We start from the raw sequence: 72,089 nt of genomic DNA on the forward strand, positions 1-72,089 counted from the left end.
AGCCTCTCCACCCCTGGGAACCACAAATCTACTCTTCACCTCTATAATTTTTTCATGTCAAGAATGTTATATAGGGCTTCCCTGGTGGCATAGTGGTAAAGAATCTGCCTGCCAATGCAGGGGACACAGGTTCGATCCCTGACCCAGCAAGATCCCATGTGCCACAGGGGAACTAAGCCCATGCACCACAAGTACTAAGCCAGTGCTTTATAGCCTGGGAGCCACAACTATTAAAGCCTGCAAGCTCTAGAGCCCGTGATCCACAGCAAGAGAAGCCACTGCAGTGAGAGCCTGTAAACTACAACTAAAGAGTAGCCTCTGCTCTCTGCAGCTAGAGAAAAGCCCAAGCAGCAGCGAAGACCCAGCACAGCCAAAAATAAATAAATAAAACTTAAAAAAGAAGAATATTATATAATTGGTATTACACAGTATGCAATCTTTGGAGATTGAATTTTTCCCCTTCAGCGTAATTCTCTAAAATATATGTGGAGCATTGCATGTATCCATATTTTCCTCCTTTTTATTGCTGTGTAGTCTGTCTTGGTACAAATGTACCTTCTTTTATTTAACACTTCACCTATTGAAGGACATCTGGGTTGGTTTCAGGTTGTTGTAAATAAAACTGCCATAGATATTTGTGCACAGATTTTTGTGAGAGCATGTCTTCATTCCTCTGAGATAGATGTACAGGAATACTATTTCTGAGTCACATGACAATAGCATATTCAGCTTTCAGAGAAACTGCTTTTCTTTTCCAGAGTGACTGTAGCTTATTATCTTTGCACCAGAAATCTAAAAGTGACTCAGGTTCTCTATCTTTGTCATTATTGGTATCATCACTATTTCACATTATGGTTTTAATTTGCATTTCTCTAATGACTACTGATTTCCCTAATCCCTAATTGATTTCCATGTGCTTATTTGTAATCTATATATCTTCTTCTGTCTTCTATGAAATGTCTCTTCATGCCCATTCTTAATGGGATTGCTTGTTTTTTCACTGTTGAGAGTTGAGAATGTTTACATGTTCTATATTACTAGTCCTCTTTGGGCAAGTGGCTTGCAAGTATTTTCTCCAGGTTATAGTTACTTGTATCACCCTCTTAAAGGAAACTTTCACACAATTTTGAATTCTGGCAAAGTTCTATTTATAAATTTTTTCTTTTATGGATCATGCTTTTGATGTCAAGCCTAAGAAGTCATTGCCTCATGCTAATTCCCTAAGATTTTATCTTATGTTTTCTTCTAAAAGTTTTATGTTTTACATATACATTTAAGCCCATAATCCATTTTGAGTTAATTTTTCTCTAAGGTTTGAGACTCAGGTCAAGGTTCATATGTTGCCTATGGATGTTCAGTTACTTTAGTACCATTTGTTGAAATGGTTCTCTTTCCTCTATCGGATGACTTTGCAGCTCTGTCCAAACTCTTTGGGGCATATTTCTGTGGGTTTATGTCACATTCTTTTTTCTGTTCTATTGATCTTTGTATCTATCCCTCTGTTAATTCCTCAGTGTCTGGATTATTATAGCTACAAGTAAGTCTTAACATATGATAAACTGATGTCTCTGTCCTTCTTTTTCAAAGTCATTTAAACCATTTCAATTGACTTGCCTTTTCATATACATTTTAAAATAATCTTGCTTATAGATATAAAAATCCCTACTGAAATTTTGGTAGGAATTTCATTAAACCGCTAAGTGAATTTGGGGAGAATTAATATCTTCACCATTTTTGGTCTTCCAATTCATGAACACAGTATGTATTCTCCATTTATTTAAATCTTATTGGCTTTTTAAATCAGTATTATGCAGTTGCCAGCACAGGAGTCCTGTATATATTTTGTTAGATTTATGTCTAAGAATTTCTCCATTTTTGGATAATTATGAGTGGTATTATATTTTAATTTTGGTATTCAGATGTTCATTGCTATTATATAGAAATACAATTAATTTTTGTGCATTTATCTTCATCCTGCAACTTGCTGAATTGACTTGTAAGTTCTAGGAGAATTTCTGTAAATTCCTTGGGATTTTCTATGTACCAATAGATAAATCATGTTGTCTGCAAATAGAGACAGTTCTATTTCTTCCTTTCTGATCCATATGCCTTTTGTTTACTTTTCTTGACTTACTGCACATGCTAGAAGTTTCAGCACTACGTTGAATAAGAGCAGTTAAAGTGAGCATTCTTATCTTATTCTCAATCTTAGGGGAAAGTTTTCTGTTTTAATATTAAGTATAATGATTGGTATAGATTTCTGTAAATGGTCTTTATCAAATGGAAAACATGTTATCTATGCCTATTTTTCTGTGAGTTTTTATATGAGTGAGTACTGAATTTTGTTAAGAACATTTTCTGTGTATGATCATGTGCTTTTTCTTCAGTGACCTGCCATTGTGGTAAATTACATTGATTTTCAAACCTTGAACCAGCCTTGCATTTCTAGAATAAATCCCATTTGGTTATGGTGTACAATTCTTTTTGTGTTTCACTATATTCTATTTGCTAACATTTCGTTCAGAATTTTTGGTCTATATTCATTAAGGATACTGGCTTGTAGTTTTCTTTCTGAAATGTATTTGTCTGGTTTTGGTATCATAAAATGAATAAGGGAATATGTTTCTTCTCTTCTGTTTTTCAGATGAGATTAAGTAGAATTGGTATTAATTTTTCTTTATATATTTGGTAGCATTCTCCAGTGAAACTATCTTGGACTGGAGATTTTTTTGAATGGGAGAGTTATTAAATTACAAATTCAATTTCCTTCATAGTTATAGGGCTTTTCAAAATATTTTACATTGAACGAATTGTGGTAGTTTGTGTTTTTCAAGAAATTTGTTCTTTTTGTTTAATCTGTCAAATTCATGGTTGTTTTTAGCATTTCCTTATTATTCTTCTGTTGCCTGCATGATCTATAGTGATATTGCCTGTTTCATTCCTGATATTAGTGATTTATGTTCTCTTTTTCTTTTATCAGTATTGCTAGAATTTATCAGTTTTATTAATCTTTTCAAAGAACACACTTTTTTTCATTGGTTTTCTCTATTTTCTACTTTCAGTTTCATTGATTTATCTTCATTATGTCTTTCTTTTGTTTGCATTGAATTTATTTTCTCTTCTTTCTCTAAGTCCTTGAGGTAAAAACTTGTTTTATTGATTTGAGACTAATTCTTTTCTAATGTGCACACTTAGTGCTATAAATTTCCCTCGCAGAACTGCATTAACTGTGTACCACGCATATTGATATGTCATATTTCCTTTTTTATTCAATTCACTCTTTATGACTTGAGAATTCTTCTTTCAATAAATTTCTGTTTGTATGAAAGTGAAAGTGGAGTTGCTCAGTTGTGTCTGACTCTTTAGTGACCCCATGGACTGTAGCCTGCCAGGCTCCTCTGGCCATGGGACTATCCAGGCAAGAACACTGGAGTGGGTTGCCATTTCCTTCTCCATGGGACCTTCCCAACCCAAGGGTTGAATCTATGTCTCTTGCATTGCAGGCAGACTATTTACCATCTGAACTACGAGGAAATCCCTCTGTTTTTATAAGATATCAATTTTTATACAATTTTTGAGATTTGTTCCGTGGCACAGATATTGTTAAAATTAGCATATGTCTCATGAGCAGTTGAAAATAAGGTGTATCCTGCTGTTACTTGGTAGAGGGTTCTATAAATGTAGAAGATGTCCTATGGATTGATAGTGCTGTTCAGTCTCTCTTTTTTTCTCAATTAGTCTAGCTGAAGGTTTGTTGATCATTACATAGCACCAACTTTGGATTTTGTTTCTTTCCTCTACTGTTTCTCTATTTCATTTATCTTCACTGTAACAATAATTGCTGTCTTCTTTCTGATTGCTTTTGACCTAGTTTGCTATCCTATAAGTTATTGATTTAAGATCTTTCTCCTTTTATAATATAGAAAAACACTGACAATTTTCAATTTTTGCAAATATTTTAAGTAGAAAAAAAGGATTATATACAGATAGATTTCAGCCTTTGACCAGAAATTTCATATTTCCCTTATAGCCTGGTTTCTCTAAAAATGCTGGTCAAGAGTCCATTTTAACTGCTGAAGTAAGAAATAAATTATGTCCCTGCTTTTTAAAATGAATTATAAGTTTGAATAAGATTAGAGCAGTGAGAAGGAGAAGTTCCATTTCTGTTGAACACTCCTGAACTTTGCCCTCTGAATGTGGCCTCCCTCAAGGAGGAAAATTTCCTGAATGTAGGTGCCATCCCACCCAGTCTAGGATTTCTGTTCTGTTCATGTTTCTCTTGTCCTTTTCTTCCCTTACTGGTCCTCCATTGTTTACTTATTCACAGGAACATTCATTCATTCCTAAGTTCACTCACTTATTCACTGAACCAAACTTACAAAGTGCCTCTGCAAGCAGGTCCTGGGGATTGAGGACACATGAAACAACCTGAATCTTGACCTTGAGAAGCTCCATGAGAGTCCCACATGCTCCCTCGTCAGGAACCATCCCAGGAGCAGAAACATCCCGCCCTTGACAGTCTACTTATTCCTCAGCCACAAGTTCACATGCTTAAGGTTGCTGGACCACAGAACTTAACAATAAGGATCTTTTATTATATATATAATTTATTTTTTTTTTTTTTGCCACACCATGCAGCAAGGGGAACTTCTGCATCCAGGGGTTGAACACTCACCCTCCGCAGTGGAAGCATGGAATCTTAGTCACTGGACCATAAGGGAAGTCCTAAGAGTCGTTTATTTAAAAAAAAAAAAGAAAGAACCAAAGGACGTCTATTGAAGTGAGTATAGAATTCTTCAGAACAGTCACTTGGAAAGGCTAAACTCTGTCGATGTTTACAATGGTTTAGGAATTTGCAGCACACCCATCAGTACCTTGGCTCTCTCCCAGGGGTCACCTGCCAAACGATCTAGCATTCAGGAGGCTTCACCCTCCCTCTACCTGAAGGAATTCTCTGGTGCACTTGGGGCAGGCGGGACACGTGGAGGTGCCAACACTGTAGAAGCTGCCGCTAGTTGAACAGAGCAGGGCAGGGTGGGTCTACACCCAGCTTCTCCCCCTTGGAAGGAGAATGGGGAGGCATGTTCTACACAATCTCAGGAACTCCCCAGTTGATCTGAACTCTAAATTTGCAAATATCTGAAAACACAACTGCTTTGTATTTTAGAATATTTACATACTTATACATGCCTATATTATGAGCTAGAAGGATATCCTGGTGAGCCCTCAGGGACTGGGTCACTGAGGTGGCAGGAAGAATAACTTTATCTTTTGGGGGCAACTTGATTGTTTGGATTTCAGTCTCAGTTCTGCAACTAGCTGTGTGATCTTGGACAAATTATTTAGTCTCTCCGTAAAGTGGGGATAATGACAGAACATACTGTAGGGTTTACTGGGAGCAAACACATGACAAGTGCTTAAAATAGTATTTGGGGCATGATCGCACATTCTAGAGGTGTTATCATTATTATTGTTGTTCCTATGTCTTTTTTTTTTTTTGTCATTTTGAAATTTGTCCCATATTTACATATGAAATTATTCAAAAAAATATGTAACTTGAAAACTTCCATAGACATCAGACAGAGTAGTTTTCTGACAAAAAACAATTAGATTTTATTTGCATTTGATCTGTGCATGCTAGAGGATACCTTATCTGTACCTTTAACTTTGTAAAGAATTTAAAAATGCAATGATCATTAAATAACATAAAGAGAGGAAAAGCCTTTGGGAATAGGCCAATAGCTGGTTTTTCCATTCGGCTCCCATAAGAATCTGCCTCTGTGCCAGTTTTACAAAGTGCTCTTTATAGTCATTTCTTTCTGGTTTGGCAACTGGAGGGTTTTTGTTTGACTATGATTCCTGAGTCCTGAGTAATTCAGGCAATGGTGATATCAACTGCGTGCAAGCCTTTGCGAGGGAAAACCAATTATTTATCAGCTGAAAAAAAGGTGAATCATTTCCTAAAATTGTTTGCTGACTTTGAAACCCACGCTGGGTGCTTGCACCGAGTGGGGACCTGCAACCCTATCGTTCTCTGAAAAAAAAAAAATCAAGTTTAGGAACAATAGGGAAGTATACAGAATAAACACCTCCCTGCCTCCCAACAAACACCACCAACAAATGGCAGTAGTCTGGTGGGGCCATACGGGGGCTACAGGCTGTTCCCATCCATTCTGTGGAAAGTAGCACCCTACACCGCACCCACCCCACCCCACACCCCAGCACAGCAGCTGTGTTTGAGCTGGCATTCACCAACTCTGAACAGCATTCAAGTAGAAAAACCCCACATGGCTTTTTTTTTTTTTCCCTCCCCTTAACTGGGAATCCGGCAGAGCGCTATATTGAAATATCAAACACTGGTAATCATTTTAGCGGTACTGTTAGTTTGGATAAAATGTCTTTCCTATGGTAGCTAATTGCTTAAATATCTGCAAACTGATATCCTCTTTGTAGACATTTATGCTGTTCTCTTTTTATAACTTTATTTCATTTTCTGTTCATTTCTGATGTTGACTCAAAGGGCCTTTATCACCTCGCGCTGATAATCTGTGCTTTATGGCTGCTAGTGTGATTGCGAGCAGTTGAAGCCGCGTGCAAAAATACACACATATAAATATTTGAACAGGAAAAAGAAAGTCTGATGTAGGCCAAGGAAGAAATGCATGCATTTCAACAAATAATGCCACTAGAGGGAACTTGACTCTAAACCAGGACCAAGCAAGGTCACCCTGTCCTTGTACCACCTGTCCAGTGGTTGCAAGTGCCAGGATCGATTCCAAAGAGCCGGGTCACTCCAGGTCCCGCGACCCAGGGTGCCCAGCCAGGGGCCACACTGGCTGCCCTAGGACATCACTGTGGTGCCCTCTCTTGGGTCAGGATCACTCACGTCATTCCCTCTGCGCAGAGCAAGTTCGCTCTTACAGGGAGCTAAAGACTGGGAGGTTGGAACGAGTTTTTCGGGCCATGCATCTGGGCACCAATTCTTATGGGGGTTCAAAGGACATGTTGCCGTGTGGCTGCCTTGCCCATTTTCGCGAGGGGAACTTCCCTGGTTTTTCATGCTTCTGAGCTGAAAATGAGTGCAAAGTGGCGTTCGACTTAGGGAGGAAGAGCACCCAGGAAGCAAACGTGCAAGCAAACAGAGCAGCTCGTTGGGCAGCATAGCTGCCGCTGGCCGCCGTTGTCCCTGACAGCCGGGCGACACGCCACCACCTGTGTTTGCACACCAGCTTTCCCCGATCTGCGAGAAAATGGCCCGGCCGGTCACATGGCAGCCAGATCGGCCGGCACCATGGGAATACAAAAGCGGAGCTTTTAGCAGAGTTAATCATTAATGCGCCTCTCTTTGTCCAGCCCGGAGTGCTGACAGGGCTTTGATAGCCGTGTTTGCCGTGGGGGGGCTGGGTCGCAGCCAGGTACTAAAGAGCCCAGCTCCCCTTGCCATGCCCGCAGGCTTGAGACCAACCTGCACGCTGCCCTCCACCCCAACCCCCCAGTGCACCCCTTGGGCTGGTTCCTGGACACCCACCACGAGGCCCATGGGAGCCCCAGGGTTGGGAGAGGTGTGATTAGAAAAGACCGTGATCCTCCCCTCCCCACGAGTCATCTCTCCCCCCAACCAGAAAAACACACATGCACAAAACTAAACTGAGGATGTTTTTTGCTTGCTTTAATGTGGGCCAGGGGTGGCCTATTTTGGTTTAACAGCAAGGGGCATGATAATCCCAAAACTTAGCTTATAGACTCACCTGTAAGTATATTCTGGTATTTCCGTCGCAGCAACTAAAATACAAGTGTCCTTGACAACCTTTTTTAAATGGAAAATCTCATCTTAACAACCGTGAAAGTAAGTAGCTGGTATGCCAAAGAACTGGACTGGAGTTAGGGTAAATGCAAACGAGGTTAAGACCCCCTGGCTACCTGTTTTTTTCCGACTCTGTGAAGCTGTCCCTTCCCAGGTATAGAAATATCCAAACCTCCTCAGATTCCTGCTTTTGCCTTCAGCTTGCTGAGAATGTCCTTTGGATTCATGCAGTCAAGTCACTTTGCCAAACCCCTTGAAAACATGATATAAACCATGAATGTCCCATTGTCTTTTAAGAACAATTGAAAACAAGCAAATCAAAAGTCCATCTTTGAAGTCTGGCTTACAAAGGAACAGATTTTTAAGGTTGGGGCCATTGAAAAACAGAACTTTTTTCAAGGAATTTGAGCATATGAAAATCTGCTGATGGCAGTTGATCGCGCCCGAAGACACGGTCAGTAAAGAAATTAACCTCAAAAAGTGGTCCTGCTGTGTGTACCTGTGTCTCCCCTTGGCAGAGTCAAAATACCTTTAAAGATTTTATCCAATTGATCTTTACAACATCTAGGGCATACTGGAGAATGACAAATTTTATTGCCATCTTTTTTTTTTTTCTTTTTAATAGATGAGGAAGTGAAAGTTGACTGGCTTTTGTTTCGTCACCTTGGAACTGTAACTACAGATGAATGATTGGGATGATTCAAATCCCAGAAGGATTAGATTGTGCAACCCATGTCTTAGGACAGACTAAGTGCTTGTTTTTTGTTGTTGTTTATTTGTTTGGTTTTGCTTTTGCACTTTGCACTCTGCATTTTCAGCCTGGCTCTACTCAAGGAAATTGTTTAACCCTGCTCAAGCTTCTTGGTCACCTACTATGTACTACAAAGTTCTTGGCTCTAGAGGGAATACAAGTGGAGACAATGTGGTTCCAGCTGTCAAGAACCAACTCAAGAGGAGAGTCACACAGCACAGATAAATCCAGCACCAGAGAAAAAAGTGGGCAACGCTTAACTGCCACAGGATGAAATGCCCAAGTCCTGACATCTTGGTGGAGTTTTGCCCCAGATCTGAGAACTCTCTACACAGAGGAAAAGCAGGTGATTTCAGAACATGTGGATGTTAGAATGTGGAGCGCATCCAATTCAAATAGTGTTATCAGTTTTAACATAATGAGCAGAGACTGTGGTATTATTTAATCAGCCTTCACTTTTTCAAATGCTCTTTGTCCAGCGAGCTCGACCAAGCTTCACATCCTACCTTGTTCATTTCATCCCAGGCTCATCAGCCACCATCTTGTGGGTAAAGTTAGAGTTGACATTATTATAAAAATCCATCTTTGTTCCTCTACTATATACATGCGTGCATGCTAAGTTGCTTCATTTGTGTCCAACTCTTTGTGACCCCATGGACTGTAACCTGCCAGTCTCCTCTGTCCATTGAATTCTCCAAGAAAAAATACTGGAGTGGGTTTCTGTGCTCTGCTCCAGAGATCTTCCCAACCCAGGGATTGAACCCACGTCTCCTGCATTGTAGGCAGATTCTTTACCGCTGAGGCACAGGAGAAGCCCCTACTATATACAGTTGGTCTAGAATATAATCTTTGGCTTTTCAAGAGGCAAAGCTGTTACCTAGGCATGCATTAATTCAAATATATTTCAATGCATGCAAGGGGCATAAGAGAAAAATATGCTGTTATTTCAGAGCCAAAATTATCTGAATTAAGATGTTATCAGAAATTAAATGGTCATTTGGGGAAGATGGTGGAGGTCAAATGATGCCTTGATGTTGATATATTGATATTAACTGATAGTGACATTTTCCTGTCATTGTTGAAGTGGATTCAATCCAGAGAGAAGGATGGATCTGTAGTGTGTGTTGTCTTGTCTCCTGTGGGGGTGGAGACAGAAATCTTAGTTCACCCTAAATGCAATGTAAGAGTACAGATAGTGTATTTGGAATGTGATTCCAGGAAACAGGGTGAGGAGAAGAGAAGTGAAAGATAAGGGAGCATGTGTCAGTGATCAGGTTACCACCATGAAGCCTGAATCTTAACCCGAGAGGGTACCTGGTTATCTGCCCACCAACTCCTGCCTTTCATTGAATCCTAGGGGTGCAAACAACCTCTGAGAGGCCAAGAGGTGAGAGGCAGGAGTCTACAGCCAGGACAGACTTCACTGAAGCTGAAGTGGAGAGAAGAGAAGCGAGGCTGGCACTTGGAGCTGGCTGAGGTCAACACAGCTTATCAGCAGAGCCCTAGGCATAGACACCATTAAACATGGGGTAGACAGATGCCACTTCTTAGAGCAGCTACAGTTCTCTCTGGTGCCTTCTGTTTGTTATGCAAGCGTACTGAGTAGAGAGAGATAGTCTCCCAAAGACCCAGATGTCCAATCTTATAAGTCTTATAACTGAAAGTCACTTAGTTGTGGCCAAGCTTTTGTGATCCTGTGGACTGTAGCCCACCAGGCTCCTCTGTCCATGGGATTCTCTAGACAAGAATACTGGGGTGGGTAGCCACTCCCTTTTGGGGATCTTCCCAACCCAGGGATCAAACCCATGTCTCCTGTGACTGCTGCATTGCAGGCAGATTCTTTACCACTTGAGCCCCCAGGGAAGCCCAAGAAATTGATTTTAGAGATGCAGGAAAGCCATGGTCAGCTCTGGGAGGGTCCCCTGCCAAGGGTTTGCATGTGTCTATGTGGGTGGTGAGCTTCTCCAGTACAGTGATTTGCCCAGAATTTGGGGAGCTCTCCTGGCTTGGCTGCACTTGTTTTGGAATGAAGATTCAGGAAGTGGAGTAAATGCATTTATTTATGTGTGTTTGTAGCACGTTTAGAGTCCTGATGCTTCTCTTTGCAAGGTTACTTTTCTATGCTCTGCTCAATGAAGCCAAGCCTTTTGCAGCAACTCAAGCCTGCTCCCTGTCCTGCCCGACAAAGTTGGGGGATTTGGGGGGCATCATGGGGAGAAGTTGGTGCAGCCAGGAGGGCTGACTGAGTGTGTGAGGCAGAGAGTCTCAGAGTGTGGTCCCTGCACAGGCAGCAGCTGCAGCATCACCTAAAACTTCTCAGAAATACAGATTCCCAAAGTCCACCCAAGACCTACTCACTCAGAAATCCTTGCAGGAGCCCAGGCATCTGTGTATTAGCCGACCCACCAGGAGACCCTGAGAGTAAGAGAAGAACCATTGGTGGGGCTGCTCTGGGGGTTCCGCTATGATGACTTCTGTTCCTCCTCCCACCCCACTATGCTCAGTTTTATATACTTTCCCCCATATATTCCTCAGTTTTCAGTAATATTCAAAGTTACAATTGTTGTTCAGTCACTCAGTCGTGTCCGACTCTTTACGACCCCCATGGACTGCAGCATGTCAGGTTTCCCCATCCTTCACTATCTCCTGGCGTTTGCTCAAAGTCATGTCCATTGAGTCGGTGATGCCATCCGACCATCTCAACTTCTACTGTCCCCTTTTCCTCCTGCCTTCAATCTGTCCCAGAATCAGAGTCTTTTCCAATAAGTCAGCTTTTCTCATCAGGTGGCCAAAGGATTGGAGCTTCTGCATCAATAACACATTACTAACAGCTTTGCAGAAAGAGAAATTATCCTGGTCCTATACACATCCCCATTAAAAACTGAGTGAATCAAAACGCATGGAAAACACGAAATCATAGGAAACATAAAATCCTAGGAAACACAGGCATTTGGGTTGCCCTGCATCAGACTCTAACAGCCTGAAGGTGTTTGAAAGGCTGGCAGTCTGTTTGTCCCAGGAGAATATTTTCTTCCCTGTGTCCTCTCTGGACCGATCTTGAGCACAAGAAAAGAAGAGTAAAAAAAAAGTCCTTCTCCTCCTGGAGCAGCGTGGAATTAAGCAGATTCAGGTGTGTATTTAGGGCAGTAAGAAGGGAGACAATGTCAAGACTGCAGCACTGTCCCCCCTCCTTCTACCCCCAAGATCGCACTCTCTGCAAGTTGGGGGGGAACCTGCATTTTCCTGCCCCCACTCCCAAGTCTGTGTGCCTCTTGGGATGTACATATCTCACCCTGGGTTTTGGAAAGCCATCCTGAATACACAATGGCCTTGAAAAGCAAACCAATGTATCTCCCTGTGCTCCAGGTCAGCTGAAGACCGCTTATCTATCCCAAAGCCTGGCCCCTTGCAACCACCGAAAGAAACAATGTCAGTCTGCAGGGAGACCTCTTTTGATGGGATTGTCAGGGATAAATTTGGCTACAAAGACATCACAGGTTGGGTTCTCTGGGAAGCAGACAGCGAGCTGGAAACTAGCAGGATGTTCATTAAGCAGCAAGCTCCACACTTGGGCAAAGAGATCACCCCAAAACCTTAGCTGTCCCCACAGGTGGGCCTTCCAGGTAGTTCCTACTGGGTACGAGGAGCGGCCTGCTCCTCCATGCTGAGACGCTGAGTGGGAGATGCTTGGGCAGGGACGCAAGCTGCAGATAAGGTCTGCCCTAGAAGGACCCCCTGTGATGCCTCCCCGGACCTAGTACAGTGGAGTCTGCCTTATCTGTGGACTTAAGGATGGACCCCCACAGTAGAGGGACCTGGCAGCATTCAGATCTCCACTCATGATTTTGGAAAATCATCTGATATTGTATTTTTATTGCAAAAAAAAAAAAAAAAAAAAAAACTGAGCTAGGGCTTCCCTGGTGGCTCAGAATCCTGCCAATGCAGGAGACATGAGTTCAGTCTCTAGTCTAGGAAGATCCCACATGCGGCAGAGCAACCAAGCCAGTGGACTGCAAATATTGAGCCCATGCTCTAGAACCCATGCTCTGTAATAAGAGAAGTCACTGCAATGAGAAGCCCATGCACTGCAACTAGAGTAGCCTCCGCTCTCCCCCACTAGAGAAAAGCCCATGTAGAAATGAAGAATCAGTACAGTGAAAAATAAATTAATAAAATTATTTAAGAAATCAGATAACAAGTAAGACCACATTTTCCCTAGGTTTTTTTTTTAAATAAAAAAAACCCAAGAAAGCATACTTTCGTGCCTTTTTCTGCAGGACTCCTTAGGGGCACTCATTTTCTCCCTCAATAGTCAAGTGGAGGATAATTTCTTATTCCTGATCTCACTTCATCCCCAGAGTAATGTTTCAAACACAAAACATACATTTTGAATCATTTCATGCCACAACAAGATTTGAAAGTTTAACTTGTGGTGGGGTTTGGTGGGTGTTTGTCAACCATTAGGACCTTATGTTGTTGTTCAGTCGCTAAGTCATGTCCAACTGTTTGCAACCCCAAGGACTACAGCATGCCAAGTCCTGTCCCTCACCATCTCCCAGAGTTTGCCCAAGTTCCTGTCCATTGAATCAATGACGCCATCCAACCACCTCATCCTCTGTCATCTCCTTTTCCTCCTGCCTTCAATTTTTCCCATAATCAGGGTCTTTTCCAATGAGCTGGCTCTTCACATCAGGTGGCCAAAATATTGGAACTTCATCTTCAGTATCAGTCCTTCCAATGAATATTCAGTGTTGATTTCCTTTAGGATTGGTTTGATCTCCTTTCTATCCAAAGGACTCTCAAGTCTTCTCCAGAGTCTTCTACTAGGATCCTTAAGATAAACCTAAAACCACTAACTTGTTCATAACAGCAGACTGGGATAGACTATGTTGTCCACCAGCAAATGAAGCAATAAACATGGTAAATCTAAGCCATGGGATACTATACAGCAATGAGAAAGAAGGGACCATTGACACATGTAAGAACATGAATGACCCACAGACATTAAACTGCATGAAAGAAATCTGGCTTGAAAGACTACATATTGTGTGATTCCAACTACATAAAGTTCTAAAGCAGAAAAAACTAAGCTCTGGTCAAAACTTAATAGTGGTAGCCTTGGGGAATGAGGCACAACAGGATAGACCGGGATGAGGCAGGAAAGAACTCTCTGGGTTGCTAGAACTGTTCCATCTTGTCAGGGACTTGGCTCACACAGATAACTGCATTTATCCAAATTCAGTGTATGGTAAATGCAAGGTTAGTGCCTCCCACCACAGGTTAAATTTTTATCTTAAAAAGCTTCAAACGAATAGTGAACTCTAGTCATACTAAAATGTGTGCTAATGTGTTTAGGGGTGAACTGTATGGATGTGTACAACTTATTTTGAAATGCATCAAGAACAATGTTGGATAGATAGAGGGGATGTGGGAAGAGAAAAGGGAATGTTAGTTGTTGTGGGATCTGGGTGGTGGGCATGTGGGTATTCACAGAAAAGCTTATCCAACTCTTTGCATTTGAATTTTTTTTTTTCTCTTGGCTACAAAGGGTGGCACGTGGGATCTTAGTTCCCTGACCAGGGATCAAACCCATGCTCCCTGCAGTGGAAGCACGGAGCCTTAACCATTGAACTGCCAGGGAAGTCCCTTCTTTGCATTTGAAAATGTTCATTCTATAATCCTGGGGTGGGGGGGAAATCATTAAAAATAAGTTTACCCCTCTGCTATACAGATGGTGATTGCAGCCATGAAATTAAAAGACACTTACTCCTTGGAAGGAAAGTTATGACAAACCTAGACAGCATATTAAAAAGCAGAGACATTACTTTGTCAACAAAGATCTGTCTAGTCAAGGCTATGGTTTTACAAGTGGTCATGTATGGATATGAGAGTTGGACTATAAAGAAAGCTGAGCACCAAAGAATTGATGGTTTTGAACTGTGGTGTTGGAGAAGACTCTTGAGAATCCCTTGGACTGCAAGGAGATCCAACCAGTCCATCCTAAAGGAGATCAGTCCTGGGTGTACATTGGAAGGACTAATGTTGAAGCTGAAACTCCACACTTTGGCCACCTGATGCGAAGAGCTGACTCATTTGAAAAGACCCTGATGCTGGGAAGGTTGAGGGCAGGAGGAGAAGGGGATGACAGAGAATGAGATGGTTGGAATGCATCATCGACTCGATGGACATGGGTTTGGGTGGACTCCGGGAGTTGGTGTTGGACAGGGAGGCATGGCGTGTGGTGGTTTATAGGGTTGCAAAGAGTCGGACACGACTGAGTGACTGAACTGAACTGATTACTGAACCTACCCACCTGCTTGGTCATCACAGTCCCCAAGCCATGATGGAAAAACCCTTTGCTTCTGCATGAGACTCTTGGAGGCTTTTACATGAGTGAGGGGGAGAATGTCATGAACACTTCAGAAGTACATGATTACAGGCACTGCTTGGTGTGGACCAGAACCAAGTGATGCATCTGTTTAGAAGATGTTGGGTCACTCTCTCCAGCTAGGTCATTGAGAACCCAGCATGGACAGGGAGGGTCTTCCGTCATCTCTGCTTTCAGCCAGAGTGTGCATTTCCATCTCCAGTAATGAGAATACCTCATAGAGCAAACCCGTGGGCTATGTTATGTGTCTTAGATGAAGACAATTTTTACTTATGGACTGAGCATTCACGCTCTCCTAAAACTCACCAGTTGGTGACCTAATCCCCAAGATGATGGTATTTAGAGGGAGGGTTTTCCTGGGGGCTCAGATGGTAAAGAATCTGCCTACAATGCGGAAGACCTGGGTTTGATCCCAGGTTGGAAAGATCCTCTGGTGAAGGGAATGGCTACCCACTCCAGTATTCTGGCTTGGATAATTTTATGGAAGGAGAAGCCTGGTGGGCTACAGTCCATGGGGTCACAAGGAGTCAGGCATGACTGAGCGACTTTCACTTGGAGAGATAATTAGGTTTAGATGAGGTCATGAGGATGGGGTCCCCATGATGGGATTAGTGTCCCTGTAAGAAGAGATCAGAGACCTTGCTTTCTCTCTCTCCTTCTCTTTCTGCCTCTCTCCCACATGAGAATACTGAAAGCCAGGAAGATAGCATTCAGACACAGAATCTGCCAACACCTTGATCTTGCACTTCTGAGCCTCCAGAACTGTGAAAAATACCTGTCTGATGTTTGAACTATCAAGTCTCTGGCATTTTGTTATGGCAGCTCAAGCAAAGACATCATCGCTCTGAACCAGTTGTGAGATTCAGGCTCATTCTAAAGACCAGGCTTTAGTAAATGGCCTTAAGATGTCTCATTGTTTTACCCACAAGGTGTTGGTGGGAACACATGTCCCAGAGTGCATTCACTATGGACAAGGGAGGATCCAGGAGAACAGGGATGGGAGGGACAAAGGATCCAGGTCTAGTGTCGTGAAGGAGATGCTGTTGGTTGTGGAAACCTCTAAACACTGCAGCACATGAAGCAGAGCTGCTATTGCCTTAGACACAGGTTTACAGAGGGGAGTAGGGGTGGTGGGCTCACAGTGGAGACCTTTGGAAAGCTTGACAGAGAAGGGCGAAAGAGACATGGACAGTAAAAATTGCTAATATTTACTGGGCTCTTACTGGTGCTAAGAACAACTCTACAAGCTTTACAATTAAGTCTTAGAGCTCACAAAAATCCAAGAAGTAGGTGATTATCACCTCCACCAGACAGCCCAGGAAACGGAGACTCACAGAGCTGAGTAGGATTCATAGTCCCGTAGACAGCACACTGGGGGATGGGAGTCTGCCAGGGGCCAGACCTCCTGGGCCCTCTCATGAGTTCACCTTACAGCTCTGACCCTTGGCTTCTCCCATGGTCAGTGGGGCTCATGACAGCTGCCCAAGAGAGGGGCTGGGGGGCTCCATGGAACGCGGTGAAAGCATGATTATGCTTAGGAAAATGAAAATCTCCCCAAACATCAGAAACTGTGATAGCTGTCCTTCCCATCTCTTCTACAGAAGAGAGGTCCCTCTGATCAGTCGAGGGAGCATCCCAGGCACCGGGTGACAGAAGCTTCTCTAAACTAGAGGGGATGAGCAGCTGCCAGGCACACAAGTGGAGCTGAAGCCTTAGATGCTCACTGGTGTGAGTCATGGTTTTGCAGGCAGGTGGCCTTGGTGGTGAAATGCTGGGAGTTTCTAGAGAACACCTGCCTTCCGGAGAGGCCCCGACCGCTCATCTTCCACAGGGGCCCTCAGCGGCCGGAAGGCCCAGGTGATACTTGACAGCCTCGTTCATCTTCAGCAAGAGGGCCTGGTGCTGCGCTGGCTCATTGACGGGCCCCTTGCCCTCTTGACGGTGGCAGCTGCCTTTCCTATGTGGCCTCTGTCCTCACTTGGAACGTGGGTAGTGAGGAGGGACCCCAAGTTCCCAGGCTGACTGGGGCCACCTGCTCCATCCTTGTTTGCAGACCTACTCAACCCCACCCAGGGGGCCCCCTGAGTGCTCAGCATATGTTTTCCTCATGCTGTTTTCACAGGCAAAGCTTTTTTCTTACCCTTTTTTAGTATCAAGGGCCCCCAAACAGCTGTCCAGTCAACCACATGCTGCTACGGACATGAACTATGAACACCTTTCTTCTGCAAATAACTGCTTCATCTGGAGCTGTCCTTGGACGCCATCATCCCCTCCTGGGTGCCCCATCCCTGGACTCTTCATTTGCCAAAAGTTTCCCCAGGAGGATGACAGAGAAAGTCAAGCTGAAGATGTGTCTTTGGACCAAGTTCTGCAGCCTCCTGCAGCTCAACAGGGACTTGGTGAAGCCCCAGCTCACCCAGCTTGGGGTGGCCTCTGCCTTCCCCACTTCACAGTGGCCCTGGTACCTAAAAGGGTCATTCTTGCCACTGAAGAAACCAGAGGGAAATTTGAGGAAACTTGAATCACCTGAGTGTAACCTCTCTGTCCTATACCTACAGCTGTCTTTTCTACACACCCAAATTCTGCCTGTCTCTAAGACCTTGGTGTGAAAGTGTTTCCTCTGTGATCAGAGACATCAGTAATGCAAGAGGGCCCAGGATACCCAGACAGGGAATATTTCAGGGAGGGAGGAGTGTAAAGAGGCCAGGAAGGTGTGTGGAGATGATGTTGAGAAGCCCAAAGCCACAGTTTTTATGTCAACTTTGAAATGGCCACCATTTTCACCTGCAGTGTGGACAAGCAAGGTACCTTGGGCCTTGACCCTCCCTTCTTAGGGTCAGTCAACCTTGGAGGCTGAGCTATAGGCTTGGACTTGATATCTCATTCAGCCCAAGGAAGCTTTCCTTTTCTCACAGGGATACTGTCATTGGCCTATTTGCAAAGGGCATAAAAATAAAATAATGGATAAAATCAGAATAATCCATTCTCAACACCAGAAAACCAGTTTTAAACCCAGCTGGAAAACTGGAGTGACTCTTCTGTTGCTTAGGGAAGCAGCAGACAGAACATGACAACTTCTGTCACCATTGCACCTGGCGAAATGGACAGAGCCCTGGACTTTGAATAAGGACCTGTGGATTTGAGTTCCAGTTTTGTCAGTGGACAGTGTCTTGGGAAAGTTATGGATCTGTCTCTTTAAGTGCCTCTAAAATAAGAGGTGTAATTATGACAGCCACCACTAACGCTACCTCTGCATCTTGATTAATCTTCCCAAGTTGGGAGGCAGGTGTCTAGGGTTCAGGTGTGAAAACCAAGGGCACAGAGTGGGGCAGGCGGGGATGGGATACTTAGGGGTCTGACATTCCCAGGGGGCTCCTCCTGGAGTCACCCCCCAGGAAAGCATTGATCTGTCTCACAATAGAAACCACTAGTAATCAACACATGACACTTGCCTTCCAGTTGTCAGCCTGAACCGTAGCCCTTCATGAGCTCCACTCACCAAAGGGGGAGACATGTCATGTCAAGACCCATGGTCTTGGCCTTTGCTCCGCTGCCTCAGACCAGCGAACCCCCGTCTCCATACTGACTTGCTGGTGCCCTTCTCCATGCTCTTGTCTTCTCCACTGGCTCCTGTCAGCAAAGGCCCTGTTCTCTGCCTGGGCTCCGCTATTCGGAAGTAAGTGAGCCACCGGGGGGGCTTCCGTGGGAGCTCAGATGGTAACGTAAGTGATCCTTCTGTGTCAACACACCTGTGGTGGATCATGCCGTGTCAGCTCGGTTTACCTGAGAATTATCTCCAGAATGCCCTCCCCTACATTGTTCTGGGTTAAAGTTGGCCAAACGGACATGCGCACAAGGTTAGAGCCGCAGAAGCAAAAGCAATGGCCTTCACCAGGGGGTTGGATAAAACAGGCATGACTACGGACAGAACTGCCTGGTGAGGCTCAGCTTGTCTTGGTTCTGTGCCGTTGTCCAGTTCACCTTCCAGACACTCAGCCCTGCTGACCAAGAACCAGATTGGATGTCCAGAGTGGAGGTGACACAGAGAAACAGCTTCCCCTAGATCTTTTCCAGAACTCCTCCATCACAATCACTCTTCGGTGACAGGTTGTGCTTGTCTTTTCAGATTGACTGGTTAAATCATCTCTGATCATCCAAGCCCCCTTCCAAATCTTCACTCCTCCAGCGGCTCCCAGAAGCACAAAATGTCCAGTCTTCTTTAACATCCACTGTAGCCCTGCTTCCTGTCCACACAACATCCCCAAGGCTTCCCAGGACCACAAGCAGGACGAGTAAAGAACATCGTGAGATACCCTGGGTGAAAAAGAGAATTTATTCCACTCCACCATTTTTATAACAGAAAGCTCTATCATGGGTGATTCATCACTGCTTTTTTCAAAATACAGGAATCCCCTCACAAGACCAGCAGACACATTTTTCAGCGCCTTACTTTCTGAAAACTTTCGGGTGATCCATCAGAACAAAACAGAACCGAGGGCTAAAGCCTAAATCATGAACATTCCCAGAAGAAAGTAATGATTGCTGACACCTGTGGGGCTCCTTAAATGTCCAAAGATGTGGCAAAATTCTAAAATGATAGTTATTACCTAAATTCACTCCTAACATAAAGGCCTGGGAGAAGAGAGGGCCAATGGAAAATGAAGAAGGAGGAATTACAAAATCAAATGAGCCAGAGGACACCTCCCTACAAGACAAGGAGGTGGGTTATGAGAGGAGACAGTGGACCCTCTTGACGTGTTCTAGAAGCAATGCCCATGGTCTGGGTGGCTGGTGCCCAGCCTGTAGTGGCTGTAAAGAGAGTGTGTCAGGTGACAGATGGACTCCCAACACTCCTGGGTGACCTTACCTGGGGTACGGGGTGGGGCCTGAGCTGAGGGGCCTTGAGGAGAAAGATCAGCAAACAGGAAGGAATTAAAATGTCTCCTACCAGCCCTGGAGATAAGCCTTTTATAGGGCAGGCTGAGCAAGATTTTTTTTTTTTAAAGTTTGTCCCAGAAGAACAAAGAAGTCATTCTATTCCTTTGTTACATGGTGGATGGGGGTGGGGCAGAGTGAGGAAATCTACTCAGAGCTTTCAGGAAACTAAGGCAGCCTTTGAAATTTCCATTTTGAATTTAACCATTGACATTTTTATCTGCTAGGTGTGATACAGGGGACACAAAGAAACCCCAAAAGTGGCTGATGTGACCGGGCTGCAAGCCACCCCACATGACATGTGTGAGCAATGCTGAGTGCAGAGGCCAGGCGGGGCTCAAACAGGGCTCTGAACCAGGGGAGGGGGCCCAGCCTGGGGGTGACACCGGTGGAGGCACAGAAGTGAAGAGGGATATTTTGAGGCAACAAGAGTTTGGCTTGCCCAGTGCACTCAGGAGAGTGGAAGGAGATGAGATGGATTTAGAAGACGGGGGTCACTTGGTGACGGGTCCAATGAGGATGGCAGGCTTGTTCCTGGGAACGCGAGGCTCTGGACACCGACCATGAGCATCCTTTATGCGATTTGGCCTGCTTTGGGAGGCCAAATTTGCTCAAACATAATACCACCACTACTTCATCCTTGAGTTTTAAAGCATTAAATTGAGATACCTGAAAAGCATGAGGCTCCAAGCGTCATTCCTCTTTGGAATTAGCTTGTTGATAGAGGTCCAGACCTCACAAATTGATGGAGCTTCTCTCCCTGCGGGGGTCTGGCAGAGCAGAGGGACTGGGTGCCTCAGCTACAGAGAGAGGTTGCAGAGGTGAGGCAACACAGGAACACTGGCCTGAGTCAGAGTCCTCCGAGGGCCAGGGATGGTCCAGAACCCAGCTTGGATGAAGAGGGAGGAAATCTGAGTAATCGACGATATAAAAGCCCACTGCCAGGTCTCCGGAGGTCCAACTCCTTTGGCCGCACAGGACAGATGCAAATCATCTTTGCCAAGACAGGAGGACCTGCAGGACGAAATGGCCCTTTTCACTAACCTCTCACAGCATCACGAACAATAGGAAACATGTTTGATATCACCTCCCCACACCCCACATCGCCTGTTGTTTTTAATCAAGTAGGGAATTCTAGAAACATTCTGGTGCCTGGGGAGCCTTTTCTGATTGGCTGGTCTGATGTCTAGGAGTCCACTGTCCTTTTCTTACCTTGTCCATATAGGTGTGTTCACGGTCTATACATGTCTTCTGCGTGCGTGTCTATATGTGTGTGCTCACCCAGTAAAGCAGGGTTCACTTTCATGCTGCATTCTAGGCAGAACTAAACCACATCCTTTAAACAGGTTGAAAAGTTTCTCATAATTTCCAGTGAGGCAGTTGAACTTGCTCACTGCCTGGGCAACACTTAGCATTGAATACCCTGGCAATTCTTCTGAGGCCACTGCAGACCTTGTCTTGTTTCTGTTCTGAACACAGTAGTGTTGCGACTTGGGAATTCTTAAAGCAGGGGTGCAGGTCGCAGGTAGGGCTCAAAGTAACCCCTGGAAAATCTCTGAAATGACCCCAGAAGATAATGCTACATCGAGTCTGGCTATGTATACCCTTTCCTGTCCCTCCACCAGCACCAGAAAACGGTCAGCTTTTCACACAGCAGCTGGGGAAGGACGGGCTGAAGTCCAGGATCCATTTGTCCAAAGCACAAGAAGTTACTCGACAGTTGGTGAAGCAGCTCCCGCCTGGAGAAACAGGTAGGGGTCAGAACCAAGGGAGCAGTAGGCCTGCAGGCCAGCAGCCAAGGCCAAGTGAGACCTCAGCCTAGAGGAGCTGAACTCAGGGAGGCTGAGGACACACAGGATGGTGCATCACCTGTTGCTGCCCTGCCAGCTGCCCAAGCAGAGCACAGTCACCCCCATGTCACACCCCCCACTTCTCAAAGCCAAACTCCGGCCAGGCCGTTGGGCTAGGTCTCCAGAGTCCGGGTCTCCAGGTGTCCATGTGGGTATCTTTGGCTCCACAGAGGTAATGTGCAAGCTAAGTCACTGCAGTCGTGTCCAACCCTTTGCGACCCTATAGACTGTAGCCCACCAGGTTCCTCTGTCCATGGGGATTCTCCAGGCAAGAATACTGCAGTGGGTTGCCGTCTCCTCCTCCAGGGGATCTTCCCTACTCAGGGATTTAATCTGGGTCTCTTGCATCTCCTGCATTGGCAGGCAGATTCTTTACTACTTGCACCACCTGGGGAACCCAATAAGACTTTTGTTTTAACCAACTGCTTCTCTCCCCTAAGAAGGTCAGAAATGAGCTGGGTTTTCAAATTCGCTTCTGAAATAAAAGTACACAGGGTGCTTTTCTGTAGCAGGCTAACCAAAAATACATAATACCTTAAGACAAAATAAAATAATTTTTTTAAATGGTAAAGGCTAACTGAGATACCAATCTTTCAAATGGCTTGTAGATGAGTGGCCAGGCCTCTACAGTATCCACAAGCTACTGTGGGGACAGGCACCCTGCTGGCTCAGAGCACACAGATCAGGAATCCTGGCCAGCAAGTGGGAGTCAGTGTCCTCACCTGCTCGTCACCTACCGAAGGCCACCCAAACACATTTTGACCTGGACAAAAAAAAATAAAAGGAAAGGAAGAGAAGAAAGGAGGAAGGAAGGAAAGCAGAAGAAAGGGGAAAAAAAAGAAATAAAGGAAGTTTGGAGGGAAGGAGGAAGGAAGAAGAGAGAGTGGGAGGGAGGGAAGGAGGGAAGGAGAACATGAATTTTCTCTATGAACAGGAGGGAAGGTTGCCTGGGACTGACAGAGGGAAATAAGAGGAGGAATTAAAATGGCACAGTGACTAACAAAGCTGCAGGTGTAAATGGCTGTTTGAGATCTTTGTACACGTCTAGTACCTGCAGTTTACTGGCAGCTGCCTGCTTCCCACAGCTTGTGAGAGGTTTGTGACCACAGCCCAGACAAGGTCAGTACACCTGGCCTGTGGGCTGCTCTGTGACTGAGGGTCCTTCAGCCTCCCAGCCCTTTATGTGATGGAAGAGGAAAACACCTAAGGATGAAAAGGTGCCTTTAGGTCAGTAATTCAATGCTCCTGAATTTGTACAACCACCAGGCAAGAGAAGTAGGACAGAAACTGCTGTGTTGCAGGTCAAAGGTATGGAACTTTCCTAAAGTTGCACAGGGTGTTGACAATCAAACAAGACAAACCCCCCAGCTCTCCCCTGTCCTGCTCTCTCCATCACGACGACCAGAAAAAGAAACTCTGAGCGACAAGGAGCTTGTGGCTGATCAACTTAATGTATCTGGAGACCGGAGAGCTTGGGAAACTTATGTCAAACAAGCAAAGACTCAAAGCATCATCAGAATAAATCCACATCTGAGAGGCAGGGTTTTCTCCACTCTCTCTGGCCTTTCTGTGACCACCCAGGTGGGCTCTGGGTATCACTGGCAACCTGCCTCCTCTGTTCTTGCTCTGCTCCTGTTTACCTGTTTTATCAAGAAGGGGGCAGTGTGTCTGTTTGTGCCTTGCCGGGCATTAATAAAGATAAGAGAGGCCGTAGCTACCAAACAGAGTTTTCAAAACCCTCCCTGGTTTCCCTGGCTGCCAGGCTGCGTGCACAGACATACAGAGCCACTGATGCAGGAACTATTATCACCATCCGATTATTGTCATTGTAATGCCTATTCAACGGCCCCTTTGTAAGTTCCTAGAGGGCAGGGACCGTGTCTTGGGCTGCTTTTCATGAATTCATGCCTTCCTGCTCCCATTCACTGATTCTACAAACGTTTATTGAGTGCAGACCTCACCGTGCCTGCCATAGTGTGGGGACACAGAGAATATATCGTATGCTGGGTGTCCTCAGTGGCATAGCCCTGCCCTGGAGGCCAGCCCTCCTTCTGTCCACCCTTCCAGGAAAGAAGCCCCCCATCGGGCACGGGTTGGGCTGTCTACAGCTGCCTTCAGGCCACAAGGCCACAGGCGGCATGTTCCTCTATCGATGTCTTTATTCCATCTGAACTTCTACAGTGTGACCATATTTCTTTTATAAGAAAAACAAAACAAACAAAAAATCGAACAAAGTCTAGTTTTTAAACTTATCATTTTAAAACTAAACTTCTACTTCTCTCATCCTTGGCTGCCCACTTGAATCACCTTGGGGATGTTCAAAGACGGATGCTGGGTCCCGCACACAGCACATGTGATCTCATTGGCCAGGGCACTGGGGATCTTCAGAACTCCTAGATGATTTGAACACGTGGCCAAGTTGAAAAGTACCCATCAAAGAAGGGACAGAGGAAAGAAAGCCTCAGGCTCATGGATGGGGGCTGCTCTCTGTCAGATTTGTTTTTTGTGCCCCTGCCTGTGTATCGAGGCGAGGGGAGGATTCTGACTCTCCCTGTCCTGAGCCACTTGCTCCCCCTACCCGAGATGTCTGTGCCTTCCTAGCTGCCCTTGCCTCAGGGTACCCTCCTCTGCCTGGGACATGCTACTGTCACCTCTGGGCCGGGTAAGGCTCTGGACTCTGGCCCAATAGGAGGTCGTCCATCTCTTTCAATTCTGGCTTCCATACCCTGGACTCCAGGATCTCACCCTCCTGTTTTCTATGCCTCACGCTATCAGATACAAGCTGCTCCCTTTCCTGGTGGCTATGATGTCCTTTAGGAAGGGGTACCTCTTGGAGGCATCAATCCTCACACTGATATGGGGGCTTTAGGAGATGCTAGGAGGGAAGGGCCCCAGAGCCTTCCTGACACATGGTCAGGAAGGAGCATACCCACACCTGTGTCCTTGAAGTTCATCCCCAGGGAAGTGCAGACCAAGAAGACTACTGGAATTGTGAATGGGCAGTCCCACTTCCTGCCCACTCAGAGGGTGAGCTTTGTTTAGAAAAAGGAAACTGAGTTTTGGCAAGGATGTGGAGAAACGGGAACTCTGGTACCTGTGTGGCTGGTGAGAAAGTAAAATTGTGTAGCTTCTGTGGAGATGAGTTCCTCAATTCTCCTGTAGGTCTGAAATTTCACTGCAAGGTGTGTGCCCAAGGAACTGAAAGCAGGGACTCAGACACATGTACACACGTGTCCATAGCAGCATCATTCACCATGAGCAAAAGGTGGGAATAGCCTGGATGTCAGATAAATGGATGCATTTATGAATAAATTATATATATATATACACACATATGTATGTGCATGTATAAATGTTTATCTAATGTGTAAATGTATATTTATTCAATGAAAAATACACATATTAGGAGACAATGTGTTAATACAGCAGGCATTAAATATTAGATGATGTTACAAAACACATAATGTAATAAAAATTGAAACTGAAGGATGAAATTAAGAATGCAAAGAAGAGGACTTCTCTGCACCTGCAATGCAGGAGACCCCAGTTTGATTCCTGGGTCAGGAAGATTCCCTGGAGAAGGGATAGGCTACCCACTCCAATATTCTTGGGCTTCCCTCATGACTAGCTGGTAAAGAATCTGCCTGCAGTGTGGGAGACCTGGGTTCAGTCTCTGGATTGGGAAGATCCCCTGGGGAAGGGAAAGGCTACCTACTCCAGTACTCTGGCCTGGAGAATTCCAGGGACTGTATAGTCCATGGGGTTGCAAAGAGTCGGACACGACTGAGTGAATTTCACTTCACTGGTGGTCCAGTGGTTAAGAACCCACCTTCCAGTGCAAGGGGCATGGGTTTGATCCCTGGTCAGGAAACTAAGATCCTGCATGCCACAAGGCATGGTCTTAAAAAAAAACAAAAAAAAGAAAGAAAGAAAGAAATGAAGGAATTCTTACTCAAGCTCCCAGTGGTGACCACCCATCTCTGAAAATTAGCCTCTATTGTTTCCTTTGCTTTGAAACTCTGAGAGGTGAAGTCTGAAGAGGCTCCTCACCCTCTGTCCTGCTCTTCTTCTTGGCTCCCGTGAAAATTTAGATTTAAGGATAAAGTTCTTTGTGCAACCATTTTTAAAGTGTCTGTTTTGTTTTCTGAATATGCTCTGGAAAGACACTGTGGGTATCTCAGTTCCTTCCCGTGGGTCTGCCTGCCCTGAAGACAGAATTTGTTTGGGGTGAACCCATGAGGATGACATGAGGCTGGACCATCACCCAGAAACTCTGGTGCCCGGGCACCTGTGTGGATGCATATATTTGAGAGTTTCCAAACACAGAGTGTTTTCCACTTTATACTTGATGCTCTTGTGAGCCCTTGCATGCATCTAGCTTGCTGTTTGCCTCTAATCAAATCCAGTCCCTTGGATAGATAAAAGTCTAAGTGAGACCCAAAGATAACACAGCTGGGTGGTGACGGGGTCAAAGCCTCAGGTCTCGGGGCTAGAAGGGTGAGCTTCAAGAGCAGCTTCAAGGGAACTGATTCCTGAGGTTGCCAACATGAAGACATGCCCAAGATAGCCGTCATTCCAGCAACATCATGATGCCTATAAGACAAAGATGAGGACATGTTACTTCTGAGCAAGGAAGGCAGAGCGGGAGAAATCAATGTGAAATTTTGAAATCAGAGAATTTTGATAAAGCACACTATTTTTTTTTTTAACAAAACTAAATCCGTGAATTGATTTCTTTATTGTCTCACATCTCTACTCTAATGTGGGTAGTACAAGGAAATCGAACTATTGAGTCACATGACAATGACGAGATCTGACTGTTACAACCTCAGAAAACAGGAAGCTCAAGTGGTTGAACCAAAGTCTTCAGTAACATAACCTGCAAACTCTTGGAACTGTGATATTTAAGCAGATCTTTTCCAGGGGTATAAAAAAATATATCTGAGGGGAGGAGGCTTCTAATTCCAAGGACAAGAATGAAAAGAAAATCAGCAGTTAGTGACATTGGAGTGAATATTGGAATTCCCCTAAAAGAAGAAAAATTGGGGGAAAAAATCAAATAAATGAGTAAAGTTTTTATACACATGGAGCTATGCAAAATGATCGATGGGCAAATACAAAATCCATATGCCCCTTTCGAAAGTCCTAGGGCTGCAGCCACGACACATCATGGAGCGAGGTGTGAAATTCACGCGAGGCAGGGAAGAGCCGATGGTCCCCAGCCAGTGAGCAGCCAGTGGACGTGCTGCACGGGGCCAGGGTTCCAAAAAGGCTGCTGCTCTGTGGAACAGGTACAAGACAGATGGCTCGTTAAACATTGCCAGCATACTTGAGTGGTGCCATTCCGCGGTCAGAGCCTGGATAATGGTCGCAAGGACATTGTGTAGCAGCGAGTTGGCTAATTTCAACCGGGCTAAAGCTCTTGCTTATCTTTGTTGGTTTTGCAAAGATTAAGTCTCTTTTTCTGCTTTGAATGTACCACAGCTGCCCGGCAAAGCATTCCTGAAGTTTTGTCTGAATTCCCGCTGTTAAGAGGGGGCCCTGCAGAACTTGGCACATGCAAAGACTTGTTTGGTTCATCCTTGGAGTGGCTTCTCCCCAGAAGATCTGGGCCACCCTTTTCTCTGACTTCTGGGCAGAGTGATCTGGAGTCACGAGAGTCTTTGCAGGAAAATCTCCCCCATGGGGCTTCAAAATGCGTCTGCTGTGGATTTTTATTTCAGATTAAGACCGATCCATTCACTACTTTTGTGGAAAAGGGTAAACACTGTCGTAAATTCCATCCGGTAAATCATGGGGAGGTGGTGGTTCAAATTCAATGTGTTTGCTTACGAAAGGGGGCCCTTGGCTTCTTATCTTTATGTACAAAAGAAAATCGGACTCAGCCTGGTCCTGCAGCCAATGGATGCATACCTGGCCCGCTCAGCTGCTGTGGGGCCTCCAACCTGAGGCTCCTCTCCCCTGTTTGCAGACAAAGACAGAGGGCAAGAGGTTGATGCAGAGGGGGCTGGGCCAGGGTCTGTGCCCACAGGCCCAGAGCAGAGCCAGTTGTGGGCATTATCTGGGTATATTATGAAAAGTGATGCCTTGACCAATTAGGTGTTTCTGGCAGCTCAGATGGCATTTTCTCTTATAGGTGGTGTGTGGCTATCCTACCTTGCTAAGTGCCATATTTACCTGAGGCAGCCTCCTCTGCCCAAATTGATCATTTCCAGCTATATACAATTGAGGATTTGTGCCCAGTAGATAAGTTTTAAAATTAATCTTTTTGACTACATCTATAGAAGCAAAGTAGGAACCAAGAAAGTTGATTTTATCCTCCCTCCCTCTCTCTCCCTTTCTCTCTCCACACATGCACAAGCACACGCACATGCATGCACACACACCCTAGATCCCAGGGTCTCTCTGTAGTGTCAGGTGTTGTCAGGGCTCTGTAGTGTCAGGTGTTGTCAGGGTGAGCAGCTAAGTTCTGAGGATGAACTTGAGGAAATGAAAGACATTTCATTCTAAAGAGCTTTCCATTTAGAAAAAAGTGGGGTGTTACATTTTGTGTTACTGTATGTTTGAAATTCAAGAAAAGAGAAATGCTTCAGCTTGGGAGGTCACCCCCAAATTTTTTTATGACATTTAAAAGAACCTTCTATATCTCTTCAGTGCAAAGAATTAGAATTTTCTTGGGCTCAAAAATCACTGCAGATGGTGACTGCAGCCATGAAATTAAAGGACACTTGCTCCTTAGAAGGAAAGCGATGACAAACCTAAACAGTGTATTAAAAAGCAGAGACAACATTTTGCTGACAAAGGTCTGTATAGTCAAAACTATTGTTTTTCCAATAGTCATGTATAGATGTGAGAGTTGGACCATAAAGACGGCTGAGCGCCAAAGAGTTGATGCTTTCCTACTGTGGTGCCAGAGGAGACTCATGAGAGTCCCTTGAACAGAAAGGAGATCAATCCACTCAATCCTAAAAGAAATCAGTCCTGAATATTCATTGGTAGGACTGATGCTGAAGCTGAAGCTCCAATACTTTGGCCACCTGATGTGAAGAGCCAGCCCACTGGAAAAGACCCTGATGCTAGGAAAGATTGAAAGCAGGAAGAGAAAGCTTCGACAGAGGATGAGATGGTTGGATGGCATCATTGACTCAGTGGAGGTGAATCTGAGCAAACTTGGGGAGATGGTGAAAGACAGGGAAGCCTGGAATGCTGCAGTTCATGGGGTCGCAGAGTCGAACACAACTTAGTAACCAAAAAACAACAACATGGCGTGGCATGTCCACCCAGGGCTCTTCTCTTGATTTATTCTATTATTTCCCCACCACCTCCCATCTGTGTTCTAGCTCCACACCACACGCTGGTGTTCCCCCTGCACCGTGGGGGGATGGGCAGGTCCTCCAGATGAGAGGGGCTACCTGTGCTGCAGTTGTCTACTTAGAAAGGGGTCCCTTCTTTGATTCTAGGTCAGCCTTCTTTGATTCCTCTAGTCAAGAATCACTAATTTCCCTTATGACATGGTCCATTTACCCTGGTTCAAGTATGTATTGGTATATAGAATGTCATTCCCACATTTGTTCACTCACTTTTCAATGAATCAGATTGTAGTGGAGATTTGAGCTGTTTCATGGATTTCTCTTCTTATCTTTTTTATATTCTGCTTTCTTACTACTCTGGTTTTATTCTATTCTCTTTTTTCCCCTGGTATGCTTCATTGTGCCTTTAGGTCTTTGGTTTTCAATGTGTCTGGCTTATGATAATATACTCAAAATGACACAAAACATGAAATGCCACTTAGGTATTGGCCACAGAGTTTGACATATGACATTTTCATTCTTGTTCATTTATAAGAATTTTGCAATATCTTTTCATTTTTTTCTTTGAATCCCATTGCCTATGTGTTATATATTATAATTTATGAGCCCATGAGATATTTGATACTTTCTTCTTATTATTTCTTATTTCATTATGATCAGAGAACATAATCTGTGTATACTGATAATTTGGCAATTGTTCTTTTGTTCTGTGAGAACTTAAATGAATGTTCTGTTTGCAGGTGTATGTTTATGTATACCTATTAGATTAGCACTATCTAATAGAAATGATGCAAGTCATATATATATATATGTGTGTGTGTATAATTTTATGTATTTTCTAGCAGCCATAGTAGCAAAGTAAAAATACACCTGAGTGTTAGTGACTCAGTCATGTCCAACTCTTTCTGACCCCATAGACTGTAGTCCGCCAGGCTCCTTGGTCCACAGGGTTTCTCAGACACAGTTCTAAAATGGGATGACATTTCCTTCTCCAGGGAATCTTCCTGACCCAGGGAGCAAACCCATGTCTTGTCTATTGTAGGCAGATTCTTTACTGCTGAGCCACCAGGCAAGCCAGAGAATACAAATACCAAGTTCCAATGAGAAGTCAAACAGAAGACAGTGGTTCGGGGACGCCAACATATTTGGCTAATATTAGCGTAAGACTTTTCGAAGTGGTTTCTTTTCCAGATACCCCATGTCCTGAAGACACCTCCACTTGTAAGTGCTATGGGCATGTGCCCAGCTGGCCTGTTCCCAGCAGCAGTGACCTGGGTGAGGTTGGATTGATCTTGGGCACCAGCTCTCCTTCCTCAATAAAAGTCTATTAGACCAGAAGCCAAGGGATTTTATTCCTACATCCTCTGAGAGGGATGTTTTTCTAGGATTTTGCTTCTTAAAGGCAAGTTCACTTTCTTGGACAAGTGGGTGTCCCAGTGATAGAGCCCAGCTTTCCATGAGTGGACAACAAAGTGCATCCTGGACCTGTGTTACCAGCTTTCCTGAATTTGAGTTGCAATTTTAGTTTTAGAAACAAAGCTACAGAATTGCTTATAGAGAGAAAGAGTAAAGGAACTTGGGAAATTCCCATGACCTTCCTGGTGAGGATCAGCAGGACAGGAGGTTGGGAGGAGGACTGAGGGGAGGTGAACTCTCCTGCAGTGTCTCCATCTGGCCCCACCTGTCAGCTGCTGCCCTGGAACTGGAAGTTTTCAAAGTATCTTAAGCAATCACATTAAATCCCCAGTCTGTCTTCTGTATCCATATGATCCCTTTTGTCTGAGAACTGTCTTCTAAAGATTACGAATAGAGCCTCAGAACTACCTTGGACTCTGGGGTGACTGCAGCCATGAAATTAAAAGATGTTTTCTCCTTGGAAGAAAAGCTATGACAAACCTAGGCAGTGTGTTAAAAAGCAGAGACATCACTTTGCCGACAAAAGTCCATGTAGTCAAAGCTATGGTTTTTCCAGTAGTCATATATGGATGTGAGAGTTGGGCTAGAAAGAAAGCTGAGCGCCAGAGGGTTGATGCTTTTGAACTGTGGTGCTAGAGGAGACTCTTGAGGTCCCCTGGACAGCAAGGAGATACAACCAGTCAATCCTAGAGGAAATCAGTCCTGAATATTCACTGGAAGGACTGGTGCTGAAGCTGAAACTCCAAAACTTTGGCCACTTCATGCAAAGAGCCAACTCACTGGAAAAGATCCTGATGCTGAGAAAGATTGAAGGCGGGAGGAGAAGGGGACGACAGATGGTTGGATGGCATCACTGACTCAGTGGACGTGAGTTTGAGCAAACTCCAAGAGACAGTGGAGGACAGGGAAGCCTGGCATGGTGCAGTCCATGGGGGTCACAAAGAATCAGATAAGACTTAGCAACTGAGCAAGAACAACAACAATGTTCAAACTCCGTCCTTGTCCAGTTAACAATGGGCTTTTGGATGGTTCATTTGGCCTTTCAACGTCTCAGCTTATTCCTCTGCGTAGCAGTGATAGGACCCACCTCACAAATTTTTCAGTATTGGAAGATATAGGGACTGAAAACCTGCCATGGACAGCTCTTGATAGTATTAAAGATTTGCTCTAGAATGGCTGTCACCATTATTGCTGCTCTGGATCATTCTTAACCTTCCTGTGAGTCCAGTTGCTAAGGAAAAACTATGGCCCAAAGGCCTGCAGTGTGAAAGGCAGGCATCGACTGCTGGGGTCCCAGGGCAGGGGCTCAAAGTAACTCAAATGCCAGAGGCTCCACTGGGTTCTTTCAAGAAAAGCTCTGGACCAGTGAGAGACTTCTAGATTCATGTAGCCCTCTCCCAACTCTGTGACCCTAGATGGGTGTACAGGAGAAAAATGAATTAGACAGGTCCATCCAGCCCCTCCAGCTCAGTACTCTTGTGGTCTTAAACCCAAGACTCTGGCCTTGATTGACTAATTCTCCCAGTTTTTGGTTGACTAAAAGAGTGATGGAAGGTTCATGCACCATTATCTTCCTAAAGAATGCAAAGCATACTACCCCGGAAGAAATCTAGTTTTCTCAAACCCTGTGTAGCCCACTCTAAGACTTCCACCTCCAACATTGCCCTTTCGGCTCGCCTGCTTAGGAGGCTCTGAAGAGATCAGAGGAAACAGGATGCCGCCTCCGCATCTCAAGAGAACATTTTTTGGGGAATTTCCCTGGTGGTCCAGTGGTTAGCAATCTGCCTAGCAATGCAGGGGATGCAGGTTCAATCCCTGGTCAGGGAAACAAAGAATCCCTCATGCTGGGGAGCAGCTAACTCCAAGAGCTACAACTACTGAAGCCGGGACACTCTAGAGCCCATGAGCCACAAAGAAGAAGTCACATGATGTAACGAAGATCCTGCATGCCACACCTAAGACCCAACACAGCCAAATAAATAAATATTTTTTTAAAAAAGAGAGGACATATTTCAACTGAACTAGGGTCAGCTTCATTTTCATCTTGGGGTAACATTCCAGACTGATATAAAGAAAATGGATTAGGCTGGCGATTCCTTGATTCCATTCACAGCCCCTGAGAGCCTGTGGCGGTGAGTGCTGTGCTGGCCCCTGGCTGAAGCTGAACGCCGTCTAGAAAAACAAAGCAGGTTTTAAAAAATAATAAACGTCACTTAGGATGTGACTAACCGATGCCCACTCCCTATGTGTGTCTTTATGTCTATAATCTTTCTGCCTGTAACTTTCATGCAGCTTTCCTCTGACCCACCTTACACTGGGCCCAAGAAGGCATATGCCGGGAGAACGACAGTGATTCCGGCCAACACGGTGAGTCAGGGACATATGGTGTCCCGAGTTTTCTGTTTACTCTTGTACCCGGGAGATTAGTCAGCCAGAGGCGCAGAATCAGCCTGAATGCCATCTGCTGTTCTTCAGTGCAGGCTGAAGGGGACAGGTCAGCCCTACATACCTTGATAGCTAGGGGAGGGCCTGGACCATCCAGAATGCAAAAGCTGCAGCCTGATGAAGGCAAGCCTTCTGTTCTTCCTACTGCCAGGCCACCCTTTCTCACCAAACAAGGGAAGAGCTGCTTCTGGGGAAGGAAGATGGACTTTGAGCTACTGTGGTTCTGGTTTGTCCCAGACTCCTTGGTGGACTCTTCACAGCCCCAAAACACCAGGCAGCTGCCCTCACTCCAGTCTGGCTGGTCTGCAGCCTTGGGAGTTGGTCTAAGAACTCAAGGTATTCTGCCCAGAAAGCTGCTGACTTGTCAGTGGAAAGATTCTAGTCTTTGGCCCCTGCTTCCGCCTGCTTTTAAGGTCAGGTCTTGAGGTCTTGGGTAACTTTTTCAACCTCCCTAAGTCTCCCTTTCTTTGTCTGTTGAATGGCAATCTTCACAAGGCTGTTGCCTAGGATGAACTGATCTGAGATAATCTATGTAAAGCACCTGGATTTAGGAGGAGTGCAATAAAAGTGAGTGCCCTTCCCCCTCCCCTGGATTATGTGCCTTTTACCCCTGCTTCATGGAGATTCCTTGGTGAACAGAAAGCTGTTACATCATTTGCTTGTAATCCTCATGATAAAATAAAACTCCCATCAAAATAATGTTAACGGCCCATTGGCATGTCTGGGTCACAGAAATAATGATGTGGTGAAAATAAAATTAAGGCTATTGGCTCAAGGAAAGAGGTGAGCAAGTCCCAGTGTGCAGAGAAAGAGAGAAAGAAAGAGAAACTTGCCCTGGGGGAGCCTGAAACATTCTCCATCAAGAGCAAAATTGCACATATAGCGCAGGACTACTATGAGCTCTCAAGGCACATGCTTTGGACAAAATGCTCCAACATTTTGTCTCCAGCATTCTAAGTTCACTTCTTGGGGGTCTTCTATTCCATCAACACTGACTCCAGTTCCCAGCCCACCAGCTCCAGGAGGAGGCTGATGTGACTGTGGGTTTCATAAACTCCTTATGGGAGTTTTTCTATCATTCGACTGACAACAAGGTATGAAGTTGCAAGTCACAAAGTTCTAAATTATGAAGGCATCTCCACCAGATTTCTGGGCTTCCCAGGTGGCTCAGTGGTAAAAAATTTGCCTGCAGTGCAAGAGGCAGGAGACGAAATTTGAGTCCCTTTGTCAAGAAGATCCCCTCTAGGAGGAAATGACAACCCACCCCAGTATTCTTGCCTGGAGAATCTCATGGACAGAGGAGTCTGGAGGGCTACAGGGTTGCAAAGAGTCGGATAGGACTGAGTACACATCACCAGATTTCTACTAGTGCTGTGGGTTTTGTTATAAGAATTGTCCCATTTGCAGCCACCAGCTCCCAGGTGCTATTTTCAGCACAGAAATTTCCTGGGGCCAGTTATAGGGCTGTGACAACATCTGGCCAACTTCAGAGAAATTGATTTGGGCTGGGAGGGTGGACTTTGTTCACCCACAGTGTTCCAATGAATATTTTCAGGCTTAAGGAACAGGCCATCCAAAAATCAAATTCATTGATTTTTCCAAAGGGCAAGGACAAGCAGATGGCCTTAGTAAGGAGGTCTCTGCCATGGCTTTCCTGTACTCGCGCTGTATTCTTCATGTTGAACAGATGCTCTTCTGGAGGATGAAGAGAAATCAAGACAATCAAATGAGACAAAATTATGGTTGGCTACCATGGAATACACAGTGGGCATTTTTCTGTAGAAAAACTGAAGAATCCCCACACCCCTGAGCACATTCATTTCCAGCTCCAAGGACTGTTGGACCTCCAGTTCTAACTTCCAGTCTCCACACCAGCAAAAGATGGCTGGTACCGGGACAGCTTTGTTCATGCAAAATAAGACGGCCAGCAGAGTCCAGACAGCACAGGCAGGAAGGGAGCCCAACTGCACATGCTTCTCCTTGTTGATGCAAAATGGTCCCCATGGCCCGGGTGAAAAATAACAGCCTTCGGGGTTCATGGGAATGGGCTCCGGCACCAACGAGGTCACTTCTGAGATGAACTGGTCTCTTCCAAGATGGTCATGCTCTCGATTCTTCTAGGGTTCTGTTGCTTCATCCATAAATGGAATAACAACGCCTGTGTTGAAATGGGCTCTCAGTGCACATTAAATATGTTTTTAGAGCAAATGTGGAGACAGTTGACTTGCTCTGATGGAGGAATTTTAAAAAAGAGGCCGGAGAAGGGTAGGCTGGAGAGCCAGTGAGGATCCCTCCTGCCCCAGATCCCATGGGGACTTTGGCTAGTGTTAAGGCCCCAGGTCCCACCTCGGTGTCATCTTTGAGCATTGAAGGCTATTTTCCAGGTGGGACGTGGATACCAGAGTATGGGCCACTCTGGAGAAGCCACTGTTTCTGGTGATAATTCACATTTGAGCTATGGACAGGGCCTGCCTTTGCTGGTGTCAGACAGGAGATGTGGAGAGGGTGACATTAGTGGTTACTTTTCAAAATCATCCAGAATCTTTCTGAATTCTTCTCCAACAGAGACAACCTAGCTCATGTACACAATTGCTTTTGGGGTCTAATTGTTGTCTAAATTAGCCTTGCTTCCACAGACAAAGATAAATGGTATCTTGAGAAAAGCGTAGGGATTCAATGGAGTTTTTGAAATCACTTACAGCTGGTCTTTAATCCTCATGTTGACATTTATGGTGGCTGGACTCCAGTGACACATGCTCCTGCCTTCGATTCCTGAAAAGATCCAAAGTCACAGACAAGCAGAATCAGGGAACTGAAAACATTATAGAAAACCTGTCATTAATTAATACGTTGATAAATTAAGGGGAGACATTTCCATAGGAGCATGGCTCAGCTGAGAGCTCAGCACTGATATTGCAATGGTACCTGTCTTGCTCTGTGGCCCTGGGCAGTCTCCTTACCTCTCTGACCATGCATTTCTTCATCTGTAAATGGACAGAGGACACCTGATAATACCTACCTCAACTACACCTTATGGATGTCCAGGGTCCAGTAAGAAAATAGGCCTGAAGGCCTTTTGAAAAATCAGAAAGGCTATAAAATCTTATAACAGTACACTATCATGGTTATTATGTCCAAGGAACACCAGCTGGAAGACGACAGATCGTCCTCTATCTACTGGTTATTGCTGCTCAGGATCTTCAAAGATGTATGTTTGTGCTCAAAGGTCACCCTGACTCAGTCTGTGGGTGTCAACTACAAAATTCTTCCAACTTTTCTGTACATTTGAAAATTGTTCTAATAAAATGTTGGGATATGAAAAGGATCACCTTACTTGAACACGGTAGTCTTGCACAGGTCTAGAGGCAATGATTTTATAGTCTCCATTTTGAACAAAAAGAGAAAAAAGATGGCAGCATTATCAAAATGGGAAATAAAACAAGTCATAAATTCTGGCACAATGAAATGTGTCACAGTCTATGATATTCACCAGTCTTATGTATAGTAGCACATTATTCTCTGAAAAAGAAAAATGCTGAGTTGGTCATGGCACATGACTTTGAGCAAATGCCTTTTACCTGTTAAAACAATATGTAAAAAGATGGTACAGCAACTCTGTACCTGTAATGATGTTCAGTAAAACAAGCAACAGAGAGGCAGATTTTTATATAGTTATGGCAATTGTGTTCAATAAAAAAGAAAACAGACTGACTAAAGGTAGAGGTACCCAAAAGATTACAGTGGTTTAGAATGAGAGGGTTAGGATCACAGGAGGACTTCTTCTTTTGTGTAAAATTTTCCTTTGATGTAGTTAGACTCCATTTATTATAGAAAAGAAGAAATATGATTTTCATTTAGTGTAATTCTTTGATACTGAAAAAATAAGTAAATGGCAATTTGTGTACACAGGTCCTCTGCCTGGCATGGCTGGCAAGAGCAACTTTGCTTTGAAAGAGGACCTCATGGGCTGCCAGGAGCATTGTTCATCTGTGGCCACCCCGTGACTTTGGCCACAATAGTTGCCAGGTTAAGGAGCGCCCGCTGGAAGCCCGACCTAGTTCAAGTCCATTGTTGCTTTGAACGCTCCTTGAAGGAGCCCACATCGCCAAGCTTTGAAGTTGTGTTCCCGGAGCCAGTTTATATCGGAAAGGCACAGACTTGGTGTCGGAGGTGGGGAGATGTTCGAGATGATCCTAAAGATCATGATGTTCCCCACATGTGGCCAGGGAGCACTGAAGACCCCCTGCGAAAGGCCAGGATGTTACCAGTTAGAAAGCTGGGCACAGTTGGAGCATTTCTTTCAAAAATCCAGCCAGTGATCTGCCCAGCCTTTAAGGAAACAGCCCTCAGGTAACATTCAGCTGTCTCTCACAAAGGAGCCCAAATCATTCCTTGTTCTCAGGTGGCAAAAGGCAAGGTCATGTCTCAGAAGATCACATGGAAAGATTTTGGTTTCCCCACCAGGGCCGGCCAAGACCAAGAGGCTGCGGGGCACCAGGTCAAGACTCTGGAGTCCTACCTCTGCCCTGATGGGAGTCTCCAGTGACCTCTATCTCCGGAGTCTCTTCTCCAGCCCCCACTGCCCTGGGGAGAGATCCTCAGGGCCTTTTTTTGCTTTGGAAAACCTAAGATTCTTCCCAAATCACTAAGCTCAACAAGTTAGCCGCAGTATTTTCTGAAGACCATCTATGTGTCAAGAGCTAACGTGGTAAATATAAATGCACCGTGACCTTCATAGAGGCATCCAGTGTGCAGTATTAACCACTAATAGTTATTCCCTGATGGTCCAGTAGTTGAGATGCAGGGGACACAGGTTTGACCCCGGGCCTGGAAGATCCCACGTGTCTCCAGGCAACTAAGTCCGTGCACCACATCTACTGAAGCCTGAGCACCCTGGAGCCTGTGCCACACAACTAGAGAAGCCACTGAAGCGAGAAACCCGAGAACCGTAACTAGAGAGTAGCCCCTGATTGCTGCAACTACAGAAAGCCTGCAAGCAGCAGTGAAGATCCCGCTCCTCCCAAAATAAATAAATAAATAAATTTTAAAAACAGGTACGAGGGAAGATGAGGTTCTATAAGTAATAGAAAAATGCTACAAGTCAAATGCATTCAATTGCTTTTGTCGTGTCCAACTCTTTGCGACCCCATGGACTGTAGCCCAGCAGCTTCCTCTGTCCATGGGATTCTCCAGGCAAGAATACTGGAGTGGGTTGCCATGCCCTTCTCCAGGGGATCTTCCTGATCCAGCTATTGAATCTGTGTCTCCTGTGGAAAAAATCACTGATATATTCCAACCTCACCACTTGCAAAGCTTTCTTCTGTGGACTTGCCCTGAATAAGCTCATTTAAGCCCCACCACAGCTCTTTGACACGTATATTATTTTCATTTTCATTTTACAGAGAAGGAAACTGAGGCACAGAGAAACAAAGGCACTCTGGCTCCAGCGCCTGGGGTCCTGATCACCCGCTGTATCATGTCCCCGCCCCCTCCCATGCAATGACATGGGAGGTCTTAGCCGTCATGAGGTCTTAGCCAGGCACTGGGGCAGGGATGCAAGAGCACTTGTCCAGGTGTTATGGAAGCTCTCTACTCCAATTTGGGCTTTTTAACACTGTCAGAGAATAAAATTCTTCTTTCATTTATTTCAAACTCTTAGAGTGACACTAAATAAAAATATTCAATGTCCATGATAAAAACCGTATAAACAAACTACAGAGAACTTTTCTTAATTGAAGACAGGACCAGAACATATTCCTATAACACCAGTGCCTGCCCTACTCCAATCGCAGTGATGGTTGGGTGCTTTTTCTTCCCCATTTCTCCACATGTTTTCCCCACCATAAGGCTGGATGCTTTGTCAATGCTGATCCCTGGCACACAAAACTTAGAGAATGGGTTAGGGATGTAAGGACGGGCATATAGGAGAATCCAAGCTGAAGGAAAGGAGTTTTATTTTTATCATTAAAGATTTTTTGATGTGGACCATTTTTAAAGTCTTTATTGAATTTGTTCCAATATAACTTCTCTTTTATGTTTCGATTTTCTGGCCCAGGGCGTGTGAGACCTTAGTTCCCTGACCCAAGTTGAAACCCATGCCCCCTGCATTGGAAGGCAAAGTCTTAACCAAAGGATCACCAGAGAAGCCCCTGAAGAAAGGGAGATTTTAAGCAAAGTCTCCAGAGCCCTGGGAGATGGGCTGCTGAGAGGAGGCAGGGGAGAAAGTGGGAGTGGAAGTGCATCTCGCACTCAGCACTGCAGGACTAGAACTCAGCTGTGGAGACAGGGGGCGCCCAGTGGGGGTGCTGCAAAGCCTGCGGGGTCTGATTTTCTCGTATGAAGTGTCCCCATGGAGAAAGCATAGGAGCGGATGGACCAGAGGTGGTGAGAAGAAGGAGAGGAAAGACCAGGGATGGTGAGAAGGAGAGGATGGACCAGAGATGGTGAGAAGGAGAGGATGGACCAGAGGTGGTAAGGAGAAGGCAGCACTCCCAGGAAGCAGACGGAAGAGTGTGGGGGTGATCTCCTGAGGACGAGGCCTAGGTGATGGAGTGGAGATGGTCTGGTTGCAAGGGAGGAGTTCACGTGCCTCCCAGGTTTCTTGTATGATGTCACCCAGAGTACAAAACGCACATGAAAGAAGGGCATGGAAGGGATCCTCGCTGTGACTTTTCTGGACTTTACTGGACTCACATGCATAGTGAGCTACTGAGAAAGGGCCAAGGTGCTGCCCAAATATTCTGGCCATAGGACACTTTCCACAGAGCACTTTGAAGGGTCAGTGCTTGCAAAGCCCACTTTGGGGAAGCCCACATTAGGTACCACAGCATCTGCACTGGATACAATGGATTCCATGTAACCAAGCTGGGGGTACCAAGTAAGACCACGTGTGCAGAGTTCCTGGCAGAGCTGGGGTTCAGTGAGCATTGGTCCTTTCCTCACATCAGATGATAAAAATTGGAGTCATTCTAAAAACCAAAGAATCTCAAGTGCATACAGAAGATCTCAGGGGGCAGCCTGGGACCCTACATCCCGCAACCTCTTCTGAGAAATAGCTGGGAAGTGGGCTCAAGTGCCAGATTTTCAACATCCTGGCTGTGTGATCTGGCAGGGGTTACTTAACCTTTCTGAGAAACGATACAGGGCACAAAGTCGGGGAATCTAGTGTGTGCTACTAGTTACCTCCTGCTCAGTAATGAGTTACCCCAAACTCAGTGGCTTAATCAATTCATTTCTTATCAACTCATTTACTGTCTCTCACTTATTATCTCCTACCTGTTGGTAGGAAACCAGGCAGGTTTAGCTGGAACCTTGGCTTCAGTCACAACGTTGCCGAGGATGGGGTCTCATGTGAAAACTTGACTGGAAGAAGATGGCTTCCTAGCTGAGTGTGGTTGTTTGTAGAATTGGGTTTCTTGAGGCTCAGTTCTTTACTGGCTATTGACTCACCCTCATTCTTCCCCCTGGGGACCTCCCCAACACAACTGGCGGCTTACTCCATCAGAGCAGCGAGACAGAGTCTGCCAGGGAGATGAAGATCACAGTCTTTTGTAATTTAATCATGGAAGAGATGCCCCCTCACTGTGTTCATATATTTATCTATTTGTCAGAAGCAAGATACTCAAGGGGAGGAGATGACATGAGGCCGTGGATCCAAGAGGTGGGAGCGCTGGGGATGGTCTTGGAGACTGCATGCCACACGGATGCATTGTCATATGGGACCTACTTGTTTATACTTACGTTGTTCCTCTACAAGGATTGGTTATTCTCAGTCTGTTTAAAAACTTCCTGTGAAAATTGATCAGTCAGTAATACCAGCTGATCATCACCTTAGAGACAGCCAAAACATCTCAAAGAATGCAGGTGGGAGAAGGAAAAAAGAAACTCAAAATCAGAACAGTGGCTATTGTACTTAGCACCTTGAAATGATCTTAAACCAGGAAGGATCCAGAAAGCCACTGTCCATATTTTTCATTCTTAGGGACCAACAGTCTTAGAATTATGCCATTAGCTGTCTCTTTTTCAGAAAGCAAAAATAATGATAATTCATTATTTTTAGGACTTTATACATAGGAACTTATTTAATCCTTAGGACAGCCTTGTGAATTAAGTTCTATTATCCCCACTTACAGGTGAGAAAATGAGTAACAGAAAAATCACAGGACAGAGCTGATTCCCTTGTCCCTCACTTGAGTAGCAAGCAGGATCCTAACCCTTTTTGTGACTCCACTTCTCCATCTCAACCATTTCACGGTATAACCTGTTAAGGGTAGGGGTTCATGATCTCTGATCACTGTTAATAAGGAGAAACTGGAGACAAGACTCCAGAAAAACTCTAGAGATGTGAGGCAGGGAGAATGGGTTTGGGGGTGGGACACTAGGCAGGTTCACTCCCATGTCAATTTGCCAAGGTCCCTACCCCCATTCTGCATCTCTCTGGATGCCTGTTGGTCAAGGCTAGCTGAGTTTCTGCTGAAAGTTCTAAAGGATCAGGGTCCTAGCTACCCTCCTGGGAGCTCAGATGAATTTCTTGGACTTTCTAAACTCTAAAGTAAAGAAGAAGATACTTAAAAAAAAACCCTAAAAATTGCCTTTCCTGTGATCAAGAGCCCACAAACAAGCAGGCCTGGGTGACCTTCAGAGGTAGATTTGGGCCCCAACCTATAAAGACCACAATGGCCCTCTTCACAGATGGATGGTCTATGTAAGTGCAAAACAAAGCTTGGAAGTCTGACAGCACGTGTGCATGTTCTGAGCTTGGGCAAGCCAGGGTCACGGCATGCCACCTTCAGGGGATGTTCTGGGGAGAAAAAATGTTACCACGGGGTGTCGGAGTGGTCCCCTTGCCTTCTCCTTCCTTCCAGAGCAGAGCAGCAGTTTACCTCCAGGGAGAAAAGAAAACACTCCAAATTTCTCACAAGTGGGTCCTGGTGGTGACAGGGATAACCATGGACATTCAAAAGATGCCACAGTGCTAACAGGTGAATTTAGAAAGAGACAGAACTCAGCACATCATGTGACCATGGGATCAGATCGGAAGTGGAGCTGAGAAGGCAGGACTGTCTACCTCCCTTCCTCACCTCCTAAATAACTGAGAAGCCCGTTGAGGAGAAGTCCAGGATTTTTGCCATTGTTCTGCTTGCCTCTGGGACTAATTAGCACCCCTCCTCCCCTAGGGCTAAATTAGCTCTGCCAGGAACAAAGACGGTGGGGGTAGAGGTCTGCCAGGAACAAAGCGCTTCCCAGGGACTGGAGCCTGGGAAAGCAAACCAGGGGGCCATGAGACCTGCAGAACTGGGGTCCAACTCTGGGAGTCCTGCCCTGGGGAGCCTCGATGGGCTCCCCCACAGCATCCTCTGAGAAGGGCATTAGGAGCCCACATCCACATGCACACATGCATCCTTCACACCGCGGTGTGCGGGTGGACCACGTTCCCCTCGAGGACTCCACACACCCAGAGGCCTGGTGGGGGGAGCCCTCATCCAGAAATGAGGAACATGATCTGACAGATCAAATCTTTCATCACCTCCACAAGTCCCCCGGCTCTAAAAAGCCTGCCTTGATTCTAAATCAACGTCTTATTATCTCCGGCCTTGATACCTTTGAGGAGAAAAGAATACTTTTGAGAAGTCTGGGGACCTGAGAAGCTCTCTCCTCTTTTCCTAACCCTGGAAGTCTGGACTTCCCTCCAAGTTCCCCATTTCCTAGCTGTGTGGCCTAATCCAGGTGCTCACCCTCTCTGGGCTTCAGTAGCATCCCATGAAGGTCAGAAGCATCACAAACAAGGCGGATTAGCTTTGAGCACTGAGTCATATAAAGCCCATGATGACGTGCCTCATGGTAGGCCCTTCACTTCTGAACCATCTCTACAAAGATTCTCAAAGGCACTCGTGTCTCAACTCACACAGTCAGACAAAAACAGGCTCAAGCCTCCCAAGACTGCCCTTTTCACATCCTTCCTAGCATCCCCTGATGACCAACACTCAGGCTCACTCCAGACTCATGGGGGAACTGCCCACATGGTCCAGCCTCTTGGAGCACAAGCTACTGGCCAACTCAGCCCACGGAGCAGGGCCTTAGGATTTGACTGGCAACACGAGAGAAGACAGGGTGGATGGGTTTGGAGGGAGAGGAAGTGAGTTCACATTGCACCCTAGGTGGCCATGGGCCATGAGGGGCTGGGGTCCTGAGCACAGGTCACAATTTCACCTGGAGTTTCAAGGAAGTGTCGCCCTTTGAGATGCTGACCGGGCAGATGTCAGCAAGTAGCCTGAGGAATCTTCACTGGGGACGTTAAGGAGTCACCAGACAGCTCATGTATATAGGCCTTTCCTGCTGACTGACGTTGGTCACGTTGCTCAACCACTTGAGCCCCACTCAGTTTCCTCATCTGTTGAGGGAGAGTCAGGGCCCCTATGACCTTAATCAGGAATGAAATGAGTACAGACAGGCCTATAGGCTCATAGCAGGCAGGATAAGCACCCCAGAACCTTCCCTGCCGCTAGGAAAGGGCTGGCGGGGGGCGAGTGGAGTGGTGTTGAGGGCAGGGGCCAAGAACAGCCCCTAGTGAGGGAAGAAGGGCTGAGGAAGGGTCTTCAGAAAGGAGGGAATCTTTGGAACACAGGGATGGGGGGAACCAAGTGAGGGGCCTCTGAAGGACGACCCTGGACCATTTCACAAGATCCAGGGAGGAATCAAGGAGGGATCCACAGGTGAGACAACCCAAAGGCCATCGGCATCACTGGTGGGTGGGTGGCTGCAGTGGGGAGAGAGAGACCAGAGGGGCCAAGGGAGATGACGGCTCAGATGGAAAAGAGAGGAAGCAGGCCATCCTGAGAACAGTTAAAGCAGTTATGCCAGTGAAACCCGTCAGCTCGTGTGATACGATGCATCCAGGGAGCCGTGTGCTCGTGGTACAGTCAGGCAAACCGAGGCTCGGAGAGGCTGGGAGACTCACTCAAGGCCTGCCCCCTCCTCTCTGTCCCCTGCACCACCCTCAGCTCTGCAGCTCTCACTTCCTGCCTGGATTTGCCACGTCTCCCAACCACTCTCCCTGCCCCATTGGACCTCCTGCGATTTGTCTTCCGGCCAGATGTCCAGGTGCTTTTTCTAAAATTCTACACTCCTTGCTTAAGCCCCTGCCCTGGTTAACCATTACCTTTGAGATAACATCCACATTCCTCACCACGCAATCCTGACCCCTTTCTCATCCATCCCCCTGCCTCTCAAGTCTCCTCCTCCACCCTCTGCCCCAGACTAACTGGATTGCTCAAGTTGTCACGATAATTACAAAAACAGTGTAGACTCTTGGGCTCTCACATGGGAGTGCACAAGCATCTCTCTCCTTCCTTGCCTCCGCCTGAGATGGAGAAATTATTCATGCCTCTTAAGTGAGGCAGCTGATGTTCAAAGAGGCTGAGTCACTTGTCCAGAAACTGGTTTGTTCAAACCCAGGTCTCAGTGGCTTCAAGACCCACGCTCTTCACCATCAGGCTCCAGGAAACCGGCTGACTGCCCTGTATGGACCACCTTCTGTGTCCGTCCCCAGCCCCACCCAGGCAGATGGCTTCTGGTCTGAATGCAAGGCTCAGCCCTCTGGAAAAGCAAGTGGAGCTTTGGCTTCCGGGCTGGCTGCAGTGGCTCAGAAGACTTTCGTTTATCATACCCCTTTCAAGTGACGATCCCATCTTCTGTGGGACGCATCCTGGGCTTAATATTATCTCTTCAGGAAGAGAGAACTCCCACCATGGGGAATGGACACATCCTCAAGCCTGTCTCACACTACACACACACACACACACACACACACACACCAACTCCCGTGCAAACAGCTAAGTCATTTTCTAGGAGCCTGTCTGCTTTGGTCCAATTCCTGATGCTACTAGGCTGGGCCTATGGAGGGATTTTTATCCCATTTTGATACCCATGATACATGGTAGAAGCTCCATGAATGAAACTTGAGGGAGTAAATAATGAAGAGCAAGAAAAACAGCTAGTCTTTTTTTTTTTTCCCTTTTTTTGAAAACTTACAAAACACCAGGCATCAAGCTAGGCATTTGGCATGGATTATCTTATTTTGATTGCTGACAATAAAAACTATGAGATAGGGAGTTTTCTTATCTACAGTTTATTGACATGGAAACAAAAAATCAGAGAGGTTAAGCATGTCACTTAAAGTCCCACAGCTACAGTGATAAAGGATTGAGATTTTTAAATCAGTTTGGCTGATGTCAGAGTTTGAGGTCTTAACCTTGGGCTGCCTTTCCAGAGAATGAAGACTTTTTACTGCTCCTAGAAAATGCCATTCAGTCCCCCACCTCCCTCCTTCCTGTCCACCCCCGCCCCCAGGTCAAACCCACCAAGATCATGTCATACTGCTTTCTTTTCTCAGTGTCTCTCTTAAAAAAAAAAAAAAATCACATAAAACTATGACAGTAATTTAAGCATGGGGCTTCCCTGGTGGCTCAGCACTAAAGAATCTGCCTGCAATGTGGGAGATGTGGGTTTGTTCCCTGGCTTGGGAAGATCCCCTGGAGAAGGGCATGGCAACCCACTCCAGTATTCTTGCCTGGAGAGTCCCATGGACAGAGCAGCCTAGAGGGCCACAGTCCACGGGGTAGCAAAAGAGTCAGGCACGACTGAGCAACTGCACAACAGCAACACATACATAACTTGTCCAGTTATGTATGGGAAACAGTAAAATTAGTATGTCCTTTGACCTGGATGCTGTGATTTCAACCTGTTCAGCAACTGAGGCACACTGTTGATATTCAGGGAGCATGTCACCCACCTTAGCTTCTAGACCTTTCTCACAAAAACAAAGCCGGGCTGTACAAGTCTGGCATCTCTTGCACTTCTTTCAACTGAAGATTCTATTATATGTGAAATGTAACCTTGACTTCATAGTGTCTTTGCAGGAAGACAAAAACCTCACGTGGTAAATGCACAAAACATTAATCCCTACCTAATGACATATATAAAAATAAACTCCAAGTGGATGATAGACTAAACCTAAGATTATAACACTTTCAGAAGTAAAACAAGTCAGAAAGTGTTTGGGCTCTTGAATTAGACAAGTATTTCTTAAACATGACATCAAAAATACACAGGAAAAAACACATTAAAAAAAGTTATAAATTGGACTTCCCCAAAATTAAACAGCAAAACTATTCTTAAAAAAACACTGTTGGGAATTCCTAGGCAGCCCAGCAGTTGGGACTAAGCTCTTTCACTGCTATGGCCTGGTTCAATTCCTACTCAGGGAACTAAGATTTCACAAGCTGTGAGGCTCAGCTGGAAAAAAGACACTGTTAGGAAAATGCAAAGACAAGACCCAGACTTGGAGACAATGTTTGCAAAACATGTATCAGATAAAGGACTTGTCCAGAATAAGTTTTTTTTTAAAAAAAAAAAAAAAAGAAGAAGAAGAACTTTAAATTCAAGGAAAAAAAAATAATCCAATATAAAAATTTTTGACCAGACACTTCACCAAAGAAGTTGTATGGACAAATCATCAGATGAAGAAATGTTCATCATCATTTGTCACTAGGGAAATGCAAATTTAAACCACCATGAGATACTAATATACCCATATTAGAATTTCTATAGAATACTGACCTTCATGTATTGCTGGTGGGAGTAAAAACTGATAAAGCAACTTTAGAAAACAGTTGGGGAGCTCCCTAAAAAGTTAAACATATACTTACCATATGGCCCAGAAATCTTCCTCCTAACTATTTACCAAGGAGAAATGAACACCTATGTCCACACAGAAACCTGGACATGAATGTTTATAATGGCTTTATTCATAATAGTCCTAAACTGAAAACAACACAAATGTCCTTTAAATGAAGTCTAGGTAAACATGCTGTGGAGCATCCCTGCCATGGGTACCACTCAGCAGGAGAAGGAACTGATGACTAATACACGTGACAAAGGGGATTCATTTCAAAGGCATGCACAGAGCAGAAGCCAGGCACAGAAAGGCTACACAGATCTAATTCCATCTCTGTGACATTCTGAAAAAGGCAAAACTCTTAAGGATAGAGAACAGATAATTTATTGCCAGTGACCAGGAGGGAAGGTTTGACTACAGAGAAGCACAGGGGCACTTTTTGTGGAACTGTTCTGTATTTTGATTTTGGAGTTGGCTATATGACAGTATGTGTGTGTGTGGTCAGTCGCTTAGTCATGTCCGACTTTGCAACTCTATGGACTGTAGCCCACCAGGTTCCTCTGTCCATGAGACTCTAGGCAGCAATACTGGAGTGGGTTGCCATTTCCTCTTCCAGGGGACCTTCCTGATCCAGGGATCAAACCTGTGTCTCCTGCATTGGCAGGCAGATTCTTTACCACTGAACCATCTGAGAAGCCCACATGACAGCATGCATTTGTCAAAACTCTGGGATCGGTACAACAAGTAAGGATGCACTTTAGCGTATGTGAATGATAGCTCAATAAACAATGAATTCCTGTTCAGAGAAACCAGTGGTGGAGGAAAAACCAGGTGACAATGAGTTGAATATCTGCACTCGGGTAGGTTTTCTATCAGGAACTGCTCTACCTGTTAAACAATTAGTTGCCTTTGACACAGACTTTAGGAGGCATCTGAAGTTCAGAAGCAATAGAAGGTAGAGGGTAACCTCTTAGAACGAAGGAAATACAGTATGTCATCTTGTGATTATTTAATGGAGAAGTAAATGGCAACCCACTTCAGTACACTTGCCTGGGAAATCCCATGGAGAGAGGAGTCAAGTGGGCTATAGTCCATGGGGTCACAAAAGCGTTGGACACAACTTAGTAACTAAACAACAACAATGTACCATTTATATTTAACCTCATGAAGGCCAGTCTATCCAGACCATTTCTGACCCTGAGGCTATGTGTTAGCCACCCACCTCCAGTGTCCCTAAAAGTGAAGCAAGCATCCCTCCTATTTCTCTCCCCAGGATGAATGTGGAAATAGACAGGACAGTAGCCATGGTGAAAGCAGGATGTCCATCTATGTGGACAGCTTCCAGCCAGCCTCCTCTTTCAGACATTTCTCAATTGATGGAGAATAGATGCAGGGTCTGTGTTTCCATTTCCCAAAGCTTAGTGCTGGATGGAGGGTCCCCCTTGAGATTTGAGACCCCAACTTCAGCGGACATTGCCTGTGCAGGTGTCCTGGCCCTGTCTTCTGTCCCTGCTATAGGCGTGCAGACCCAGCTAATGGGTCTGCTAATCCAGCTGCACAAAAGCACGGTAGCTGCTAGGATATATCTACCTGGCTTTCTTCCACCAAGAAAACATTCACACCCCAGTCTTCATTCTTAGAAAGTCCACAGACTTTTTTTACTGGGAAAATGGATTCCAGGAAATTATACCTTCAAAAGCCTTTTCCTTTAGAAGAATAAGTCATTTGCCCTTTGTGATCAAAATCAATACCAGCAATGAGGGGAGATGGACCACTGTGTGCCTGAAGAGATGCTCTGGGCAGGATTTGATATCACCTGTGGGTACCGGCAGCTGAGCACAACCTGAATCTCATTATGAGGGAACAGGGGAAAATGAAAATAAGGATCTGTATTCTTCGAAACTGTCAATATCATGAAGCATAGAAAAGGTTCTAGAACTATTTCAGAGAAAGGAAATCACAGACACATATCATCATGTGCTGGCGCTGGAGAATGCCAAACAGTACATTCTTGAGTCAAAATTATTGATAAAATCAGAACACTAATGGTAAATTAGGAAAAAATACTGTCAACATTAAATTTACAGAGGGGGTCAACTGTGCTATGGTTATGCAAAAAATACTCCATCTCATAGAAAATAACACACGGAAATACATAGGAGTAAATAGACATTTGGGAGGGGAAAGTCATGCTGTGTGCAACTTACTCCCTAATGGTTTGGAAAAAAATAACTCTTGAAATTATTTGCATTATTATTGCTGCTACCATTGGGATTATTATTATTGTCAAAATTATTAATAAAAAGCTTTTAGGGACAGGGTCGGCCAAAAAAAAAAAGCTTTTGAAAATGTTAACACAATGACTTGTCCCTAACGCAAGTCATTTTAAATATACACTTAACACTGTGAGCTTGGTTAATTGCAGAAGGTGGGAGGAGGAAGGATGAGAAATGTGGTTTTTCTGGGCCCTACAAAACCCCCCCGTAGACCAGGTCCTTATGAAAATGTCAATTCTAAATATCACTTGACAGATGCTTTTCCCAGGCTTTTTATTGGGACAGGCGTCAGGCGCTCTATCTCCTTCAGACAACGTCTTGGACGGTGTGGGGAGGCCCCTGCAGACACCCGCCTGCCAATCATTTCCGGCACCACCATCTCCATTTTCCCCCTAAATCCTCCAAAGAAGGACTGAATATTTACAACCGTCATGTTAACATTTTCCCTTTTCCACTGTTTGGCTTGGCCGAGACATTTTTGGCTGCATCAATGACTGTGCAGGTCAGTGACCCAGGCAGTCCCACGAGGTCCTTCTTCTTGTGGTCATCATATTGCTCTTTCTTACAGTGGGGAGGTGCATAGATTACAAGGAGGAAAAAAAATGTACACCAGTCCCTTACTTCCATCATACATTTGTGGTCTTGATAACATGTGTTATTAACAGAAGAGGGAGACCTTGACTTCGAGTTTGGGGGTATAGATTAAAAGCCTTATAGCAATCGCCAACTCTCAGAAGATTAACATACTAAAAGTGCAATTATTACACCCACAAAGTCATCAGGGACTGGATGGATCTCCTCCATGTGGTGTTTCAAGGACCCAGGCTCCCTGATGCTGACGTCATCAGGACCTCCACATATCTTGCACCAGTGCCCTGCTGTGGAAGGAGGGGGGTGCAAGGGGAGATTTATGAAGAAGTCCAGTGGCTCACATCACTTTAGTCCACTTCGCACGCTCAATAATCTATCATCGATGTCTGCACCCCTCTCCTGAGACGCAGGATCTCCTTCTCTCCCCTAGAACCTGGGCGGACCTTTATAACTAACATGGCAGACGTGATGGTGACAAGTGACTGTGCATGACTTCCAAGACAGGCAGCACGCCTTTGGCTTTCCTCACTCTGTGTCTCTTGGGCTCACCTCAGACGCCAGCCGCCATGTTGGGAGGAAGTCCCGGCCACATGGGGATGCCCTGAGTGTGCATTCCAGCTGAACAGTTCCCCAGCCACCAGCTGGGATCAACTGCTAGACCAGTCTGCAACTGAGCCATTCACTGTCCTTTGCAGAATTTTGACCTGTGGAAAAAAAAAGAGAAATAGAATCTTTTTGTTATTGCTTAAAGCTCCTAATTTTGGGCATTACTAGCCACACAACTGTAGATAACTAACACAATGAGCATGTTGCCAGTCTCTGCCATGATTCTCAAGCCTCTCTGCATGGTTACTCATCAAGACTCCCTGACTACCAGCCGAGGGAAAAATTACCGCAACTATGGTCAACCTCCACCACCATCACTGTTGGGTCCATCAGGGCCTTGGTAAGAAGTGTAGATGTCAGACCAAAAAGAGGAAATTGTGGAGAATTTTGCCAAGGCCGTTAGGGGCAAGATTGAGGGAACTTACTAGTGACACACCCTGGGACTGGCAACCACAGAATGGAGGTGGTATTACCATCCTAGTCCTGAAGGGACAATGTGGGGACCGGTTACTGGAATCTGGTATAACCTCTAACTATAGAGGACAGATCAGCTGAGAGGGATCGAGACTTTCAGAATGTAACCACCATCAAATGGAGGCCCAGCAAAGAGAGAGAGAGCTGGGGGAGCAAACACCCAAATTCTCTTTCCTCTCATACTCTGATTTTTCACTGATATTTCCTATTGGGTGAACTCACCAGAAAAACAAAGAACAAGCAACCTGGCTGAATAGTCTGTTGTGTCAGCCTCCCAGGGGATGGAGCAGGATAAGAAGGTTAGGGAGTAGATCTGGAGGGGGAAATGCATATGTAGTGTACATAGACCATCAGCCCCACCATCTTCCTCCCATCAGCCCCACCATTATCACCCTCAGCATCACTACCATTACCACCATCACCCCCATCATTGCCACCACCATCTTCATCATCATCTTTATAGTACCTCAAATGTGCATACTACTTCTGGATTTACAAAATAATTCCTCATACTTTCTCTTGTATCATTCCCAGAAGGTCACCCTTGCAAGATCCCTTGCATCTAGCAGAGGGTTTGGTCTATAACTGGTACTTAGTTCAATCCCGCAAATACCAGCATGTCTGGTCTACTGAAGGATCTCAGAATCACAGGCACAGAGAGTAACGTTCTAAGGTGAGTATGTCAAGTATCACGAGAAAGACACAAAGTGTTAGGAAGGTTTGATTAGGAAAGACTCATGGGGGTGGTAGTGCCCAAGATTGGTCCTTGGTGTGAAGCAGATCTCATGAGGAAGGGAGAGAGCTTCTATGTCCTGAGAGCCACATGAAGGAAAGATTTAAAGGTGAGAAAATAGAAATCGTGTCCTGGGAACAGGAAATACTTCCATTTTGCTGGATCATGGAATCTACAGAGGTAAGACCTAAGTTACGAAATTGAAAAAAGTGAAGTGATCATATTGGGACAAGTCACAAAAGCCAAGAAGCACTTGTACTGAGGACATCAGGTGCTGGGGAGTCAGGGATGGTTTTTGAGCAGAGAAAGAAGCCATCTAACTGCCCTTTGGAGAACTCGGTTTACAGTGGTGGGAGGATAAGTGGAACGAGTGCATAAATGAGGTGGGGAGAGGACCACAGGGCTGCCCGCACTTCAGAAGCAAGACCCTTGCTAAGGGAACAAGAGCAGAAACAGAAGAAATTGTGCGGCCGCACATTGACAGGGTGAGAAGGAAAGGGTGAACAGTGGCTCTTCTACATCAGGCACAAGGGACGCCACTCATTCAACATCATGCATTTTTATTGAGTGACTGCTCTGTGCCGGGCACTGCCCTTGACTCTGTCGACACAGCAGGAAGCCAGATACATAAAATATCTCACTTGTCCCCTGGATTCAGTAAGAGAAAAATAATGCCCTCAGAACAAGCAGGAAATTCAGGACTAAGAGATGGCATATGGGCTCTCCTCTGCCTGGAATAGCCTTCATCTCTTCTCCTTTGCCTAGAAAACTCCTATTCATCCTTCAAAACCACCTGGAACTCCCCAACAATTGAAACACTTTTCTCTGATACTTTCCACTCTACTTTTCTCAGTTGTTTGACGTCTTCCTTCATGGATAACTAGGATTTCAAGGATTTCAGGAAAGCTTTTATAATTACAATAGATTGTGAAAGGTCTCTTGGAAGTTGTGTTAAAACTCTTTAGTAAGTTTTAACATGTAAGACATATAAAAAGCAAGTTTGGGATTATCTTTCAGAGCATATTTGCAAAGGGAAAAGGCAGCTTAAGTGAGCTGTGTTGGGGAAGGAAGGGTAATGTGATAACTCACTCATCTTCGTATACCACCTATCCAGCCCTCTCTACAACCCCTCACACTCCACCCCAAATTACTTAAGCCAGCAAGATACACTTCTTGGGGAAAAAAGGCAGAGCGTTTGAAACTGGGCATCTCTCAGGAATCTGCCGATGGGCACTCAGCCACTCAGGCATCTCTACCCGTACATGATAGGACAGGATGGGCTGGATTTAGGGTTGGGTGGGGGAGGTAATCACAGGCATTTACTTCGCAATTACTATTGGACACTTTCTGTTCTCAACTCTAGGCTGAGGGCTGCAAGCCATAAGGTGAGGGAGATGGCCCCAATTCTAAAATGCTCATGTTCTCATGCAAAAGAGAAAACACCTGTAAATGATGTTAACTTGTAGTTGTTACATGCCAACTGCCTGACACAGTGCTCTCAGCTTTATCCAGCCAGGAAGGGCATCTGGGTTGGGTTTATCTCCATTCTACAATTGGCAGGATAAGTACCAAAGTCCTACTGTGTAGCACATACCCAAAATTAACTGTAGTGGAAAAGAATATATAGAAAAAGAATGTATGTCTATGTATAACTGAATCACTTTGCTGAATAGCAGAAATTAACACAATATGCAGGTCAACTATACTTCAATAAGAAATAAATAATAAAAAAAAATTGGGCAGGAGGGGTGAGCCCTCATACCTGGTGGGCTCAGAGTCGTGTTTCCACCAGGTGCCCAGTGAAGGGAGGGTAAACCATGCTGATGATGCCAGGTGAAGCAGTCTGTGTCTGTGGCTGCAAGTAAGCTGGGTCCTGGCTTGCAACAGGAAGGACCAGCCTCATCCCCCAGGAGGAAGGACCAGGAAGATATAGAACTCAAAGGAAGGATGCTGTCAATAAGCACGTTAGTGTGGAGTCTTCATGGTGGGAAATGAGGTTGAAAGAGTCATTTGAGATCAGATAGAGGCTGATGGAGAAATAGTTTAGAATTTCGTCCTGCAAGAAGCAGGATGGCTGAGCTCAGGAGTGAGGAGGCTCAGTGGTACTTTCTGGATGCCAGTCCACAGAGCGAAAGATGCTGGGGATGCCAGCCCAGAGGTGAGACAGGAGGGCCTGGATGTGTGTGTTGGAGGTGAGACTGGAGAAGCATATCAATGAGAGATGCTTCATGAAAGGAGAGCAGGCAGGAAATACTGTGCCTCAGGAAACATGGAAACAGTGCATGTGAGGTGATGATGGAGCCTCCAGGTAAGGCTGTCTGGTAGCTGAAGAGGTGAGACTAAAGAGGTCAGGAGGGAGGCAAGCTGGATCCTGAGAGGAGGGTCCTCTATGGGGAGGTGATGGCTGGGATGAACAGGAGAATGAGCTGTTAGTTACGGCTGTGGCTTCAAAACCAGAAGAAAGTCAGTGGCTGCGTCATCATGGGAGTCAGAGGGAGAGAGAGTGTCAAAAAGTGAATGGGGTCCACTGCTGTCACAGACAGCATCCCAAGGGGGACAACCATCAGACTGGCATTCAGGGGTCATCCGCTGAGGGTACTCTGTTAGCAAACAGAACAGCAGGGAATGAGGAAAAGCATGAGAAGCAAGGTGGTTGCTGCATCACCTACTGAGGACTTGAGCCAGATCAGCAGTCACCCCAAGGAGGGAAGTGGACAAGGATCCAGGAGAGTGTGGGGCCCAAATGGACAGGAAGATAACCAACCCAGAACCAGTCTACCTCTGACATTAAACTTCCAGGAGATTTGGGGCAAATGTCATAGTGAATGTGAGTCCCAAATTTTCATTTTTTATTAATATTTTGGAAATGTTCAAACACCTTAGGAAGAATAGTGTATTTCATCACTCTGCTCCTACAATCACTGACCCACAACCAATCCCGATTTACCCTTACTCCATGCAACTTCTTTCCCAATTGGTTCATCTGGAAGTTAGGTCTAGATCTAACTCCTTCTAAATCACTCCCTTCCTTCATTAATTCCTTGAATGCCACTTGAAAGGATAAAGGCTGTTGTTCAGTTGTATTCAACTCTTTGCGATCCTATGGAAACCATTGCTACATCTAAACAGTTAGCAGTAATTCCTGAGCAGCCCAGAAGTGTTTGAATTTCCCCAGTTATCTCATAGGATTGGAGAAGGAGGAGGTGCTTTATCCCAGTGAAAATCTGTAAAAAGGTCCACCCATGGCATTTTGCTAACATCCGTTTTCAGTCTCTTTTAAATGATAAGTTCACCCTTTTACTTTTTTTCCTTTTTGATGATTATTTTTTGCAGAAACAAGGTAATGTGTCCTGTTTCCTGACGCGGGCTTCACTGACAGCACCCACAAGGTGTCAGGTAAGAGGCTTCTCTCTCCCTTGTTGCGTCTCCTGCCAGCTAGAAGTTAGACCCAGAGGCTTGATGTGGCTCGTGTTAGACTTGTTCCTCTTGCATCACATCGATGTGGATCCAACGTCTTGTGACCTCTCTCTCTGTCATACTCTGATTGGTGTGTGGATTAAAGCCAACCACCCCATCTGTCCATTGTAAACCCCTGGTACTTTTCGCCACATTAGCAGAAAAATACAAGTTTTTTCTTTCCTACAGAAGATCTAATTCTATTTTGATCAGCAGAAAAAAATAAATACTCTAGATACAGTAGATCAGCACATACAAAACATCAATATTTCCTAAATATAAATATTGTGTTCATGACAAATTCAATTTTTCTAAAATGAAAGCAATATTTAGAATGTGCCCTGTCATTGACATTGAAGCACTAGGTGTGAAATGCCTCATGAAAATTACGATGATGGGACTTCCCTGGGGGGTCCAGTGTTAAGACTATGAGCTTCCAAGCCAGGGGGCGCAGGTTCCATCCCTGGCCAGAAAACTGAGATCCTGTATTCTGCAGGATGCAGCCAAAAAAAAAAAAAAAAAAATTAGAAAAGGTACAGTGATAAAGAGGAGGAAAGCATCTGGTGCAAAACGCCCCCCACCGCTATGTAGGGACACAAATTCTAGGAACCGGCTGCTGGTAACAACACAGGTGGTGCTGGAAGCTGCTTTTCCTTTCCATCAAGATTTTCCTCATCATACAGGACCTCGACTAAGGTGCTGGCAGAAAGAATGGAAAAGTCATGAAAAATGTGACCTTAGGAAAGAAGAGCTAACAGGATTTGGTAAATAATTAAAATGGGGGAGAGACGAGATACTGTTCATACCTTGACCAGTGAAATCTTAAGTAACAAAAGAATGTAAATTGGAAATTTCACAAGGACATGGAAACTGCTCCCTGGTTTAAGCCAATGGATGTCCCCGGCTGGTAAGATTCTGACTTTGCAGATAACAGATCCTCAGATTGCCCCCAGAAATGTCCCTGGGCCATCAGAATCCGCCTTTTCATCCGTGGATTCATCTTAGAAAACTGCTAATACATAACAAGAAGTTCCATCAGCTAGGGGATATTCTAAAACATTGGGCCATGTGCCAGACAGTATTTTAGGGGAGTTAAGTATTTACCTAGTTATCTGAAAAGTACTCAAATGCTTCAGATCCTGAATAATGAATGGTTAAGGAAATACATGGGGGTTGGAAGAGCTGCTGACACCCTTGCACATGTAAAGAGTTCTGTAGAATAAGTAAAAATTGCAGGTCCTTCTATGTAATCATTGCTGTCAGTGGTGTAGCAATGGCAAAGCCTGCAGGGCTGAAGCTTGAGGACTGGTGGGGTGGAGGGAACACCCAGGAGCCCACATTTGGGCCTCTGAAATGAGGAAGAAATAACAGAGAGGAGATGTCGAAATGTAGAAAATAAAGGTGTAAGGGACTGCCCTGGCAGCCCCATGCTTCCACTGCAGGGAGTGTGGGTTCGATCCCTGGATGGGGAGCTATTAATAAGATCCCACAATCCCACATGCCTCACAATGCAGCCGAAAAAATGAAATGAAATAAAATGTCTGAGAGAAACCACTCAGCCCTGCATCTGGCCCCAGGACTTATTAGAAGCAACACGTCAAAATAAAGCATGTAGAAGTCAGCAGATTAGTGACAGTTCCCCCCAGCCTGTCACTAAACCTATTTATCAGTGGACATTCTCAGACCACAAAACACCCATCAGCCAACCATTTCTCGCCCATCAAGGTGCAAAATGACCCTTGATCCAGGGCAAGGGTCTCACCCTTCCCAGCCACCTCCCTAGGATGAGACCTAACCTCAGATGCTGGCATCAACAAGGCATCTTGTGGGCACACGAAAGCAAGTGTCCACCGCAACAGCAGTGCAGGCAGGAGGCTGACGCCCGGGAAGAGCCAGCCCCAGATGACCCGGCCCTCTCAGGGGCCAGCCTGCTGTTGAGAGGCCCGAGCTCAGTCCAGAGGGTTCCTGGGCTCTGGCCCAGAAGGAATCAGTAGTTCCTGTGAACATGCTGCAAAGGTGATGAGGAAAGCCTAGATACCTCTTCTCTGTTTATGAGGAAACAGTGGAGGCCTCTGGGCCCAGAGCTGGTGGCTGAAGATCATGGTCATTGTGGAAAAAGCAGCCATGTACGGTGTGGGGGCAGGGGGCAGGGGCAGGGGCAGGGGGACAGTGATCCTGGGAGACTTGTTGGCCGATGGGACTTGAGCGCCTGCCCCTTCTGGTCCTTGAACTTCACTTGTGACAAATTCTTAAGATAATCATAAAAACCATAGCAACCTGATGCTGGGAAAGATTGAGGGCAAGAGGAGAAGGGGGAGATAGAGGATGAGATGGTTGGATGGCATCACCGACTCGATGAGTTTGAGCTAGCTCCGGTAGACAATGAAGAACAGGGAAGCCTGGCGTGTTATAGTCCATGGGGTCTCAGAGAGTGGGACATGACTAAGCGACTGAACAGCAACAAAAAACAACCCTGTTGATGTTGGGATTTGCACTGAGGTTCTGAACCGAGGGTAGGGCAGGAAGAAAACTTCAGCGCCTTTCCCACAGCAGGCGAGAGGACAGGAGGGCTGCCCGGTGACTCCAGTGCTAACTGCTCCATCCTCTCCTGCCCTGTGTTTCCAGAGCAAGAAACAGACCTGAAACATCAACATTGCGCCTTTCAAGGAAATTTGTCTTTTAAACATCTGACTGTAAAATTGTTTTTGTTTTATCCTCTGACAGAGAGAGAGAGAAGCTGAGGCCAAAAGAGAGGCGTTGGCATTTCCGATCCTTTCAGGGCAGCGAGGCTGGATCTGGGAGCAGCTGGAGTCAGTCCTGCGTCATGCAGCAGGGCAGAGATCGCTGTTTGGAGAGCACGTGACAGGCCACCTCCAAGGCAGGAAGATCCTGGGCTTGTGATGGAAGGCTGAAATGAAGGGAATGGTGAATGGTCTCCTGTATTGTCCCTTGAACCCAGACCAACTGGAGGGCACGAGTGAGCCTGGGGAGGGGCATGAGGATCACACTCTCTGCTGGAAGCAGGAGGCATGTGTGTGTGTGTGTGTGTGTGGTGTGTGTATGTATCTCTGTGTCTGTGTGTGTGTGTCTGTGTGCGTAGATCCCAGGAAGTGGGCAGAGTGAGGACCAGGAAGATGAGGCAGGGAGAAGGAATGGCCCTGGGCTGGTCATGGCTGCAGGCAGCAGGGGCTCCGGCCCACTGGAACCCTGCTCAGAGCAGAGTGGGGGCCTGAAGGCTTGTGCCTGGAGTAGCAGCACGATTCCCTGTCCCTTGGGGGCTGGGAAACAGCGGTAGACAGGGATGGGGCCACCCTCCGACTTGCCGCTGGCCGGGCTGGGTCAGGCGGGCTTCCCAAGGGCAGAAATGGTATGCCAATGGCAGCTGTAGAGTGGCCCTTGGGGACTGACCTCCACAGTCACGGTGGGGTCCATGCCTCCCAGACCTGACAAAAGGTTTCCCTTTCTCACTAGACATGGAAGCCACTGACGGCCCAGGTTGGCCTGGGCCTTGTGCCACACCTTGTCCACCAGGAAGGAGAGCCTGGGAGCCATGTCCAGGGCAGAGCCTCTTCCCAGGAAGCCTGTAGCGCCTCCCTGCCTGCCCGCCCCGATGTGAGGACCCCAAGAGTCTGTTCTTCTTAGAAACAGAGCGCAGTGCGGGCCCAGGGTTTTCAGAGTTGATTCACTCAGGCGCATTTTCAAGTTGTTCTCTCTGACTCTGAGGGGTAAGGGTCATTGCTTCTCCCTTCCCCTCTCAGACAGGTTCCCTGGAAGGGAGTTTGAGCCTTCAGTTTCCCTCCAGAAATACTCCCAAAGGAGAGTCCCCCCAGCCCCAACCCAGATCAGTGCCCAGGGCCCCTGAGCCCCAAACAGGAAGGGTGTGGGGCAGGAAGAAGGCATTCATCTAGGCAGAGGGAGAGGGATTCGGGTCCTGCCCTCGCTGCCCACCGTACCTCGGGGATGTGATGGGGCCGCCGAGTTTCCGTTTCTTTGTTTGTGAGCCTGTGACCATGAAGGTGGAGGCCAGGACCCAAAAAGTATAGAAGTCTCCAGTTTCCTGCTCAGCTCCCCAGGTGGGGCGAGTGAGAACGTCACCGCCTGGCGCATCTTCACTGCCTTGGACATTTCTTTTTCAAATAATTGTTGACCCTTTCTTCAGGATCTGTATGATAACACGTCATTGTACAAAGTTCCTTCCCCAGAAGACATGTCATTGATGTGATCTGGAACAGTCAGATCACAGTTCAGAGATTTTAGGGTTCCCCCACCTCTGGTTCCCTTGCGGAGAGTCGAATCAGGAGACCCTAAAGGACGTAGCCAGATCTTCCCCTGTTTTTCCTTTCCAAATCGATTACAGAATGAGTTGTTGTTTTATTTTGCTCTGTTTCTCATATACAGGCTTTCCAAGCCTTGGCCCTTGGGCTGCTGGCATTTTAATTAACCTGACCCCCTGGCTGACCCCCCCACTCCCACCCCTTCCCCAGTGATTTCAGGAAAGGAAATAAAACAGCAACACTGCCTCCCCCCACCACAAGGCTGGGGTGATTGTCTTACCTCTTACAAAGGGAATACCAACTCTCAGGATGGCGCCCCCAGCTCCCTAACTGGCCTACCCTCTTCGAGTACCTCCAGTCAATTTTGAAGTTTCCACTTCAGATAGAAATCCACTGAGTGGGGGGAGGAATATTTCTCCTTTTAATAAGTAAAATAAAAATTTCCTCTGGATCAGCTTAGAGTCTCTATTTTCTCATTCCAGGGTCACCTTTATTCTGAGGTCAGTACTACCCGTAAACCATCATTTCCCAGCAAGAATGCAAGACAAATACCTCCAGATTCCCAGAATCTGGCCTTGAAACCAACCTGATGTTTGAATCAGCATGGATATCCCTCTGTTGTGTTAAATCATAGTTTCCCCAGAGATATTTTGTTTCTTGTTTCTTTTCTAGTAAATTTTTATTTTTTGCCCCAATATTCACAGCTTAAGCATTTTTATCCCATTTAAACGATGGGGATTTAAATTGCTATTTTAGTGGAAGAGGCTTGATTAAAACCTGTGTCCTCATCAAATTATTGGACAGTGGTTCTTGGGCTCTGTTTACATTAGTGTCAACCTTAATTTAAATTCTGCATAACTATATTTGCTTCGCTAAATGCATTCACCAGGAACACACCACAAATTACTTTGCATTATGAGCAGACTGTCTTTGTCTATTGCAAAGTGTTTTGAAATTAGCACCATAAGTAACTAGCTGTAAGTGTCACTCGATCTCCTTAATGCCTCATTAATCAAACCCCGTGGCAGCTGGTGTGATGTCCAAGCCCATCTCATAGAAGATCGGTATCACTTGCTTCTTGCTCCTAACCACAGTCTTTTAAACCTGATTCATGACTTGTGCATCCGCCCGCCCTTCCTGTGGCATTCCACACCCTCAGAGGTCCTCCAGTGAGGGCAGCTTTGCAAGGCAGACCAGTTCCTGAGTATTCTTTGCAGAAATCGGCAATAAAAAACCACTTCTCCTCTCGTGGAAACCCATGATCTCAAAAGGAGGAAGGTCATTTCCCTGTGTTATCCACAAAGATTCAACATAATTTTCAGATCACGCTTAAAACGCCATTCTGGAAAAAAATTCCCTGAACTAGTTTTTCTTTATAGCAGGAGTTAGAGAAATGAAACATATTCTCCCAGGAGACTGCAGTTTCCACCCTGGCCTCAGTTTTCAGAAAGATGGTATACATTTAGTCTAAGCACCTAACCAGGAGAGAACAATATATTTGTTCCTTTAAACATGGGATATGATTTCTGTCCTAGATACAAAATTCTAAAATTTGTACTTGCAAAGGAAATAAAAAACAACTCAGATTTGATATTTTTATTATAGTCCTTAAAGAAAAAAGACTCATTCACACCTTCATGTTTATACAAAGTCATCCCAAAAACAACATATGTTTACAAGATTCTTTTTTTTTTTTTTTTTGGTCTTTCGCTGGGGCCATCAAATGTGCAAATACCTAAAAGAACACATCCCTGTTGTCCATCCCTTTTCCCTGCATTGCACACAGGCTGGAACACACACACACATACACATACACACACACACACAAACCCTTTCACTGACTTTGATCTCCTTGGTGTTAAAACTACTTCGCAGCTCTACTGGACAAAGGCCTCCCACAGCACATCCTGAGCAACGTGGGCAGTCGCTGAGCATGTGGGTGGGCAGGGTCACCCTGTCCCGCGTGGCCCTGGCCATGGCCGTGGGGCTGGCGCGAGGGATCCCGGCGTAGACACACAGCTCTGTTTCCTGCGGGGCCGCCCGTGAGGTCGGTCTTCGGGAGCTGCGTCTCAATGGACAGCCTTTGGTTTCATGGCCTTCCCTTCTGACAATCCAGCAGGAAAAATCCACAGCAGGGTTTTTTCCTGTGGGTTTTGTCAGTGTGAAAAAAAAACACACACACACACAAACAGCATTGAAACTTCGTATTTCCTGCAGGTGGCTTTCTGGTCTGAGAACATTTTGTGCAATTTTAGTAAACTATTCATTTTCTTTGGAGTTAAACTTTTTGCCTTTTCACCTTATAAAGCCTTTCAAGCTAAATAAACCTTATTAGAATAAAATGCAGCCTTGTCGCCCAGCTCCCAAACCAACGTCCATGGCAAAACCCACTGAGTTTGAACACACAGATGAGGCAGATCTTAACTTTAAAACCAACCTAATGTAAGCCATACTTTATGCTTATTTTTATATTATTATCACATCTACTTTCTCTTATGGCATTTAAAATAGGCTCTGACTTTAAAAGAGCAAATGGGAAAGAACATTTCAATCATATCTTAGGAGACATTTGCTTTGATCAAAGGAGTAATTTACAGAAATTACAAACATGTTTTATGTCCCATCACCAGCTCATCCTGTTCTCACTCTGCTTCTGGCAACCTCTATCCACTAGGACTCTGAACAGATTAACTGTGAAAAGGAGGAGTCCAAAATGATTTTCAGAAGTGACAAAATCATCATTGAACAGTTTCAAAATGGCTAATTCAAAACTCCCCCTTCTTTTCAGTAGCTGTAGGAGTGTGAGTGTTTAAACCAAAAATTTTGCCTCCCTTCCCCTTCCCTATTTTACACACTCACCTCCTCCCCTTCCGTTCCCCCAAAGGCAACATTTTGGCTTGGTAACCAATGCAAGTCACTGAACCCTTCCATTGAAATACTCCACAAAGATCCTGCCTGATCACAGCTTGGATTTCAGAAAGAAAGAAAAAACTCAGGAATTCGGACGCCGGGCATGTCACAGTCCCTCGCTCCATTCTGCCCTTCCCTCCCTCACTGTCCCCTGTGAAAGAAAAGACAACCACGCCTCGCCCGTTACAGTAAAGACACCCCGAGATTTAGGGGGATGAGTGCAGCCTTACTTAGCTGCAAGGCTGCAGCTGTGCTCTTATCTGGCCAAAGGAGCCAAGGGACAACAAAAGACCGCAAAGAAGGGAAGGTGGCTGCATGGGAAAGCCACCAGCCCAGCATTGTGGTGCCCTTCTGCTGAGCAAATAGTTCAAACTGTTCATTCCCATCTCCCATTCTCTCCCTGGTACATTGTTTGTGCCCTTGCATTTCATTCGGCAAGGAAGGTTGCTCTCTGGGCCTATAAGCAAACAGTCCAGAAAAGAGCTAGCCATCCCCTTCTCTTCCCCGGAGAACTAGCATTTTTATTTCGGCTCCAAGCTGTCAAAGACCTGGAGAGTTTATGTCAGTGTCCTGAATTAATTGCTTTAAGCTGGAGCAGGCTCCACGGGCTACCAAATGTCCAGGAGATGTTTATTAATAACGTTTCCTTCAGGATTCTGGCTCCAAGCTGTCCCTTAGTGGTGGCCTTTATGCGGCTGCCACCTTCTCCCCCCTGGCCTCTTGGTGCTGGGGGTGGTGGTGCAGCCAGTGGGAGAGTGGCTTGCCTCTTTTCCCGTCATCGTGGCAAAATTTAGAAATGCCTGGAATGAAAAAAATATCCACCTGTGTATCAGGACATGTGCGATGGTTATCTTTATCCTGGCCCCAGGAATGTCCCAGAGTTACAGAAACTGCATGAGTGACTTCAAAGTGGCCCAGTACAAGCTCATTTAGCCCATACAATTAACAGAAGCAGCCAGAGAAATTACCTCCCCCTGCCCCCTCCCCTCTTCCTCCCCCAAAAGAAAATTCAGTGAGGCTGACAACTGGATGTATTTTGAAGTTTTCCTGGTACCAAAAAAAAAAAAAAAAAAAGGCGCCTCTTTAATAGAATGAAATAATAAACCAATTTATATACCGATATAAGACCAGGATCGCGAGTGCCATTGTGTAATTTTCCACTTGACTTTTCATTATCTACCTGAACAAAATCAATCTATATGTATGGGATCAGCATACAATTCCGGAGATAAAAGCTGAAAATAAATGTGCTTTGCATATCCCAGAGATAAAAGACACAGTCCTTCGGACAGCCTTTTCTTCTCCAGCAGATTTATTTATAAAATAAATCGTCTGTCAAGGAAAAAAAAAATGAGACATAGTGGTGTATCTGCAGTGTGAACTCTTTTTCTGGAAATATTGATCCTGCAAATGAGCGCTGGTTAATAAGTGCCCTGCCGACGATAGCGGGTCTACCCGAGCGCTGGCTGGGTCAGCGCTGCTCCCAGCCAAACTGCCCCACCACCGAAAAAAAAAAGAGAGAGAGAGAGAGAGGAGAGACTTCCCCTATTAACACGGATTTAAGGCTGAGGACTTCAAGGGCCTTCTGAAGCCTCTCCACAGAGACAAAGCACACTGAAAAAATAACACTATGTTAGAAAAACCCCCTGAAGCTTGTGAGGGACCCTCAGTCTTCAAAACAGAAGTTGAGTTCCATCCTTCTTGCAGGGGGGCCTTTCTTTACCCTAATACCTAGAAATGGAGTTAAGGGCAGTACAGCCCTGTCCACACTGGTCTTGCCTGGGTCCTGGCCAGCCTCCCGCTGGGGATGTGTCCTCGTCAGCATTGCAAGTGCGTGCCGTGCTGGGCAGATGGCAGAGGCATCGAGGCGTGTGCCTATCAGGTTCTGGGCTCCTTGGGGCACAGGCACCCACCTCGGGGGAGCTCACGGGGCTTGTCTCCAGGCTGGCCACTCTTGTCCCTTCTGTGAGGCAGGGGTCAATTGCCCATGCTTTATTGGCCCAGCAAAGAAATCCACGAGGGATGGGTCCTGGACCATTTTTGCCCCCAAACAATCACTCTGAGCTCGTGGACTTTATCTGGTCATTGAGAAGTAATGATGCCTTCGGCCAAGGACTTAGACAACTTGCTGCTCATCGTTCTTCATTCATCAGAAGCTTTAATAACTTTGGGGAGGTTAAGCGTCTACTTGGGCAACTTTAATGTTTTGTGTTTTTGTATCTTGGTGCTGACTAGTTCTGGCAGTCGTTGGTCTGGTAGTTTGGCCCAAGTCTGCAAATCGTGATTTTCATGCATCGCTTCCCTTGTGCTGAGAGCTCATATTCATGTCCAGAATAAACCTCACTCCCCAGACCTTCATGGGGAACTATGGGGTAAGGTCCCCAGGAGGAGGCTGACTGCAGGGTTATGGACTTTTAGGGATTCTCCTGTGAAGGTCAGAGTTCAGCACCAGGAGAAGCCTGTGTGCTTCTTAGGAGCACAAGCATCCTCCCTCCATCCCATCTTTTTGTCCCAGTATCTGTGAATAAGCAAATCTACAGAAAACAGAAGAATACAGTCAAAGAGGGTTAGGCCGTCATTAGAATCTCGTTTGAAAAGTAAACCACATCCTGACGGCCTATTTTGAAAAGTTCCTATATTTTCACTACAAAGTTGGTGGCTTTTATGTCCAGAGTATTCAGCCTCCATGAACTCAAGGCATGTTTTGTGCACAGTTTAATTACTCCATGATCCACACATTTAATCTGCATCCTGGAGAAGCTATACTGGTAACATGTGCGCTTCACCCACCAGGTGAAAAATCCTGTAGGAGTTTTGTAACTCCCATAACCCACAACCTCCCAGAGGAAAGAGGACATATAGAGCAGGCTGTTTCTACACCAAAAGGCACATTTACGGATCCTGCATAGCTGTCTCCTGGCATAAGCAGGGTCCTGACCCAGATCCAAGCTGCAGTCCCTGTTTACGAAACAAGTATTGGCTAAACAGAAGAAACTGAGTTTTTCCAAAGGTATTTTTAGTCATCGTGTCTGTGGTATCCTGGTTTGATGTCATTCCCCAGGAAAGAAAAATGGACAGTCAGAAGTCCAGTAAATGTATTTGTGTGGACACATTCAGATAAACAGAACCAGATAGAAAGTTAGCGTCAAATGTCTTTAATGCTGACATTGAAAAAAAAACCCCACATATATCAACCGTTAAAATATGTAAAGGAGATGAAGGATGTAACCAAATTCAGGCAGAGGGTGAACACATGCCCCTCTTGGTCTTCTTGGGGGTCATTTAACAGAGGAGGATGAGCCCCCAGCCCCCAGCTGCTGCTCAACCCCTCTGGAACATAGGAAACTGAAGACATTATATGTGAAAAAGCGCAAGCTGGCCTGATTGTATTTATCTGCCTATGTATCCTAAGTTAACTCACTTTGCCCCTCAATAACTGTCTCATTCTTCCCTTTCAGTGAGCGTACAGCATCTTGACAAAGAACCAAAGTGATCTCTTGGTTATCTCTTGAACTCCACCCAAACCAACAGATACAAATGCAAAGGCCCAGTGCAACCCTTCCCACCAGGCTTAATGGAGAAATAAAGAGCCCATTTCCAATTGAAACACTACAATGGCTTCCTGCCCTATGGATGAGGTACTTACCTTTTCAAGAATGGCCAAATGGGAATATGTTTCAACGTTGTTTTTTGTTTTTCTTTTCTCTTTCTTTCTGCCTTCTGTTTTGCAGGGCAGGGATAAACTGACAATGGGAACTGGATGAAACATGGCCCTAAAACAGAATCTCTTGCATATCCCTGTAGCACCTTCCATTTGAGTGCAGTCAAGATAGAATCCCTCCGTCCAGGCTCTATGAGTTATCAACACAGAAATCATTCAGAAGGCGGTGAGACCCAAAAATGAGGCCAGGAGAGGGATTTGCCATGCCCTAAAGATGCCACAAACTTTTCCACAGCACTTAAAATGTACTTCAAGTGATCCCAGAGCAAGAGGGTTGCTTTTTGAATGAGAAGAAAAATAACTATAACTTACCCATGGTGACAGTTTGAAAAGTGAATGAAATTTTCATTTCTAGTGCCTACTGTCACCATGAAATAATTACTGGGTTATGACACTACACAATGCCAGAGAGACATGTATAATTTCTTGTGTGTCACATAGTCTACAGCAAGTTGTTGGAAACATTTTTAAATGTGGAGAACCAAATGAAAAATCTCTATAATTAAATTAACATCTGACCCAGAAATTGTCTTTATCACAGGAAATATTCAAGAAGATGTATTGGCACTCCATATGTGTTCCAACTTTTCTTGACTTGAAATGTTTTCTTTTCTTAAATTTAATTTAATTTTTAACTGGAAGATAATTACTCGATAATATTGTGATGGTTTCAAACATATTTCTTAAGTATGTCCTTATTATCTGACAATAAGAACTATGTGTCCTTATTCAATTTTTTTCTGCCATGTTGTACGCAAAGAAAGCATGATACGAAGGAAAGGGGGGGAAACGGGTTTCTTTTAAAGAAATACAAAAACAGTTGCTCTGTTATATGATTTGGGCAACAACAGCCTTATAACAAACTCCTTTAAAACCACACTTACTACTCCTGTACAGAGGAGGGCACAGCGACACACTCCAGTGTTCTCATCTGGAGAATCTCACGGACAGAGGAGCCTGTCAGGCTCCAGTCACGGAGTCTCAGAGAGGCGGACGCTACTGAAAGATTAAGCACACACACCCCTGTACAGATGAAGGGCTGGGCATTCTATCCTGACTTCTGGCTGGCCCCAGCAGTGATCCCGTCCAGCTTGTTGATGTAATGTGGGCTTCATTAGAACCAAGTTAAATGTTCAAATGCACCTCATATTCTTTTCCAATGATGCTACAAGAGAAAGATGTGGATTTGCAGCCTCATGCAGAGGCTATTTAGTCTCCGTGAAGCCAGAATTCTGTCCATTCGGTGTCATTTTAAAAAGAACTGCCCACTCGATGCAGAAATGACAGTTCCTTGTCTCAGGCATCACTTTAAAAAGTTCAAAAGAAATATCTGCAGCCCAACACGGGAAAGTATTTTACTTCCCAACCCACTCAGACTTTATCACAGTTAATGCTGGCAGCAGACTTAGATGAATCAGGGAAACCATCAGATCATCTTCAACACTCATCTGTGAATTTTTGAAGCCAGACAACATTGGTAGAAGTTTTCTCTCATTTTCTCTTACTTTTCTTTCCTCTGGGGGCTAGGGAAAGAGTGAAAGACAAGTAGAGAATACACCGGAACTCTTTTTACTTTGAGGAAAGATAAGCCTCCATTTTCAAGTAATTTGAAAAGTGAGAATTCTGATACTGAAGAATTTCAGCACTGGCTTTCCTAGAAACTCAAGACTGATTTTCAAATAGCAAATATCAAGGTTCAATTTCTTTACAGTTGTGAGTTTCATTGCAAAAAGAAAGAAAGGGAGGAGGGGAGCAGATGATTATATATTTTGCTTGATATCACACAAAGCAATTTAGCATTAATGAAGGACTAGTGGATTTTACAATTTTTACTGTTCCTGTCATAGCTAAAAAGTCATGTCATGCTCAAAAAACAGGCCTGAGTTGATAGGTTTTTTTTTTTATACAAATTTTAGGTTAGATTAGAGGATTTTGCAGAAGTCTAAGTCATGGTTTGGGGTGAAACTGAACAATATGTTTGAATCCAGTGTCCATCTGAAGCTCATTTCTGTTCACATCTTTCTCCTATTTTGCCAGCATCCTGCAATTTCCCAGCTCTGGGGTCCGAATACAGATGGCTACATTCTCATACTGGGCACCCAGAGAAGGTCACATGCTTTACATCAATGGCAATTAGTTCCCCCTTTTAAAATGGAAAATGTCATTAAGTTCTTGAATAATTCAAGAGTAGAGGTCACAATACAGTGTCCCTTTTGGGGGTCTTTATGGTGCAAATGGCAAAACAAGGCGATCCTATCAGTAAGAGTAGATCTAAGGTTTACAATGTAGCTCTATTTAGTGTGACAGGAAAATTAAATTACACGGGGCACTCATTCATCGTCACCCGTTAACAGGCTTGGGAAAATTGTGGATCCCCGGGGGCAAATCACTGACAACGTGCGAGGCAAATAAAAATATGTCATTTTAATTGGCCGCCGTTTCCTCCGCTTGGTTTTGAAAATGGTCCCCCACCACTCTCCTTGGATATAGGGTCCTGAGTTGCCCAGGCACGACCACAGCTTAAGGACGGGTTAAAAATTCTGGGGGACACGGGTCTGTTTTCATAGCTGTAGTTGAGCTGGTCTGGATCCAGGGGTCCCTGGAAAGGAAATACAGGGGAAGGTTTCACATATAAACCGGCGTCCGCGGCTCCCCAACCCGCCCCTGAGGGGTGATCTGTACGGCAGTCACTGCGTTTCTGGAACCGGGGCTGCCCTTCCACCTGCAGGGTGTCAGGAAGAGGCCAGGAGGGGGGACCAAAGGACGCCGGGGCCACCAACCGCCCTCCCTCCCCAAGGGAGAGAAAACCCGCCCCGGCCTCGGCGGGCCTGGCCCCGGGCTCCCGTGCTGGAGTCCGATGGATGGGGTCGAACCAGAGGCAGCGCGTCCTCTGAGGTCACCGACCGAAAGGAAAACTGTTCCCGGGCCGCTCCAGCGCATCCTCGCCACACACGTTCCCTGCGACCCCCACGATCCCAGTTCGGGCCGGTGGGCGTGGCCGCCGGGGACCAGCTCGCACCCTTAACCACCCCCGGGGAACTCAGAGCTCTGGGCCGCTCCACCTGCGCGCCCCGCCGCGCGCCCTGAGGTCTCCCGCCCATCGCGGCGCCCTGCGCACCGGCTGGGCTCCCGCCCTGCTTCCCGCTTCTCCCGGAGCAGAGCGTGGCGGGGGCGGCCCCTCCCCGGGGGCGCCGGAGCGCCTGCGGGTGAGGTTGACCCTTCCAGTGAGTGGGGCGCCTGGGGTCGATCCCCTGCGACGTAGGACCTGGAAAAGTCAAGAAGGACCACCCGTCTGCCTGTTGCTTTTTTTTTTTTTTTTTTTTCTTTTCAAGAAATAATATCTATCTGGCGCTTCCCTTTTTCGGGCTTCCAGACCAAGATGCTGCGAAGTCCTGTGCTGGCCATGTGAGCGCCGAGCGGGGCTAGGCGGACCCCCCTGCCCCGCAGCTCGCGGTACAGCGCGCATCTCCGCCGCGGGCGCTTGGCCGCGCGGGGAGGCCCGGCTCGGATGAGCGCCCCAGGATGCGAGGACCCGGGAAGGGGGGGGCTGCCTGGCCTTGGCAGAGGGTCCAGGCTGCTGACGGGGAGCAGGAGGCCGGTTCAGAGGCTGCGGTTCCCAGAAGACTGAGGACCGCGGGGCTGCTGGGTTTCTGAAGCGGTCCGACGTTAGTAACGCTTAGGTAAAGCAAGACACTGCATTTTAAAGAAAAAGTTCTATTTCAGCGTGACTGCTGCCTCGGGCGAATAATGGGTGTCTGAGCCCCCGTACCTTTGTAGTTGAATTAAAAGTCGAATTAAGGAATACATTTCCTTCTTGGAGTTGGGGGAGCAGAGGGGTCAATTCAGAGGTTTTTCATTTTCTAAACGCTTCAATTTAAGCAAACACTTGGGGGCTCCGGGCCGCTGTAATTCCAAAGACAATTTTCCCTGGTTTTAATTTGATTTGCATTTTTTCAACTTCGATAATATTCAATTTCATGGCTGAATACACAGGTAAACACTGTTAGGTCTTGTTTTTTCGCCCCCCTGCACCAAACACAATGTCGCTTGTTTCAGAATGCCAGGGGAGGTGACACCCGGTCCCAATTATATCTGCGGGTTTTTCCTGAATTATTTTCCGAAATATCTCGGCTTCCTCTGGGCACCAGAAGCGTGAGGTACAGCTGAAGGGCTCTGCAGGTGTAGGGGGAGCAACACAAACATGGCCCAAAGGAAGGAGGGAAAGCAAACAGGTTCTTATTCTGCGTAGAATCTACTCTAGTTTTACCCAGAAACATTTAAAAATATTTTATTAGTAGTTTTAAGCAATCAAAAAATGATCAATATATTCACTTCCCCCAGAAATACTTTCAGTGTAAATTTTGTCGCTAGAAAGACGAACACTGAGAAATACAAAGAATTAGTCTTTGCAAGAAGTTTAATTAGCAGCTTTGAGCTATTTTATCAAACATAAAATTTAGAGAAAAATATGTCATGAAATTGGTTAATTAGCTTTAGTTGTATCAAAGCTGATATTTAACAAAATGCCACTGTTAGTAACCTTGGGGCCAGACGTTCAGAGCTGCATGCAAACAGCTACACCAAAGGCTAACACAGGTGGATAGTAATCCTCCGACACGACGTCCACCATGCATCTTGTAAAAGATAGTTGAGCATCATCAAATATACAGCTAGTTTGGCACACAGTAAATCTATCACAATTCCAACGCATTTTATATTCCTTCATGAAACTGTGGCACAAGAGGTAAGTAGCAAAGAAACGACATACTTAATTGGTCTGTCCAGGGGTATTTATATAACAAAATAGCACTCTCAGGAACAATTCCTCATTTAAGGAATATATATAATATATATATATGTAATTTGCTTAATGGTCATTACTCTGAATCACTATTTCTATTTTAAATCCTAAAAATTTACAGATTTGAATGTCTTATTTTGTAAGATTTTTTTTTTTTAACTGAAGAGCTCATGGACTGTATTAGTGACTTTAAACAATTATAAGGTACTAGAGTTTTGGCATCTTGGAAAGAATAGATTCACTGGTTATAGTGGTGAGATGTTCAGAAATTTCTTTGCTTGAGGCTGGCTGATTTTGGCAAACAGTATTGTGCCGATCTCCTTGGCAAAATACTCCTTTCATCGTACGAAAGGGGTTTAAGCAAACTAGAAAGGAATTTCTTTTGAGATAGTATCGACTTTGAAAAAGAAAGTTCCTTAATTTTTTAAAAATACTATCATCATAGAAGGCTTACTGCACCGAAAGCTTTCAGGAAAACTGACCTTTATCGTTTGACTTTTAATTTTTTTCAACAATTATTGAATTTTAAATGATCGTTGTTTAGGATTCATCCTAATCCTCTGTATTGTGGGTGGCTGGCAATTATGTCTTTCTGTTTATCTTACACAAATAGATGGTGGAGTTCGATGTCCACAGATGACAGCCATGCAAACCTCCTCCTGGAAAAGAGCTCATGACAGGGACTCAGCTAAAACACACGGTCCGCTCGGAGGATGGCAAACTACGGGCAATAGGAACCTCTTTTTCTTTCTCTAGTCCTAATGGAGGAGGAAACGGGGATCTTGCTAAGAACCTAAAAGCATTGATCATCAGAGTAAGTTTGCCAATTTCATTTGCTTTTACCCCCAAAGAGCTCTGTGTGCAGGCAGGAGATCTAGAAGCAGCTGTCAGGCATAGTAGACAGCAATCGCCCTCACTTCCAAATGCTCAGCTGTGTCTGAGCAGCCAAAGATGGAGGAGGCTCGGCTGTCCTGGGGTGGGAGGGGGAAAGGAGGAAGGTCTCGGGAGGTCCTGAGAAGTAGGTCTTAGCCGGGGATAGGGGGAGACTGGCAGGAGAGGGAGCCCAAGTGTCAGTAGGGAGCTTCCGCTACAGAAGTAGGAACACGGGAGGCTGTGTCCTTTGGGGGAGACGTTAGTTCTCAGAGGAAGGAGTAGCACCCCCTGAAAGACCTAACTGCTTTAGGGAGGATAGCTGAGGGTGCTCCAGGTGGCTCAGTGGTAAAGAAAACGCTTGCCAATGCAGGAGACACAGGAGACTCAAGAGATGCAGGTTCAATCCCTGGGTCAGGAAGATCCCTAGAGAAGGGAATGGCAGTGCACTCCAGTATTCTTGCCTGGAGAATCCTAGGGACAGAGGGGCCTGGTGAGCTACAGTCCAAGGAGTCGCAAAGAGTCGGACATGACTGAGCAACTGAGCATGCACGGATAAAGACTGTGGTCCCACTGTGCCTTCGTGATTAATAAGAGCAGAAGCCTAACACAGGGGTTGCGGGGGGAGTGTGTGTGAGTGTCTGTGTGTGTGTGTGTGTGTGTGTGAGAGAGAGAGAGACTCCGTTAAATGCAAGGGAGAAATCCTGCAGTTACTTTTAGTTGTTTACTGAGCAAGGGCAAAATCTAAACAGCGATTTCCAGGATCAATGAAGGGATCGTTTCAGGTTCCTGAGCTGAGCCCC

General features: G+C 45.6%; 1 long non-coding RNA gene across 1 annotated transcript; it reads right to left on the reverse strand.

Moving 5' to 3' along the window:
- Positions 1–32,511: 32,511 nt before the first annotated feature.
- LOC122682119 lies at positions 32,512–50,142 on the reverse strand. The gene is made up of 3 exons (XR_006337223.1): positions 49,991–50,142; positions 35,599–35,671; positions 32,512–32,626 (listed from the first exon to the last, which is right to left on the reverse strand). It is a non-coding gene; the product is annotated as an uncharacterized LOC122682119 (long non-coding RNA).
- Positions 50,143–72,089: the final 21,947 nt, after the last annotated feature.

This window comes from Cervus elaphus, chromosome 23 (genome assembly GCF_910594005.1).
Source record: "Cervus elaphus chromosome 23, mCerEla1.1, whole genome shotgun sequence".
NCBI lineage: Eukaryota > Metazoa > Chordata > Mammalia > Artiodactyla > Cervidae > Cervus > Cervus elaphus.